Source organism: Pteropus vampyrus, unplaced genomic scaffold (genome assembly GCF_000151845.1).
Source record: "Pteropus vampyrus isolate Shadow unplaced genomic scaffold, Pvam_2.0 Scaffold106, whole genome shotgun sequence".
NCBI classification, from domain to species: Eukaryota; Metazoa; Chordata; class Mammalia; order Chiroptera; family Pteropodidae; genus Pteropus; species Pteropus vampyrus.
In genome coordinates this window covers 4,555,178-4,627,266 of record NW_011888887.1, presented here as the reverse complement: position 1 = coordinate 4,627,266, position 72,089 = coordinate 4,555,178, and the positions used below count along the sequence as shown (strand labels likewise).

General features: G+C 35.8%; 2 protein-coding genes and 2 pseudogenes across 2 annotated transcripts; 2 read left to right on the top strand and 2 right to left on the bottom strand.

Annotated features, from left to right (window-relative positions):
* Positions 1–15,335: 15,335 nt before the first annotated feature.
* On the bottom strand, positions 15,336–53,275 carry WDR36 (WD repeat domain 36). The gene is made up of 23 exons (XM_011365156.2): positions 52,986–53,275; positions 50,975–51,002; positions 49,241–49,341; positions 47,703–47,820; positions 45,787–45,919; positions 44,288–44,342; positions 42,777–42,909; positions 42,332–42,507; positions 41,915–42,035; positions 41,362–41,427; positions 40,177–40,263; positions 38,951–39,096; positions 34,677–34,791; positions 34,033–34,198; positions 33,716–33,824; positions 31,390–31,469; positions 25,581–25,688; positions 24,074–24,171; positions 23,498–23,643; positions 21,110–21,229; positions 20,843–20,924; positions 19,266–19,453; positions 15,336–18,097 (listed from the first exon to the last, which is right to left on the bottom strand). Exons 1-23 carry the CDS (start codon positions 53,145–53,147, stop codon positions 17,948–17,950), a joined length of 2,688 nt encoding a protein of 895 aa, XP_011363458.1. The 5' UTR covers positions 53,148–53,275; the 3' UTR covers positions 15,336–17,947.
* On the top strand, positions 26,920–31,369 carry LOC111743033 (annotated as a pseudogene).
* LOC111743058 lies at positions 33,312–33,430 on the top strand (annotated as a pseudogene).
* Positions 53,276–66,050: 12,775 nt separating the features above from the next.
* TSLP (thymic stromal lymphopoietin) lies at positions 66,051–70,094 on the bottom strand. The gene is made up of 4 exons (XM_011365184.1): positions 69,909–70,094; positions 68,947–68,991; positions 68,166–68,300; positions 66,051–66,155 (listed from the first exon to the last, which is right to left on the bottom strand). The coding sequence occupies exons 1-4, from the start codon at positions 70,092–70,094 to the stop codon at positions 66,051–66,053; spliced, it is 471 nt and encodes a 156-aa protein (XP_011363486.1).
* Positions 70,095–72,089: the final 1,995 nt, after the last annotated feature.

The window sequence follows — 72,089 nt, the reverse complement described above, 5'->3', positions numbered from 1 at the left end:
ATAAATATTAATGATTAACTATAAACCATGGTTTATATAAGATACTCTTAGTATTCAATGGGCAATAAAAGTGGAGGTTAACACCCACATAAAAACATGCAGTAAATAACTCCATTAAGCAATCTGAAGGCACGTTGTGCAGCTTACTTAACTGAAAGGTAAAGATTTCTGTCCAAAATCAATCATTATACAGATGTTGTTTTCATCAATTCTAGTTGCTGTAAAAGAACACCGTAGACTTGGTGGCTTAACCACAGACTTTTATCTCACAGTTCTGGAGGCTGGGAAGTCCAAGATCAAGGTTCCAGCAGGTCCGGTATCTGGTAAAGGCCTTCTTCCTGTCTGGAAGATCACTGTCTTTTCCTTGTATTCTCGCGTGGCAGAAAGCAGAGAGAGAGGAAGCAAGCTCTCTGTGCCTCTTCTCATAATAGCACTGATCCCATCATGAGGGTTCTACTCTCACATCCCAGTTATCTCCCAAAGGCTCTACTTCCAAGGACTATTCCATTGTGTGTGTGTGTGGTGGGGGGAGATAGGATTTCAACATAAGAGTCTTGAGGGAACACAAACATTCAGTCCCCAACAGATGCTATAAATAATGATTAGTTTTAGAAATGCTGCTTGCAGTGGATAAGGTGCCAGTTAGTGATAACTGCCTTAAATTGGCTGTATTCCAGGCCAGGGTGTTTTCTTGTATTCTTTATTGAACAAGTGCTTGTCTTTCAGAATTCGTGGTGTTCTGGTAAAGAACAACTGTTAAGAAAAAGAATCCTGACTTGCAAATAGAGCAAAGATATTGCTTCTTGCCTTTCAAAAGCCATCCTAGAGCACCATCTAAGAAGCAACATTGTCTAACAAGTGTCGTCTGATGTAACAGAAAATGACATTGACTTGTTATCTCCTTTTGATGAAGTCCCCATTTCTGTAAAGTTATTTGCGTGCTTGGAGAAGATCAATAAGTTGCAAATTTGTTTTATCCAGTATAGATGTAAGTGATTTCTGTTGAGAAGAAAAGATATTTCAGAGTTCGAAGTTTATTGCTCCATAGAAACTTAACTAGTTTTATATGCAACTGAAGAATTGATTTTAGCAGCCTCTCTTTTTACTTTCCTTTCGATCTATTGTATCCTCTTTGAACCAGTTTGATTTTCTTGATGTTTCTGAAATACATCTTTTGTGTGTGCTCAACGTACATTTGTATGAGTTATAGTTTCAATATTTTTTACATTATATTTTATCACACTCTTCTTCCCCGCCCTAGTGCATATTGTATTAGGAAATAGATAAAAACTTAGGGAAAATGATATACTTAAAGATAACATACTCAAAATATCTACTTTCTTTACTGGAAAATTTGACTGGAGTACATGGCATTAGAACTGGACCCAAATGGTCTTGCCAATATTTCACTCTTGAATTTAACTCATTTGCTCACCTGGTTCCTGGCAGAACTGGATAATTTCAGCACTCTCACCGTCTCCACTCTCCAGAGGCAGGCCTCTTTTACCAGGTGGCAGACTGTAGACAATAACACTCACGAAAGACAGAGAAAGGGAAAAGGAATTGAACTGAGCCTGCACAATTCCCTCTCCCAAATCCATCAATTGGATAAGTCATTGATCCTTCCCTAGGGAGGAGTTAATGAATAAGAGGAAAGAGGCCAGGAATGAAGATTAAATGTTAGTACATGCTGCCACCATGATCTGATTATCCAACCCCTGTAGAAATAGTATGACTTTACAGTCTGGAGAAAAGCACAAGCCAAGTTTTGCCATAATAAATGTAATGACTGCTACCTACATGCTTAGCATCTTAAGTACATACCTAGCAATAACACAGAATACTTTTATATTGGGCCCTTACAAGAGACCTCAGTCTGTTCATATAATGTCAAAAGAAGTAATTTTTATTCAACTTTAACATCTAACACAGTTCAGAGTTGGTACTCAAGCATGTGTTAAATGAACCAATGACTGGATGGACACACAAATGAGGTGTAGAATGTGATTTCAGCATGTTAGGGAAAACTGAAGTTTTTCTATGAGCAAAGTGGAGGGTCAACTCGGACGGTACAGCATATCTCTGTACCACGGCAGCTAATGAAGTGGTTTCTCGAAAGAATGGTGGCTATATTAGATTAGGACCGAAAATAACATATACCGCCTTTGAATTTCATCCAAATCATCCCAGATCAATCAGAATAAATAGCATAAAAGTCCTTCAATAAAGAAGATGCCACGTGTTTCCTTGGAAAAAAATTCCATGTTCCTCAAATCTTATAGTTGAGAATTTGAGGAAGTCCATTTGAAATTCTCTCTGCTCCACAACAAACTCAATCCTATTTTTTCTTCAGAAAAGAAATGAACCTTTGTTAGAGAAACCTCCTCTTTGTAAAACATATGCTCTCCTCTCATGATTTTGCATGAAGTATACTCCAGTTAATATAAATCCTTTTTAAAAGGATTTTTAACAAACAAAGGATTTTTTAATCCTTTTTAACAAACCTAAACTAGAAACAACCCAAATATCTATAAATGGAAAAAATAAATTGTAGTAGATTCAATGTAGTAGATTCATACAAAGGAATACTAAATAGCAACGAAAAGGAAAAACTACTGATATACACAAAAACATGAGTAAATCTCAAGGCATTATGTGGAGTGAAAGAATCTGGACACAAAACCACAAAATATGTACACTGTATTATTCTATGTACGTGAGGTCCAAGAACGGGCAACATTAATCTATGTTTAGAGAAATCAAGAGTAGTTGTTTCTGGGATGCATGTGTCAAGAAGGACATTGACTGGAAAGGGTCAAGAGGTAACGCTCTGGGGTGATGGAAATGTTCTATATCTTATTTTGTTTAACAGTTTCATAAACGTACACAATTGTCAAGTTTTATTGATGTGAGTGCTAAGTATCTATACATTTAAGTATATGTAAATTCAATTCCAAGAAGATATCTTAGAAAAGAAAGGGCTGTCACAGACATTGCCAACAGCCTTGCCAGCACTTTCCATGAATCAAAGAACCTTAAGTTTCAATTGCCTTTTTGAAAGCTGAGAAGATTGTAGATAAACAAACAATCAGTTTCTGGCTGACTGCAATGTTTTCCCTCTGGAACTAGTGAAGTTTGCCAGAAGAATATGTGAGTCAGGAAGTCAGTTTCCAAATAATTCCTTACTCCTGATGGTGCTGGGATTTGAAAGGAGTTAAAGCTGGGAAGTAATCAGACCTGTCCTCTGTTAGCCAGGTTGTTTTTCTGATGTACTTCTCAAACAGGTCTAGAAGGCAATTGTGTATGCACGTTTTACAGCTATTCTGAGCAAGGCAGTGAAAGGGTTCTTGAAGAGAAAATTATTAGATCTTTTTTTTCATCTGCACAAGTACAGATCTTTTCCCGAAGATTCCTACAGAGGGGTTTACTGGTACTACTTAGTCCCAGCCAGGACAACCCAGAATTTATGAATATACAAAAATACTCTTGTTCAATATGAATGACATTACACCAGTTTCCTTAAGTAAATAGGCTTTGGAGACAGAAAGACTGTCTGCTAATAACCAGAGAGAGATACTGGCCAAACTACTTCAGATACCTTCACTTCCTGGAGGTGGTGGGAAGACTAAATAAGATGATTTACTTTGAATGATCAAGTGAGATCAATAAATGTAAATCCTGAGATGAGATCCTTTCTCAACTTTTCTGAGAAATCTGCATGCCCAACACATATATGGAAGATGACTTTGATTTCCTTTCTTAGAAAACACTTCCTCAGAAACATAACTGAGGCTCAATTCCATCAGGCTCTTTGCTTCTGTACCATAATTACTATAGAACATATCAAAACCTTTGTAAACGTTAGGGAGGAAGAAGGTAGCCAATCATCTGAATGATTCCTAATTATGGAATCAAGTATTAATTCCTAATACTTGGTTCTTCTCCTCTTTAACTTAGATGTTTATAACTCTTGATTGAATGGCAGTGTTGGGATATGATCCTTCTGAAGCACGGGAGGGGAAAAGGACAGGGTTAGAGTAAGGAGGGGTTGCTCACCTAGCAGGTCCTTGGTGCCACAGCAAGGGCAGAGAAATATGTCATCACATTAAGTGACTGTCAGAGGAGAAAGTGGGACATATTAGCAGATTTGAGATAACCTCTAAAATGACAGATTCCTAGACTGCATTATCTACTAGCTCTTGTCAGGGCTTTTATACATGTGAGAGCTTGAGGTCTCTGACAGAATATGATGATTCCAGCTTCCTTCACTCTGATATCAGTTGATATGTGCCATGCACATTTTGTATGCATCACCGTGGATGAGTTAAATAGCTAAAGTAATGCTGAAGGGCCGCTGCATCTACACCCAGACAACTCCCTTGGGCTTAATCCATTCAACTAATTAGTACGTTGGGCATTTTATCCAGACAACATACGTGAATTTGGGTTAGTTGCACACTGAGAGCAATGACTCTCAGAATGAAGGTGAAGGTATTTGTATCCCATGTGAATATCACCAAAGAGCATCCACTGCAGAGGATGCTTTCAATAATCAAGTGGACGTGGATGTCAGTTGGTCTCTTTCCCCAGCCATCCTGGTGCTTGTTTAAAGTGTCCATGTACAAGATGGCACACATGTAGGCAATGCGTAGGCTTAAAAAAACACATAGACCGATCTGGCTGCTGTTCTTGCGGAGTGCTTTGCTTGTGAACAGCAGAGACTAATGCCGAGCCTCCAATATACCAGCACTTCCTGGGAGAACCAGCCAGCCACTAGGTGGCAGGTTGATTACACTGGGTCTCCTCCATCATGGAGCGGACAATTTGTTCTCACTAGAATTAGATTCATATTCTGGAATTTGTGTTCCTGCCAGCACCACCATGTATGAATTTATGAAGTACCTTATTTACCACCATGGTATTCCCATAATACGATTTTGGATCAAGAAGCTCGTATTGTGGCAAAAGAAGTACATCAGTGGGCTCATGCTTATGGAGTTCACTGGTCTTAGTATGACCTTGAAACTACAGAAGAAAGTGGCCTGATGGACTGGTAGAATAGCTTACGCATGGCTCAATTATGAATCTAGTTGAGAGACAATACCCTGAAAGGATGGATATTACCTTACAGAAAGCAGTATAATGTTTTGATTCAACAGCCAATGTATGGTGCTGCTTCTCCCACAACCATGGAATGTTCGAATTTGAAACTGATCTATTACATTTAATAAGCTTCTCTCTGAGTTCTTGCTTCCCTTCCCATCAACTTTGAGCTCTTCTGATGTGGAAGTCTTGGCTCCTAAGGGAGGAATACTTCCACTAGGGAACAAATCAAAGATTCTATTGAATTGAAAGTTGAGATTGACTTACCTTTTAGGCTCATTGTGCCACTGAACAAAAAAAGGCAAAAGGAGTTTAGAAAAGAGATGCTCTCTATTGCCTGGGTGATTTCTCCTGATTACCACGGGGAAATAGTGTTGCTGCTACTTCCCTGGGTGTAGGAAAGACTGGGGTTCTTTCCAGCTTCCTGTTAGGCTCCACTGATAAGAGGTTGCTGAGGGAAGCCTGAAAGGCTGGAGCAAGAAAAAGAGACATTCACTTTCTTGTTTGCTTCTGGTTCAAGTCAGCAGCTCCCCAGCAACACCTCTTTGAGCAAAAGCAGTTTATTCCAGAAGCAACAGCTGATTCCAGTTTGCAGCTTTTCCAGACTGCTAGAATCTCACAGCCTCATAGCATTCACTCAGAGGCACTAGCATCGGTTGGCCAATGTGATCTCCTTAGATATTTGGTCCTGTCTCTCTGTGGCACCTCCTCCAAGTTCCCAAGGCACGAGTACCAGCCGTGCAGCACCACTGTCTTCAGAGTTCTGAATTCCAGACCCATGGGGCACAGAAGCATTTGAACGCGATGCTTGCCTCAGAGATCTACTAATCCCTGCTCCTCAGGATAGTATTTTTTCTCCTTCTCCCTTCATAATGTCTTAGCTTACATTCATTTAAATAGATACTAATGTCAAGGTTTAGTACAAAGGCCCATAGGGAGGAAGAAGGAAGGGGAGGTGAAGGAGAAGGCATTGCTTCTGGAGGGAGCCTAATCCTCTGGCAGACCTGGTGGAAGCTCCAAGGTCCTCTCAGCTTTGAAATGAGGGGTCTGATTCGGATGATCCACTTTACTCACTCCTTCATTTATCTCAATTACCTGAATCAGATACTCATCGAGCAGGTACTCAAGCCACCTTGCCATTCATTACTGGGATTCATTGATAAGTAACAGCCTAGATCTCTTTGTCTCCAAGTGACATGGCAGAGACATGCTTCTCACATGCAAGACGGAAGGAAATAGGACATATACAAGGGGCTTATTATGCAATGGTTGTCATATGCTGGCAAACAGAAATTGCTGACATACATGCAGCACCCTCATGTATAGTAATTCCCCACCCCATCTGCATTTTCGCTTTCTACAGTTTCAGTTACCTGCAGTCAACCACAGTCTGAAAATATTAAACAAAAAATTCCAGAAAGAAACAACTCATAAGTTTTAAATTGTGTGCTGTTCAGAATACCTCACTTTATTTCATCATGCAGGCATTGTGTCATCTCACATTATCACAAGAAGGGTGAGTACAGTATAAGATGTTTAGAGACGGAGACCACTTTCGCATAAATTTTATTATAGTATATTGTTAAAAGTATTCTATTTTATTATTAGTTATTGTTGTTAATCTCTTACTGTGCCTAATTTATAAATTGAACTTTATGATAGGTATGTACATATAGGAAAAAACATTATAGATAGGGTTCTGTACTATCCATGGTTTCAGGCATCCACCGGGGGTCTTGAACACATCCCCCATGACTGCTGTGCTGTACAGACTTACAGGTCTGCTTAAAGCTGGAGGAGACCAGTCTAGAAGTGTTCCAGATGTCAACACATACCTGGAGGACATTTGCTGAATCACCAGTGGCCCTGGCACACACCAATTGAAAATCTAGGCATTATTTTACAAGAAAACAAAAACATATTATGAAATGTAAAAAAAAAAAAAAACGCAGTTTCTAAAAAAAGGCCAGATTCATATTATGAAATATTAAAAAAAAAAAATGCACAGTTTCTAAAAAAAGGTAGGCCAGATTATTTCAGACTATCATCTATGACCCCCCAGGACATAGATTTACTCTCTTCATCCATGAAGGTATTTCAGTAGGTCACCGTACAGACATACAGCACAAGGAAGTGTCTAAGAGACATGCAAACACATGTAGATGATGAGAACAGACTTTTTTGTGGGTGTGGCATTCTCCATGAGCCCTGGAGAGCTGTGCATTTTTTTTAACCCTCATTTCAAAGCTGAAAGGACTCCAGAGCTTCCATCAAGCCTGCCAGACTGTGAGTCACATTCCAGAAGCAATGCTGTCTCCTTTTATACTTGGAGATTGGCAGGGAGGGCATCCTAGGTGGAGCGAAGAGGATAAGCAAAAGCATAGAAATAGGAAAACTATGGGCACATTTGGAGAATCTCAAGTAAGCATCATAAATAGCTAAAGATTAGCGTGTATTCAAGCAAGGAATAGATTAGGAATGGTTATATTAGGGAATACAAAGGAACAGGCCAAGTACTGTGCTGTATTCTGGACTCGGGTATTCTGGGGTGTTTATACTTAATCCGTTGGCAGCACAGAGACAGGAATGGGGACCAGAAGGAGGCAAGGAGTTACAGACACAGCCAAGCCCAAGCAGCGAGGAAGAGGACCCTCTCAAAATGCGATCTTTGCTCTTACTTCCCTGCCATCCCTTCACTTCATCCCTTTAGGTATATCTTGTTGAATAAATGGTCAAGGAGGTTATAGTTAAGGAGATCAGCTATGAAATGATTTAAAGCCACCTGCACTCATTCCCGTGTAGTGCAAGACCTTGGCCTGGGAGCAGATTATATCCTTAAACTTGAGGAAATTTTGGAACACGAACTACTCTTTACAGGATACTAACTAAAATCAACAGTTTAGTTTTGCACAACTTTCTGGTCACTAAAAAAGTGCCAAGTGGTATGGATTTTTAAAGAGGCAGTCTGGTGGTTACTGTTTTTGAAGAAAGGAGAAGGAAGAGATATATTTTTAAGTTACTATAAGTTTAATGAGAAAAACACGGAGTACTCTATGTTCTATGTTATTTACACTTGTTTTCTTCAGAATTCGTTTAAAAACGTAGCATTACTTGTTCCTGGAAAGTGATGTAACATGCTTTCTCTCCTTAAAATATATCATTTCCCTTTCTGTTACTTCTTCTTTAATGACAAGCAAAATTTACAGATATGTCTTTATTTTAAAAAATAAACATTCTTTTTTCTGAATGTAACATGTTTGAATGCAGACAACATTGAGATGGCTTTTAGATCAATGTAAACCCCTAGAAAATATGCTAAAACCTTCCCTAGAATCTTCTAATATTGTCATTAAACATTTTTAGATGAGAGAAAGAAAGACACGGGGCCATTTCTGTGTGCATTCACTTGGTTGAAATGTCCCTTCAATCCTTAATTTTCACAAGGTGTTGCTACTGACAGATGAGGTGCTGAAAAGCTTGACTCATTGGTGCTTTGCCTACATATCTTGGACGAGACCTGAGATTGCCTTTACTTCCTGCTAAATGAGCGCTGGACTCCAAGAATCAGCAGAGGGCACTCTGAGCCAGCCATGGTATGGCAGTGCTGTCATAATATATGCACGCGTCCAAACTCATCAAGACACTTACATTACATGTGTGCAATTTTGGGTAAATCAATTACCACTTCAATAAAATTTATTTGAGTAGCAACTAAGCTGATACTGACTTAATGAACAGAGTGAGGTACTGAGGGGGTTGGGGCAGGTGAGAACAATGAGACTACCTGGTACCAGCCCTTAATTTGGAGGATGCCTGGAATTTACATTGCTATTAAAAAGCAAATTTATGCAGAAGAGCAAGGTCAGACCTTGTCACAGATGTCACTTTAGTCTTTAAATCTTACCTTCTAGATTTTTTTCTAAGAGTCTTATTGGTATCGTTCCTAAAAGTGTTGTGTTCATCACTCACAGAAGTGTTGTGTATCACGCATAGCTACTCAGAGGTGGTGAACCAGGCTCACAAGACAGGAAAAGTTGCACTATTTGGACCATTTTTCATTCTTTTAAATCCATACACTTTCATTTCACACTAAAATATTTTACCATTGTTAAATTATACACTAAATTTCTCTCATTTAAATCGTATTCAACCCATAACTCGATAAAAAGCAATCTCTAGTAGACAATGACTAGTGTAGGAGTTTTTGTTTGTTTATTTTTGTTATTATAAGCCAAAAGACAGTGTCCATTGTCAATGTAACAGCAACGTATGCCATTTCTTCTCTTCTAACAGCATCCCAATTTCATGTTTAGATAATGTTCATTACTCTCTTTCCCCAGCCAGGGGGGATAAATAATGTTTGGTCTAAGTTAATCATTTTTCTTTATCAGTGACTGGCCAAATGGTAGTCATGGGAGCCAGTTCTGCCCAGTGATACTTAAGGAGAAGTTTGTTTGGCGGGGAGGGGTAGTTGGCAATCTTTCCAATTAAAACAGAGCCTCAAATGAAGAAACAGCTTTGCCTTTCTCCCTTCTTTCCTGCTTGAGAAGATTTGATGAGGTCTGATGTCTACAGTTATTGGCAGCCATCTTAAGATCACAAAATGATAGACATGAGGAACTTTGTCCCTATCATAAAAACGAAGCAGGGAAATTAGGGGATTAAAAAAACTCTATGACTTTTACAGCATTATCGAATAATGAACCAATGTGAACAACTGCCTACCTCTAGACTCTTTGATGTATAAGAAAAATAAGTCCCGACTATTTGTCGAAATCGCGATTAGTTGGGATTTTCTGTTACTTAATCCTGAAATAATTTTTAACTGATAGAAAATTGTCTCTATCAGGGAAGAAAGAAGAAGGTGCATGTGTTTTTATTTGTATAAAAGATAATATTTTATTATTGTTGCTGCTGCTATTGCTGCCGGGAACTTTGAGTATAAAAGAAAGGTATGTGTTGGACAGCCAAAGGGAGGATTATGGGAATATCAGTCTTACTTTTCCAGTACAAATGCCTTGTGAACACGCTATGTTTGGAGAATTTCCCAGTCAAAGTCTCAGTATCTTAGAACCCAGAACCTTACTCTCTTGGCCTTGCTTGTCACATGGTTCATGCATGAGCCTTAGGTGTTCCAAATGGATGCACCCACATGACAGTATGACTGTGAGGCTTCGCTGTCGGGGAGGTGCTGGGAGGAGTCTGTTCCAGTGAGGTGATGGTCAAGACCCCCCAGCCTTCAGAAGCATCAGGGGCACCTGGCACCAAGGTTAGTATCAGCCCTGCAAGTGACTTGGGATAATGTAGGCATGGTTCTTAGCCACAGAGGCCACGGAAGATTTGGAAAGATCCCTAATGTTCTTTAATAAATTTACTTTCTGCTGAAAATAGCTGAAACTGATTCCAAACACCCAGACCGATACATTTCATTATATCAACAATTTAAACATTCTTGATTTATTACTTTATTGTCTTAGCCTAAAGTTTGCCATCAGGTCCTAACGGAACTCAATAGACCACTGATCCCAACTAAATCTGAGGCTGAATGGGATCTCAAGATCTGAGAGCTGTCCTGGATCCACTGGCACATGGAGGATCTGAGAGTTGTATTGGTTCATATTCCATATCTTGGAACATCAGGTTTTAAGGCATTTTTGGAGATGAGCACTGGAATTGCATAGTATACGCTGGCACTTCTTGATGAGGTCATATGTTTCTTTAACCAATCAATTACGGCAGTAATTCTCAGCATTTTTCATCTCAGGTCTCCTTCACTCTTACAACTGACTAAGGACCCCACCAAGCTTTGGTTACCTAGATGATACCTACTGATATTTCCTGCATTTGAAGTACTGCAGTCGAAGGGTCAAATAGGTTTAGTCTTATTATGAAAATGGTTTCTATAACACCTTGCAGACTCTCCGAAATGATTTCAGGGAGCCCCAGGGAACACTGGCTCTCTCTATGAAAACCGTGGAATTAGGTATTTACTGAACACTTGCTGTGTGCACAACATTGAACTGGGCTCTATGGTAAATTTGGAAGTTCAGCTGAGGGCAGCAACAGAAGCAGAGGCAGAGCCATGGGAATGAGACTACTATGTTGGCAGAAGAGGAGGAAACCAACCAGGCTGAGCCCTTTGAAGTAGCGAAAAAACAATGACATTCACTTGTAAGATCTAAATTTACCCTAAATGCCTCTGGGCAATGCTCCTTGTTCAGAGGTTTTGCTATAAAGAACTATAAGAGAAAGCCTTTTGTTCAAAAAAAATAATAATTTTGTAAGGATTAATTTTTTTTCTTTTATAGATAAAATTGGTTTCAAGTGATGCAAGGTGGGTATATTTAAGTGATTGTCATTTCCCAGCAGTAAGAGGAAAGGTAATTTCCTTCACAGGATCTAGTAAAGGGCAAAGAGATAAGATAATGTGAGACTATGTCTCTCTTTGCCATTTAGTTCACGTGGAATCAAGTGGAACATTTGTTTATTGTTAAAGGAGAGTGAAACTCTCCGCCCCAGTGTTCCTTGTGCTTTCTGGGAAACCTCAGGCAAATATCTCACCATTTAGGTGAGGGTCTCTTCTGCCAAGAGCCGCCCTTCCCACTACTTCCTGGAGGAGCTCCAGGCTCTGTCAAGTGCCAGGTGACTCACGGCCACTTCTGTGGGGCTCCTCCTTCCCAGGTCATGTCAGCATAGTGCAGAGAGGCAAAAAGGCCTGGAGACCATCCACTTCTCTCAAAGAGCAAATGCTAGTGACTCATATCCAAGCGTGTGTTATCAGTGTTACTCGGAAATTTCTGAGAAGGTTCAGTGATTCAGGAAAAAACACAGCTGTAGCTTCCAGGAGTCACCTTTCCAGAGAAAGTGAAATTCTGGCCAGAGAATATATGTGCAGAATAAGATGTACGTACATATGGATGGTGAAATACATATAAATTTTATTTAAAAAATTAAATGAGTAAAAAATAAAATATGGTAAAAACAACTAACCGTAAAAAGCACTGGAATGTATATATATCAATGCCCCAAAGCATCAGTTAACATTTTATCCTATGGTCTCATTTTAAATAAAAATTTGCCATGAAATAATGTAGAAAAATTCAGTTTCCTTTGTACCTAGTTCATGGACCATTGGCCTCCACACATCCCCGGAGGTAACAACTAGCATACATTTAGCTACCCCTGACTTGCCACTGCCTCTTTCACTTCCCCTTGGTTTCTGAATTCTGTTTCTCTACACCACCAACTCCCCTGCCACTCACCTCTCTTTTAAGATCCATGTCAGTTGTCCTCTTCTCCATGCAGCCTTCCCTGGCTCCGCAGAGCAGATGCTGTGCTGCCTCTCCTCCTGCATGGTGCATCTCCTTGAGTTGGGGGTCGGGCACCTTGTCTCATTTGCATAGGTGTCTCCAACAACTTGCTGAATCCCACACAGGGTTACTGAATGAAGCACTGAGGAAAGGAAATGGGGCGGGTTGTGAGAAGCACCCAGGGTCCCACATGCACCCAGTATTTCCTCACCCGTTACAGTCCCGGCTTGCGAGGTGCTCTTAACACCTTGTCACCACTGCAACAGACATGGACAACCCACTCTGTCCCTCGCCTCACCTTCCCATGGGGTTAGACTGTGTCCAGTGTGCCAACAGCTAACACTGGAATCTAGCCCCGTGGGGAGTGGACTTCAGCTCCAAGCCATGTCTAACAAGCTGGACAAGGCTGATCCCTTACCTTGGCTTCCCCAAATCTGGCCACCCAGAACCAACTCATTTCGTCCTGAGAATGGGAGAAGTGGTGTCTTTGGGAAAAAACAGGAAGTTTTTTTTTCTATTAAAAATGCATACATATCTCTTTGTATGCATTGCTTTTCTAGGCTATAATCAAATCCTTTGTTAAAACAAAAATGCCAGCAAAACAGCATGCAGGCATTTTGTCATATTGTATTTTCTTCCATGCAGGTATACATGTACACTTAGAAGGCACTCGAGACCATCTGTCCACACGCAAGGACACATGCACACACGTGTGCACCACCCTTAGAAACAAGGAAACTCCTGGCAATCACTCTCTTCAAAGCATGAAGGCTTAGAAACAATTTCTTTCATCGTTGCTCTAAAAAAGAGCAAAGGCAAAAAGGCCAATGATTGCTAAAATTAAACTCCACAAGGACTAGAGTCCTTGTATGTTTTGTTGCCTTAAGTATTTCGAGAGCATGAAATAGCATCTGAGACAGAGTAGGTGCCTAGTGTTTGATGAGACAGAATGAGTAAGTCAACGAATGAATGACAAAGAAGCGCAACACTGTGCCAAATGGGGAGGCTGTCACTTTTTGGCATTTTATACTATCAGAGACTCAATCTACATGGAAAGGTGAGTGCAGGTTGGGCAACCCACTCACCCACCACTCATTTGCCCACTGGGCTTGCATAATATTTACTCTAGAAAGCAGAGTGTGTGACCAGGAGTGAGGAAACGGGGGGAGGCAAAAGAGGGGGCAGAGTTAATGTACAGAAGCCAGACTTGGGAAGTCCAGATGAGAGGAAAGAGCCAAAAAAATAAGTTGTAAAGGACTGGAATTTAGTCAAGAATAGTGGAAAGATTAAAATGGTAGCAAATAATGCTGATTTGAAATATCCATTCCTGGCCATAATAATAAATGATATTGCTAAAAATTATGTCTAGGCCATTCTTACATTTTTAGTGAACATTAAATCATTGTTATCTACATGTCTGTGATGTAGATCCTTTCTTAAAAGAAGGGAGATGAAGCTAAGTAGTGAATATTTATTTTATACTTCTTTGGAGACATTTACTAGAATTCACCTGGAATTGGAAATTAGCATAATTGGAAATTCAACATACAGCAGTACACAGAAAAATCTCAATTCTTAATAAAACTGATCAAATCTTATCACAAATCCTCATACCACTAGTTTGGGGGATGGGGGGCAAAATTACCAAATAAAAAGTTCCTCTGTCTCTTTCACGTTGGTGTAGGCTCTTTTGAATAAACACTTAGTGAAATTTATGTTCCAACTTCTACTAAGGGTGTTTCCTCTCAGTGGTTCAATCCACTCTCTTTTCCTTTCCAAGATATCATGTGGGTAGAGGAAGCCTTCTGTGTTGCCAGATCCTGCCCTCGCCTCCATCACAGAGGCGCTATAGCTGGCCTGTTAGCATTATTCTCTCAGCTCTCTCCCTAGTTCCCCTCAGGAAGCTGGTGGAAACTTCCAGAGCTCTCCAAATATCCAGTCATGGAAAACTTTGTGAACTGTCATGGGCCTCTCTCTCTGCCTAAAAATGTCACCATACAATCACCCCTCCACTATTGTTCAAAGTTTAAGTAGGCTCACTGAGATTCTATTTCAAGATTTTTTTTTTTTAAGACAATCTCTAATTAGTATACGGGGGAAAATAGGTAAGTTTAGAGCTACTGGCAGTTGAATTTCTTCAAGGTTTGATCATATACATTCCCAGCACAAATAAGATTCTGGCACGCAGTAAATCTTCAATAAGCATCATGAATCAGGGAATGAGGAGACTTTGACTGAACATTTAGCCACTAATGAGAGCAAAGGGAGATGGAGAAACTGATCCTCAAGGAATTCATGGATCTAGCAGTATGCAAAGCCAAATTTTACCCCTGGATTTTACAGACACTGTATTTGAGTTGAGCTTCTGTGGCCTGCAACCCAGTGATAAATAAAAAGGCATAACCATAATATAACTTGCATGAATAAATTTGAAAATCTAAAGTTATTATTTGTAAGGAAAATATAATTTACCAATATTGGCTTGAGACAAGACAGAAAATCCAATTAGTTTAGTAAACACAGAAAAAATTAGATAGGCAAAAATCACCAAATAACAACTTTATGCAAGACCTTTTTTCCCATTTGATTAGGCAAGTTTTAAAAAAATATATCAAGGGTAGATAATTTTATGCAATAGACAAATGCTCCAGTTTCATCTTACTCATAAACCATTCAATCCAGGAATGAAAATGTGATTCGGTATTAGAAATCTTTAAATAAAATTCACTGAATTACTCCAATTAAGATACTGTTCTAATGCATGCTGAAAAATCTCTTCATAAAAATCTATACTTACTACTGTAATTCTCTCCAAATCAAGACTATAAATTTAGTGCAACCAAAAGTAAAACTTAAAAGAAAATTTTGAAAATCATTAGGAAGCCTTTTAGCCCCACCAAATGTGAAAACACACCAGAAAACTATAATCAAAGCAATACATTTTTATTAGGGATATCAAATACTTCAATGAAAGGATTTAAAACATTTCAAATCAGTGAGAGAAGAATGGACTTCAGTAAACAGTTGTTGGACTTCTGAATGAAAGTAGCTATCTTACACTCTTCACAAAAATCGAGATGTTACATGATAAATGTCTTAGAATACAGAATATGCTTTATATTTTGAAATAAGTCATAAAAATTGTCATTTTGCCCATACATATAAAACATCTAAAAAAAGACACCATAATAAAGTTAAAGACAAGTGACCCTGGGAGAAACCATTAGCAACAGATATCAAAGACTAATATCTAAACTATATGAAAAAATCCTAACAAATGCATATTAAAAAAAAATCAATCAATAGAAAAATGAGCAGTGTAAAAGGTAATATAAAAATATAAAAATGGCCTAAAATAAACATTAGAAGATGCCCATCCTCACTAGCATCAGATTTTAAAATTAAAACAATGTTTTAACCCATTAGAGTAATAAAAAATTTAAAAATCTAGTATCAAATGTCCTTAATGATATGGGGAACAGGTACCCATTCATTGCTGAAGAGAAACTATAAACTGTTAATAGCCATTTTAGAAACTAAATTAAGTATCTCTTTAAAACTGCCTAACTCGGGCCCAGCAATTCAAAAGCTAAGCATATACTACAGAGAAATCTTTATATGCACATAGTAATACAGGATGACATTCTTTCAGCATTGTTTGTAATTAGAAAAAAAGAAAAAGGAATTTAATTAAGATGTCCATTATAGGCTACACTGACTGTGGAACACTATACAAAAGAGATTAGATATGATTATACTGAAATAAAAAAACAAGTAGAAAAAGTTACAGAATGATACACATATATAAAGAACCATACATTTTATTTCCTGTAGCTATATATGTCTATATATATATTCACAGAAAAAGGTATAGATGGAAAGTTAAATGTCATACTTCTAGAGGGAGTTGAGATTGAAGGTCACTGTCAAAAAATAGACACGTTTCTGATGTTTTTACAAGTAAAATATTGTCATTTACTACATCTGTAATTTAAATTTTAAAGACAAAGCAGTATGCACAGACTGATATATTTTAAGAAAAACTACACATACAAATTATCTTTTGTATTTCTTTCTCTCTCCCTTCCTTGATGGCAAACACAAAGGTTCTAGAAGACCACCTGCCAAAATGAAGCTATAATACTATCTAAATAAAACAATATCTCCAATAAAAGCAATATTCAACTTCTGTGTTCTCATTTGAAAAAGAGAAGAAAATTCAAGATTTATAAAAGCAATACAATTTCAGTTTAGAGCTTATTATTTTGTTTTAGTTACAATCTTCACATGGTACATGATTATATACTGGAATTTTGCCACAGCTTTAGAACAGTTTTGGGGCAGGAGGAAATATGATTTTTGAAATTAGAACTTAAGTCCTTGTTAACATTTCAGTCAGTGGCTTTATTAAGTTTACAGACACTTCTAAAAGAAAAACAAGAGTACAAACCAGACTGCTTATTTCTTTAGCAGCTTACTAATTCTACCTTATACATTAAACAAAAACACTTTGATATTCAAAGTTATCCCTGACAATTTCTTGTGAGAAATGTTTTTCTGGAAATTATTCCGTAAAACCTTCTTATCCTAATGATATTAGCATTAAAATAAAACCAGATGAATTTTATGAATGACAGTACTTTTGAGTAGAGTAAAAATTGCTTTTAGAGCACTATGAAGAATTGCTTATTTTTAATTCATGTATTGCTGAAGATTTGAACCATGCAAAGAAATTATTGATGGAAAAGAGGAACAACCAGAGCTATCTGGTTTTTCAATGGTTATGAGAAAAAAGTAATTAGCAGTTTCTTGCCAGAATGGTTATTAGTAAGGAAGAAAAACCTTTGAAGAATATCGTCATAGAATTAAGAATTTCCCTAACCTATCCTAGATATCTGTTCGACTGTCTCTTACAGCAATTTACCTTGTAATAATGCCTCAGGAATGCGTTCCTGATAAAAGAACAAATTATTTTAGAGAGGCAGTGTCAGAAAATCTTGATCTGTCACTGAGATCCCGAGCTGACCTTAGCAGCTTCCTCTTTTGCATTATAAGAGGGCTGAACTAATATTTAACACACCTTCCAGCTCTAAGAGTCAATGATTCATGTTTTCATCAAAGGCCACCAAAGAAGGAAACAAGCTTTTTTACTTCATATCACGAAGGCACTTTTATAACTATATTATATATCAGTTTTATCTTCAATATAATTAAGCAATACTTTACAGGAAACATCCAGCAGTTCTTATATGTTACAAATATTTGAAAAACATGAGTTGGTAATAACGATTCAAAAAAAGTCATATATGAGTAACTGATGGGAAGAGACTCAAAACAGATCACTTGAGTAGATTAAGTCTTTAAAACAAAAGGCTGGTATTTTATTTCAAGTAAGTATTTAGCATCATTAATGACTGACTAGTCAGTAGTGCTAGCATTTATTTTTTTTTCACAATCAAACTTGGAAAACAAAATATGAGTTAAACTGAACCCACTTAATATAAAGATTTTGATTTAATCACTTAAATTTATTTTTATAGCAAAGCACTTTTTATATAATTTAAAATACACATGCTTTGATTGAAGAGTGATTGTAAATGGATCCAGTTTTCTTCCACCTGTGATGACAACTTTGTCATTTCTTCTAGAAGTATGGGCTCTGAAGAAAGCACTTTTAGGTGTAACTGAAAAGAAAAATATAATAGTTGAACATTTAAGAAAATTAAATTTTTATTTTGGATTCAACTTTTTTTACTAAGGAACATCAGAAGACACTATTCTGAATATTTTTTTTCTTAAATTCTGCTTTGTTACCATCTTCCATTTCCTTTTCCTCTATTATTTTTTTTTTAATTATTATGATTTCCTTGATGGTACTGTCACTGTCTTAGTAGAAATGAAGTGGTCGTCACTCTCCTCCACTTAAGGACAGTCTTGATTCAGATCCAGAAACAAAGGTTTAGTTCTAATACTAAATCCACATTTTTGTGCTTCTTTAAGTTTCTCCTCCCACTGTAACTCACTGGTAATAAATGCCAGATAGGCCCTTTGCTTTATTTTCTAAAGATTTAAGTAACTTTATATTCAGAACTAAACTTGGTAAATTTGGGAAAGGATATAGAAACAATTTGTGGCATTTCTATTTTTTCATCCCGCATGCTACTATTTAAACATCTACTTTTTAAATAATTTTAAATAATTAGATGAAGTAAGAACTCATTTTACATAGTAATGGGAGAGGTGAAGAATCACATCTGCTGTCATTGAAAATCAGCATCATCTACCTCCTTCAATACATTATACTACTGAAATAGACATGAGATCTTCATATTAGTCATAAAAGGAACTCTTTTATGGCCCTATCACGTGAAACTCCTTCAACAAACACAGAAGTAAATATTGTGATTTCAGCAGTAAAACAAAACAAAAAATAAATATAAAACCTGACTTTCTATGATCGTAAAAAAACTGCCAAAATGTAACTACTTTAAAAAAGTTAAAAAGTTAGTATATTAAACAAATAAATGATAGGTAAGTCAGGGAGCTGAGTCAAAATTGTACTGAGTATTCAAAAAAAAAAAAAAAGACTACAAAGCTGATGGTCCAGTTGTCCAACAAGGTAGTCACAAGGTATAAGAGGCTATTTAAATTTAATTAAATTTCAGTAAAATAAAAAATTCAGTTTCTCATTCACTTCAGCCACATTTTGAGGGCTCAGTAGCCACATGTGACAAATGACTGCCATGCTGGACAGTGCAGATATAAAACACTTCTATCTTTGCAGAAAGTTCTATCAGACAACACTGCTCTAGAGGAAGGCAAACTGGGAATACTGTCCTCCATTAGACTTACCTTTAGAAATAATGCAAGGTATGCCTGGGCTAACTCGAAATCACGCTTTCTGTCCAACATCACCCCGATCATTTTTAAGAAACTCTGCATAACTTCTACAGACCCGCCATAATCAGGAGACAAGCTTCGCAGCTCTGTTTCAATTCCTGATGGGCCCAATTCTTTCAGAAGATTAAGAGCAGCTTCATCTGCATTGAGTTTTCAAAAGAATTCAGTTATTACTTATAATTACTTCACTTAGAAACCTAGTTTTCATTTTATACCCCAAGCAACATATATTTATATTGCATAGGAAATTCTGTGGCTTAATTTTTTTCTCTTAAGTAGTAGAATAAACTCCAAATTAAGTAAACATCAGCATAAATGATGAGAGCGAATACAATTAAAAGTACTAAAAGTACTAAACTTTTTTGTATTTTCAGTAATTTAAGTTTTTTTTTTTCCTGCTATTAAGGTTGTTAAAGAAAATCTAGTGTGCGCCTAGCAACCCACTTTAATATGCTTATAAATCAGAACAAATCTAAATATAAGAAGGCTATAAAAAGTACATACTAAATTATTAACAGTAGTTGCTAATGGGAATAGAATGAGGTGGAGAACTTGTTTTTCTTTCTTTTTAATGTTATAAAAAATTACAAAGTACCACATAATCATTAAGAAACACTAACAATGCAGAAATATACGAAGGGAAAGACCTCATCTTATTCTTACCCACCCCACATTACTTCTTTTCTAGAAGTAAAGCACTCTTATTTCATAGTCATCCCACGAATACATGCTCTATACACTTACAACTATTTTTATATGGGGCATCTGATATTATAATGGCAATGAGTATGCTTTCAGCTTTTTGAAAAGGACCACCACCAATAACAAAAGTCTAATAAATTTTATTTTCTGTTCTTCAGTGTATACTAATAATGCTTTTCTTCTTTGTCCCCCTCATAATAGTACAAGTTACTCCTTTTAGGATTATGCTATTCTTCAGTCATCTACAACGGCCCATTAGTACCATTCTTTAACTTAGCCAATGCGTACCCGAGTGATATTGGAACAAAAACAAAAGCCCTTGGATCAGAAAACAAGAAAGTAAGTCAAAAACAGGAGAGTGATTGTGATTTTGTTAATTGCTTATAGCTCTATTTATCATTATTAGCTACTATTAGCTACAAAATTTAAATCTATTATTAACACACTCAATAAAGAAAATTTTAAGTTGTCTTTTTATAGGATAATTTGGGAATACCTGAAATCGCCTACGACAAAAGTCTCTGCTATATTGCAAACTGTTTTTGTAAATAAAAACAAAGCAAAATCTAGAAAAGAGTCTAATTTTCATGACAGAAAGTGTGATTTTCAAAAGATTATTATAATATCAATATTATCTGAGTTTACGGCATTAATTTAATATAATAATACAAAAGCTAAAATTACTTCAGAGTAAAACAATTTCAATCCTTTTAAGTTTTTACTATCTTCTTTTAGCTAGAGAAATCTGCTAATATTTCATCCAATTTCTCTTTACATAAAGTAAAAAAAGGTAAAGTTATTGGTAAAATATTTATAATTTAACTTACATTTATTATTTACCAGTCCTTCTTCAAGTTTCAAGCAGAAATCTGATTTTTGAGCCAAAATTCCAAGATTTACTACTTTAGACTTAAACAAAAACAAATACACATTATTCAAAGAACACAAGTTTAACCACCAAAATGTATAGTTCATAATTAAAAGCTATCATTAACTTACTCCGCATGTATAAAATTGGGTCTTGGTAAAAAACTACAAGTGTATAATATAAAACATACACCCCTATACTTAGAATGCTCTAATTTGGGTTCTACCTGTTGGGAATCATTATTTTGTTCAGGTGCAGCATATCTGGGTATAAGGCCAGGAACTGTTGGTATAAAAAATGGTGCTGATTTGGGTACTTTCGGTGGTTCCTTTGGTTTATTCTTTTTCTGAAGAGAAAATGAGACAGGGAAAAAGACTAGTAAGTAATTATCTTGCCAACGGTTTCTGATATTTAATTCCAAATCAATTTTAAAACAAAGTCCAAAAAGTAACAGGAAAAAAAAAAAAAAAGATTTTCAGATTAGAATGCTAAAGTAAAATCTCACCAATCAACATCACAGATATCCTTAAACTGGGCTTCCCAATGCAAACCTCTTGTACCCTTGCTGATAAGGCAGAAGGAAAATGACAGGGTTCAGGAGAAGCCCTAAGACACACTTAGAAATTTGGAGCCAGAGGTAGACTCTGCCATTAGAAGTAATTAGGTGAAAATTTTTTTGTGAAGCGTATTTCCAATTCTTCTTTTTTGCTGGAATTTTAATTTATTTTTTCTCAGTACTTGTGTTTTTTAAAAACAAGAGAACACTATTGCTCATTTATAAAATATTTCAAATGTTAATAAAATTCAATCAGGAAAACTTCCATCAGATTTCCCACTGACGGAAGTTAGTTTTGGTGACTACATTGCTACATATCGCTATCTCAGGAGCATTTGACGAAGAGCCTTTCTACGGTAAACTGCCTAATAAAGGAGTCTCACAATTTTACCTTACATTATTCCTCTTCTATTCTTTAGCAGCTCTGTAACCCTAGGGAGATTTGCTTTTAGAGAAAAAGCCAGAGATATCTGCAGCCTCAGGGAGGCACACAATAAAAGAAAATCACTACATGAAAGCAGGATAACGTATTGCTAATTACAGTGTAAGCACAGCCCTTCTTTGGGATGGTAGAGACTAATAAGAGTCACAGTTACCCTTCTAACTCACTGCTCTGTAGTTAGAAGGGATACAGTCACTAAGTTGTAAGTAAAAATAAAAGGCTTTGGAGGAGGTCCATACTGCTCTGAAAGTTATCCAATCTCCTAAAAAAATCAAAAGTAAAAGAGTTACCCATTGGAGAAATACAAAAATTCTAACTTTTTTCATTCAGTAAGAAATAAATATATGGAAGGGATAAGCATATTTCTCTCATAAAGATCATTCACTCAAGTTTCTAGGTAAGTTTTTATGCAGAATAAACTATACCTCAGCAAGAAGCGAAGTAGTCCAAAAACTTAGCTCAGTTAATTGGGCATTATTCTGATTGCTCCCTTCACACTCATCGACTTATACTTTTTAATGTGCTGCTTTTATAGTTATTCCATTAAATAATCCTTTATAGCTGACAGGTTAGATAACATTATAGAGAGTTTTCACAACTATGCTCCTGAACAAAAAGTGAGCAAGTAAAAAGAAGCAACTTAAACTTCTGTGAGGAAAATTAACACGTCAAAACTTCTGTCTCTTCTTACTCAAGACACTCATATCTTTTTTGGTGCTGTTATAAAAATACTTACCATACTTTGTCATAGTTATCTATTTCACTCCTTATATGTTTTTTATGCTACCCCCCCAATGTGACTTAGCCCACACATCTCTAGTGAATGTGTATATCTAACCAAATCAAGTGTCATAAAAAGACACTTGTCATTATCAGAGCATAACCTCTGAAATTTTCTACTGTAGTCTATTCCTTTCGACTGCTTTTACTATTCACGAATGGGGCGGGGGGGGGGTCATGAGACGTACTTTGGAAAACACTAATTAATGCCATAATTGTCCATTTTTCATGTGAAATCGTAATTTCCTCAAGTACAAAGGGGCCAGGTTTTTTTCCACTGCTGTTTCCTTAGGACATTACCTAGAACCTAGTTCATATTAACTTACATGTCTGGACCTGACACAGCAAGCTCTAAACATCCTGTAGTTGGTAGAGAAGGGTATGGAATGATAAAGGGTAACTGAAACTTAATGAGGAAAAATCAGGCAAAGTCTTCTAGTCTCCAAATGACTAGCAACAGAAATATCACACATTATGGTGGCATTTTTTGTTTGTTTTAGAAGTTAAAAAAGTAGTTTATGGCTGGGTTTAAAACATCCAATTTCTAATAGTTCTGTAGTTGTGGGCTGTACTTTTGCTATATACAAAGGTCTGCTGAGTGCTCTCAAAGTCTCTGTCCCTCTATATGTGTACACACACACATACGCAAAGAAAATCTTCTGATAATCACACTGGATAAAACAAGATTAAACTAAATGGCATTCTCTTTACTACTTTAAGTATTAATATTAATTGCTCCTCCTAAAGTGCTCAAAGTAGGGGAAGCTATCTCTACTAAAGAAAACGCTTCTGGAACGTGTCTTTTGGGGCTAATATTAAGTGTACTGTAGTATTACCTTAATAATATCAAGATTAAGAAGGTTCTTCCACCGTGATTCAGGAAGGAGTGACAGAGTCACCAACTGCTCATTCAACTGTTCTGGGGAATCATACTCTATCATTTCATCGCTTGGTTCTATGGTTTCTTCTGATAATTCTACATCTTAAAACAAAAATTTTCAGGTAAAACAAATTAAGATTTTTATTGTATAAAAGCAATTTAATTCATTCCAAATCCATTAGTGTTTCAGGTAAAACAAATTAAGATTTTTATTATATAAAAGCAATAAAATTCATTCCAAATCCATTAGTGTTTCCTAACAGGTTCACTCTAAACTCTGTTAGCCTTCTAAACTCTATTTCGTTTCCTCATTACTAGACTCAAAACAGTTCTCCACTGGTTTACTATTAGATATCTTATCAATGCCATATCAAACATATTTTTGCAAAAATTCATGAAGTCATTCAAAATATTTCACATCAGTTAAAAAATACTTGGATCGAGTGCATTAAACTTTGCCTTCAGAAGTAATATCCCCATGTTAAGTTAATGATATTACACTTTAAAAATTCTTTTACTGTTGTGTGATTACCTTGAGTTTGACAAGTACCAGGAAGCATCACAACTGAAGGAACATAATCTGTGGGAAGTGGCCGTAATGAAACGACTGAATACAGAGAAATATTGGACCTGAGAAATAAAAACATAAATGTTTTAAATAAGTTTAAAACTTATAAAAATAGTTTTTTCAGAGAAACTTCAATTACTGCTAATAATCTCTACAATCTTGAATTTGGCTATAGATTCCAATCACTCACAAGTTAAGAAAAGATCTCAAAGATAGACAGTATTAATTTGAAAATGCCTTGATTCATGTCATAGATGTACATAAACATTCTTAATGGCATCTTTACTTTTAATGAAGTATTTATTTGAGAGATCAATACTGGGTGATACTTTTAAAAGGTAACATAACCTCCATATATTTATATTATTCTGACTTATGTCAACCTTCATTTGAGAAAATGTAAGTAAAGGAAAGATGGACTAATAGAGCTAAGTCAGAGAGAGAATATGCTGATGAAATCCTAAGGATTGCTAACAGTCATGGATTTCCCCTTCTCTAGAATAGTCCTCTAAGTGGCTATGTTTCTGCTACCTGATTATGTACCATGATCTGGATAACTAACCAAGATGTAGCTACTTGTCCCAAAGTGGGCCAATCAGATTCTATTTCCCATACGTTATAAATTTGGAATAGAAAATAAAAATCGGGAATAACAGGTTCTGAGTTATATTAATAGTGGTACTATATACTCCTGCTGTTGAGGTCCCATAGCTACTATTCTTCTCTTGACTGTTCAAGCTTCACAGATTCCAAGAGATACTCCATTTTACTTATTAACGTGGCCAGAGTCTGTTTCTACTATACAGTGAATTTACTTTCAAATCCTAAAAATCTAATTATAAAATTTTATAATTAAAAAAATATATTTTTTTCTCTCCCTCGATAACAACAGTTAAAAGAATTAGACATCTGAACTTAGGAAATAGACAAAAGTTTCTCTAGACCCAGATGCTGAACCATTTATTTTGAACTCTTACACGTTCATCACGTGGAGTTGGAAGATCATCTTAAGTATCTTTACATGGTTATGAAGTTATGCAACTAGAATGAATCTTAGTAAGCACTTTGCCCACACTTGTGCCTTATTTTATAGAAAAAATAGTTTGAAGTTGAGAAGAGCCTGGCCAAGGCCATAAAACAGTATCAAGTAGTGGCAGGAAGGCCAGGGCCTGGCTGGGGACTCCCTTTTCCTAATATTTTTAAATTCACTTATCCTTTCTGCAAATAAAAGCTAAATATGACAACAGAAGTAATCAATCGTGTGGTTTAGAATACACATTTGAACAAAGCTATCTAAATTATCGAGCAGATGTTAAATCAGTCATAGACTTGTAAACTAACTCTCTGTGACATTTCTATTTTACAAATTAAAAAAAAGAAACAAAACACTAAATAGCAATGTTAGCACCTATAATTGTCTGACAATATCCTTCTCTTCCTTACCTAAACAGAATTGTATGAAAGAACTTACCACAGATAAATTCCAAGGTGGTCCACATGGGAGGTAGCCAGAAAATCTCCAGTAGGGGACATAGTCACATTGAGAGGAGCTGAGTCCAACAAAAAGCAGTCTATAAGGCTATAAAAAGAATCAAGATGTTAAAATATTTAAACTCTACCAAAAGGATGTAATTCATGAAATATATTTTGTTAAAATAATATGGGATAAGAGATGTAGGAAAAATGCTTTTTTTAAATTGCCAACACCAGAAAGATCAATATTTACAAAGACTTTTATCATCTAAGTTACTATGTGAAAATAATCTCTTAATGAGAAAGACCCAAAATACTAAATGGACTAAGTAACCAGAGAAAGAGAATATAGGAAGAAATACTCCATTTTTCTGAAATGCCATTTTAGTAGACAACCTTGTGGGTAATTCTGAAGATGTCACATTTAAAATAAATCTACTATTAGTATTCTCTCTCTTTTTTATCCCAGTGAAAATAATAAGAGGCTTAGGCAACAGAAGAAATTAATAAAATGGCTGTAAATAAGCATAAAAAATTAGTAAGAGAAAAAACTTGAGCAATTGTTTTTCGAATAGGTAACCATGCTATACACGCAACATATAAAAAAAAATCTGTCTATAGAGCATAACCATAAAGTACTGCATGGAAATTAGTCACATAGCTTTAAAAGCTGGAAGAATAGAAAAGTTGGGGAGGAATGGGGAGCAATCACGCCCAGGTTCCAGGAGACTCAGAATAGGCTTCTCACAGAATATAATGTTGGAGATGAGCCTTTCAAATGGACAGGATTTCAATGGATGTTGATGGTAGAGAAACGTATCCTGGTTGAGAGAAATGTGGAGGGCAAGACAAAGGAAAACACAATTGGGTCTCATGAGGAGTGCAGTTTGGTGCATAGGCATAAGGGTCTTGAATACCGAACATCTGAGTGTTTTTAACTTAATTAATAAAGAGTCACTAAAGGTTTTTGAGCAGATAGTGACATAATCTTCATTTTCATAAAAAAAAAAAAAATCTGCCATCGGAATGTAGAGTATATTTGAACAGGAAGAATAGTGAGACTGTGGTAGTAATCTAACAAGCAATGAAAATCTGAACTAGGATGGTGACAGAAGGAAGTGACACAAGGTAGATTTAATGAGCAGAGCGAAGGCTGGCTAAGGGTGGAATACTTTGTATACTTTAAGAGGAGTATACTGATTTTAATTAAGACTGTTTTAAAAACTACTTTATTCACTGAAGCCAGTACATTATCCATGGGAGGGCACAGCAAAATGACTGAAATTCAGAATCAACATTAAATAAAACATTTCAAGAACAAAATAATAGCAGTTTTCTTTCTTTTTTTTTCCTTTTTCCTTTTTTTTTTTTTTAGTATTCCATGCTAGGAAGTACTTTGAGCACTTGAGTCTATTAATTTAATCCTCACGACCCTATGAAGCAGATTCGTCCTTTCTATAAAGATCAGAAAAATGAGGCCCAATAAGATTTAAAAACTCACTCAAGGTAGAAAGCAACTGAGCCAGGACTGTCACTCAAGCAGTCTACACTCTTAATCACTATAAACTCAGTAAAATCACTACTGAAGCTAAAGGTAAAACAAACAGCTTGATAGCACATACACGCCCTGGGGATGTCTACACTGGTGACTCATGGTACACACTCTGAGCAGCTCAAATGTAAATGAAGACTCTCTAGTAGAGTTGCTAAGTGACTTGTCCATGATGAAATCTCTCTCAATTTGTTCAGAGAATGATTAACAATGTAAACCTTAAGTAAAGAATGTAAGATAGGAAGACAAGACAAAACTAGGAGCACTGGAAACAAACACATACCAAAGTGTCCTTAGGACAATGACAGCTGTTTAATTCTCAGTTATGGGGGAAACAGTGAGTAATAAACCTGTCTGATTTCTGCTCAAACCTACTCTAGAAGCTCACAAGAATGGCTTCTCTTGGGGATCCAGAGAATCGGAAAAAAGAATATACTGGTAAACACTTATTATAGACCAGAGACTGTTAAATTATTTGTTAATACATTTAATCTAAAAAATCCAATATATAAAGATGCTATCCCAATATGTAAAGATGACAATTAAAATTAATAGAGCAATTTCAGATCTTACCATTTCTTGTCATAATATTTGTTCATTGAAAGTGTAAGCATGTGAGGGGTGAAACTTTCTAACATGTTTACAATTTGTTAAAAAACAGAATCTACTGTTTGAGCAAATTTATTTTATGTGATACTATAATTGTTGTGTCAAATTTATTATGCAACTTGATTCCACAGCTGCTGTGTGGGTAGAATGCTCTTCCATTATGTAAAAGCCTCAAATTGAGGAAGGTGGTTTTCACATACACAGCATATTTTACACACATTAGTTCATAAAGCATAAGTGTGTATGCAGGCCCAACCCCAGACTACCATATAGTGTCCTGCTAATCTCAGAGAATGAAAAATCCCATATAAGTTACATATATTTTGAGAGAAATTCCCATTCTAAGAAATCAGGTTTTCAAACACAAAGCCCTGCACATATCAGTAACACTCAGTAAATCATTTCTGATTATAATCTGAACAAATGTAGACAGTATGTAAAGTGATAGCATCGCTTTATACAGAAATCTAATAAATAGAACATAGGGATGGTTTTACCTCGGTGAGAAATGCAAAACAATGTTCTATTCTAATTATTCTCATGTAATACTTCTCAGAAAGCAGTGGTGAGAGAACAAAATGCAAAATTCTATTAAAACTATTTAATTTTATATTTTTCTCATCCCCAAAGAGTTCAATCTTAACTTCCAATAGACTGAAAACAATCAGAAATAAAAGGTGGTAGTGGTTAGGAATAATGGATAATTTCAAGGATACAAAATTTCAACTCTGCTTTTCCGAAAACCCTATAAACACAAGAATGTTCTGCAGTTTAAAACAACTTTACAATTTCAGTTCCAATATCCTGCCCAGCAAAGAAGAAATTAGTCAAAATGATGCCTGGAGGTTTAAATGAAGCCAAATCTGCCATTCTGGAAATCTAGGAGATTGCTAATGAGGTTAAACCACAGCTTGAAGGAAAAATAAATGAGAATTATGATGAATTTGAAGCTGTAGAATACAAAACTCAAGTGGCTGCTAGAATAAATTACTATAAGTAATTAAGGTAGGAGTAGGTCATACTTATTATATTCACATGAAAATATTCAAAGCTCTTCCTCAACAAAATCAGTCTTTGACACTTACTGGTTATCAGAATGACAAAAGCAAGACAATGAGCTGATAAGCTTTTAGTAGCATGTTCCAAAAGTACTCTGATTCCTTTGCCTGGCTACTGATTAATGATTTCTGCTAATAAATGTAACTATCAAAAAAGAAACTTAAAAATTTTTTTTTTTTTTTTTTACAGGAAATAGTTTAGTACCTATGCAATTTGTTTTAGGTAGGCACAATTCCAGATGGATACATCTGTATGTTACCACACCCAAAGGTTTACTCATAAATAGCTTCACTTTTCAGGCTATGTAATGAGTATATTTATTCTCTAAATATTTAACATGTTACATAAATGACAAAGCTGCTTACTGAAGAAAGAACTCGGAATCTCCAAAGGTTGCCTGCCATATTAATTATGGCTGAAAAACCAGGGGAACCAAAAACCCCAACAGTTATACATGGTTGTATGATAAAATACTGATCCTCACTTATCTTCTGCATCAAGAAAATCAGTTCATCCTTATAACATATGACACAACCTGAGCTAGGCTGATACCACAACTGTTGAGAAATCTGTTTCTTTCTCCTATGCTTACTGCAGCAAAATGTCATTTTCAAAACTATGCTACCTTAGGCAAATCACTTAACTTCTCTTTGAGCCTCCATTTCCTCATTTATAAAATAGGACTAATAACGGTAATAATACCTACAGCCATTAGGATATGAGGGAAGATGAAAAATAAAAGCACATAAAGTGCCTAGCAGCTCATGGTGAATGTTAGCTTAGTTGTAATTAGGCAGCAGCAGTTGTATGATATTGCTTTTCAAGCTTTCTCATTCATTCCACTCTAAATCTTAACCAAAGTAGTACTTATTTTTGTCTTTATTAAAAATATACTTTGGTTCAATCGATGTAGATATTATTGCATTTTCTTTTAACAATCCCTGTGACTCATTTCTTGCTCTTATGTTTCTCCCAGCTTCGTGCCTCTGTATTCACTTAAAATTGCCTCAGTGTTCACCTAAAAATAAGATAGAAGAGTTGAAAATCTACCAAATTTAAATCTGTTCAACTTTTTACTAAAATAAGAAATTCAGCAAAAAGGCTAATGCTGAGTCAGTGACTGGTAGCTTTGAATGCTTTCAGATCCTAATTTTTCTATTCCAAAGATAAACTTGCCACTTTAAAGAAATATTTTGCAACTTAGTACTATTGAACATTAACTTATCTCTCCCATCCTATGTGAACTAAGACTACTAAAAAGGAAAATGAAAAAGGCATTATGTCGACTCTATTACTTGTACAACTTTCCTACTGTAATTAAAGCAATTCAAATTATAATGTTCCTTTTTAGAAAACAGCAAAAGTCTAAGAAGCAACAGACTACCAATATTCTAATGACTTTTAAAAAAGGTTATTTAAAAATTAAGAAAGTACCAACTTTAGGTGAACTTTTAAAGTCGGAGGACACAGCCAACTAAATAGATTTTACTTTACTCAATTTTAAGTGAAAAAGAGTACACCTGTGGAAAAATTCCCAAGTCATGAGAGCTAGAAACATTAGCAACACTTTTGTTTTGCATATTCCAAATCTGGTGTGTATGATGGATGAATGGCTGTGCCTCATTCCTATATCAAACTTGAAGGGAAATGAGTACATCAGGGTTTTTCCTTTCTAAAGGTCAAATTGCTTTTAGGTATGAGCTTATCCAATTTCTCAGAAGAGTATGTAGAATTGGACAGAGCTTAATTTGGAAATATTTCAGAAGATTAAAAAGTACCATCTTCCTTCTCATTTTTCTCACCAATGTCTTTCCTTATGGTATATTCCTGTTAAATTAGATACTTTGCTATTCCCAATACTCCTTTTACAGTTAATTTAAACAAGTCTATGTTAAGTGATACGATTTTAAATAGTGTCTATTCTTACATAATTTTTAACTACAAGCTCGCTCTTGCTTGCTTGCCTGCGTGCTCTCTCTCCCTACTGCCATGCATGTGCACGTGGTCTCCACTGTTCATATTATTTAACAGAATTAGATAATCTTTTCTCTTCAAGTGCTGTTTTAGTAGCAAGTTTGAATCTATGAAATAGATTTCTGAACACTGCTGGGTTTTACCCAAATCTTAAGTCACACGTTTTCATTACTTGAAAGTATCTAAAATGTTTTCTTTCAAGAATTATGTTAGAGACAAAAAATATATAATATACATAAAATTAGGACTTTTGACCTTTTTAACTAAATTCAATATGAACAAAACGAACAAAAAACCTTAAAAAGTTTGCAGTCCTAAAGTCTGAGCTGTATTTTGAAGTATCAAAAAGGCCAAATGAGTTTTTTTAAGGTTTATGCATCTCACTTCTGTATCTCAATTTTGCAGGAACAGAAAACCTAAGAGAGATTCCATTTTCCTCATTCTTATTTTTTATGGTACTACTCTCTGTCGTTTAAGAGATCAAAAACACTCCAAGGATAAAATACTCTCAAGTTAGAAAAATCCCTGAATACATTCATATTCAAAGAAGCAGGTAAAAGACAATGACTGAGAAATCTTCTGATAGAGATTAGGGATTTAAAAACAAACTCACCACCCAGAAGGAAGGTCCCAAGTTCTAACAGAGCAATCCATTGAAGCACTTATTAACCAACGACCATCTGGACTGAAAGTCTTTAAATTAAAAAAAAAAAAAAAAAAAAAAGGACACAAATATAATTTATGTGTACATGTATGTATGCTTGTGTCTATATTTTTAGCAGCTTAGAAAATGCAAGAAATGAAATGATGCAGCTTCATGAAAAATTATGGTTGAATAAAATTTAGTCTGCCTTCTTTCATATAAAAGAAAATACTATTTCTTACATACCACTGATTTGGATACAGATAAGGAATAAGTTTATACATGAATTATAAAAAGTTTTAAAAATTAACAATATCAACTATTTAAAAATTTTTACTCCAGTATATCTTAAATTTATTTATAGACAATTAAACTGACTAGAAATCATTTTTAACATAAAACTGCTATTCTGAGAATATTCAATTAGAAATACTTTGTCAGCCTAATTTTGGCTATAAAGCATCTGCAAAAGCAACAAAAACCACATTTTCTTGAAAAGAATCTATGTTAAGCTAACTTTCTAAGAATTAATCCAAAATGATTTTGAAGACAAGAATGCAAATTCTCTTAAAATATTCAAGTTACTAAAGAAGTCCTTCTACTTTTACTTGTAGCTTCCTTAATCGTTTTACTTCCAAAATGTAATTTAAAACTACAAGGTTTCAAAATAAATTTAAGCAATAAACTATCCAGGCTACTTTAAAGAAGTTACATTTTTTTCTATCAATAAAAATGAATAAATAATAGCTCTTCTTGCCTGTAGCAAATAGGTGTTGTGAGCTTAAGCAGATCAGATGTGTAAGAATATCTAAAAGAGAAATCTTTAAAGCTTATAATGGCAGTATGATAGTTCATCCAGGAAGCTAAGTATACCACAGGAATCATGACTATCTATATTAGCAAAAGGTACTGGGATAAGTGAACTCTAATTTGTTCATCAGGTTGCAGTAATACTGTAGAAACTCAAAACTTAAGGTATGGAGAGCTCAATTTACAAGACAGTACAGATATTAAAAGATAGGAAAAGTGACTCTAATAGGTAAAGTCATGTTATAAACGTTCACAGATTTAATTAAACAGGAGTGATGTATTACTTAGTCAGAGAAACTCAAAACATACAAATTGAAAATGAAGTTTGAAAAGGAAACAGGAAGAGCAAGATGGCACTGACAGATGTTTTCAAAGATGCCATTTCATTAAATTATCCCACTCCCACCCTCACTTCTCTAGATACTGTCACAACAAATTTTGTTGATGGGTAGTTCTGCCAATCTCCTATCTGCAGCACAACACTATTTCCGGACCATTTTTTCCTCTGTTTTTAAGGAAATGAGTAAACGTTGTAAATTCTGATTTTGGTATGAGAACTAATAAGTTAAAGTAGCTATTGGGATTGCTGCTTAGTAGCCAGAATTTTCTTTTAATTTTTGTTTTCAAATAAATCAAGGATATCTGCAACTGATATGAAATGACAATATATACTTAATACAGTCCTCTACAGGCACTTTTTAAATTAGAGCACCTCTTACTATATCATATATCCCACAAAAAGAACATAATGGAAAGCTAAAACACATTATTAATTAACAATTTTGGAGTTAAGATATATAAACTTTAGAATAACATGAAACTAGAATAAACCAGATACCAGATAGTCCAGGTATCCTAGTAGTAATTCATTATGCATGTAGAAATAGAGAAATGAGTTCTCTTAGCCTAGTTTAGTATTAAGTCAAAAATGATATATTTCAATGAATCATTCATTCCCCAAAGTATATTTCGGTCTTGTTTAGAGGTTAAGAGAAAAAGGTAAATTCTAAGATTTACATTTTAATCTGACAGTATTAACTTTCCTGAGAAACATTAAACTTCTTTTAATTCTACATTTTCTTGTCTATGGCCATGCCACCCTGAACAAGCCCGATCCTGTCTGATCTCGGAAGCTAAGTAGGGTTGGGCCTGGTTAGTACTTGGATGGGAGACCACATAGGAAGACCAAGTCCTGTAGGCGTAAAAAATAAAAAATAAGGGATTATAAGCTGACAATGTCCTTGCAATCTGTGAGGTCAACTAAGGCTTGCTTCGCTTAAAAAAATAATAATAATAATAATTCTACATTTTCTTTAAAATTCTCTTTGAAAATTAGTCTCCAAATTATTTATTTTAAACATTTCCTCATATGATGAGTAGTTTAATGCTATTAAAAAACAACAGTGTACATTATTTGAGCATTTTTAACCTAAACAGAAGTAGAAATGACTCAAGTTTTGCTTTAAACATCTAAAGTTTGTTTTACCATGTCATTTATTTGGCCTTGGTGTCCAGAAAACTCTCTGACAATCTTCCTGGTTTCTATGTCCAGAACACTAATGGAGAAGTCATCCAAGGCGAGTCCCAGAATGCCACTAGCAAGATAAATGCACCAGTTTAATAAACAAACAAAACCTTGAACAAAAATCTCATAGTCATTTTAATTTTTAAAATCAAATAATACCTTTGGGGAAATTAAACAAAATGCTGTTCCTTTATATTCAAATTCTGAGTTTTCCCCACTTGGTAAATTATATACTTTACTTAAATTAAGTAAAGTATCAGTAAAAAAAAAAACTTTACCTGTCTCTATGTAGCAGCATCATATTTGGAGTTGAACTGAGGCTTATAGAATGGATTAAAATTTTGTTTTTAAAGTTCCAGAACTTGAGTAATCCTTCACTACCAGTTGTAACTGTCAATTGGTTTAATCCATCCACTGCAACACCTCTAACAGACCCTTTATGAGCTTTAAAACATATGTTAAAAGAAAAAAAGAAATAATAATTGACATTGCTTCTCTGAATATTAGAGTGATTCCTTCATTTAAATATATAAGTTCCCACTATTTACCTTCCCTAAAATCTTGAAATTTATCTGGATTTTAGGGAGCAGGGAGATTATACTGCTTGAATAAAACCAAAGTCTAACAGGTTAATGCCACAAAGACTTCAAAAACTACTTATGATTTCCTGCTTAAAGCACAAATTTTAATTTGTATAATGACTTTATCCTAACATATCCATGACTTCATTCTCTTTGAGTATTTCAACATGCTGTTTATAATAAATGTAACGGCAGTATCTGTCATATAGGGTTGATGATAACCCATCTACAACTTTTGCAAAATGGCTGGAGCTCAAGAATTTAATAAATGTGAGTGACAGTTATTAGCCTTGTATCTATCTATATTGCTTTTTCCCAAATAAGAAAAAAAAATTCAATACCTTGATCCTTGCCAAAACTTCCTCGATGTATACCAGACTGCATGTTATACACATCTACAGTTCCTGATGAGAGACCAATTATAGCAAAATTTCCACAAGAAGTTATGTCCACTGCCTTAGAAAAAAAAAAATTTAAACAAAAATGACATTATAAAATAACTAACATTTTATTGCACTTTATAGTTTCCAAAGTATTTTTTAATTTACTAATTATCTTACTTTTTAAAAAAGCATGATAAATGAATTGCTTCATCAATTTTCTTAAATTTGAGTATATAAGAAATATCTACTTGATTCTATCTCCATTCTCTAGGAGGAATGAAGAAATTATTATGAGACAATAAAACATAAGTGAAGTTAACTGAAATTTACAAAGTCAGGCCTTCAAATTTTAATTTATTCAGAACAGTGCTAAAGTCAAAGCATTCCACTGCCTAATTACTTTACTTTTGAAATTGCTTCTACAGCTGATATAAAACTGAAAACACAGAATGTCCAATGAAAAAGCCCAAAACATTTTAATTATGACATATTAGAAAGGAAGCCCATAAAATATTACATGGAAAACATTTAGTTTATAAACAGTTTCTATAAAATAAACTCATAATTTAATACTTAGAGTGTCAACATTGTATTAATGAGATGTCTTTTTTCCTATGTTAAAAACATGAGACTGGGTATGTATTGGGTCATGGCCAGAGATATCCCTGATTACCACTGTGTCAGTCAGATGTCATCCACCCAAGAGAAAATTCAAACAACTATTGAATTTATGCCTAAAGAAATCGATAACTTCTAAGATCTAAAAGAAAATATTTAATAGAGGATATTTAACTGCAAAGCAGCATAAAACTGATATACCACCACCTGAATCAAGACATATTTACATAGTATTCACATAAGTATGTTCCACTTACATATATTTTTCTAGGTAATTATTACAGTTTATTCCTCAAAAAAAATTTTACATAGGAAATTATGGACTAATCTTAAAAAGCTAATTCTATCTTCCTAAATAGAACATAAACATAATCTTACCTATTTTGAATAACGTATAAATGTTTATGCTATGTTGTATAGTTATGCTATCAGGAACTAATGGAGATACTAAGCTATAACCTACAAGTAATAAAGACTCCTGATGGCCTTGCTATACTTTTTGTAACTTGCATTTATTTTAATAAGATTTATTAGTGTGCCTGCTTCTGGCAATCTTCTTTTCTAATTGATTCACTCTAATCTCTTATCAAAGATGGGACAGGCAAAGCAAAAATGAATAAGCTGAGGGCATTACCATTGAATAACAAATTGTACTTTGGTCCATGGGCTCTCTGATAAAGACTTTTGTTTATTACTTTCTGGTCACTGGCTTTGTTCTAGGTAGTTGAGTTTGCCAGACAAATGACTCAGCACCAGTTAAGTACCACTGTATATACATATACTAAATATCTATGAGTGATCACTATAGGCTGTGAATTAAGAAATAGATCTTAAATTGAATGGTCCTGGTTCAAATCCCAACTCTGCTATTCACTAGCTTTATTGACCTCAGGCATATTATTCATTACATTAAACCTCAGTTTTGTCACCTATAAAAAGAGGCTAACAATAAACCATACTGTAAGATTATTGTGAGGATAAAATAATACATGCTAGACAGAAAGCCTGGAACAAAGTAAGCATACAAAAAACAGTTAGCTATAATTATCATTACTACTACTGCCACTACTACAGCTACTCAAAACTGTGCAGGTAAACTTAAGATGCTCAAGATAAAATCTCTATGGTTTAGAAAATAGTATAAAAGTTTAAGGCTGGATTTTTGTACTAGAGAATAGAACATATATAATTACAAAGAAATCTGTAAAATGTAAAGTTATACTTTTAATAAGCATTTTCAAAATTCTAGCTGCCTCCTTTTGCAGAAATTGATGAACTGATCCTAAAATTAATAAGGAAATGCAAGGGACCAGAATAGCCAAAACAATTTTGGAAAAAGAAGAAAAAAAATCTTCTTGAATTCAAACCTTACTACCAAGTAAAAGGTACCCTAATAAAGACACTGTGGTACTAGCATAAAGACAGACACATAGAAAAATAAAAGAGAACTGAGAGTACAGAAATAAACCTTCATATTTATGTCAAATAATTTTTGGCAAGCATGCCATGACCATTCGATGAGGAAAGAAAAATCTTTTCAACAAATGATGCTGAACAGCTACATATCAAATGCAAAATAATGAACTTTGGACCCCTACATCACACCATACACAAAAACTAGCTCAGAAAGAATTACAGACCAAAATTTAAGAGCTAAAACTATGAACTTGTTAGAAAAATACACAAGAGTAAATCTTCTTGGCCTTGGGTTAGGCAGTGATTTTTCAAAACCACAAGCAATTAAATAAAAAAAAAATAGGTTGGATTTCATCAAAATTAAAAACTATTTGGCAGAAAATGATATCAACAAGAAAATGAAATGATGGTCCACAGAATGGAAGAAAATATATGCAAATCACATTTCTGATAAGGAACTTGTATCTATATTATACAAAAAGCTATTACAACTCATTAATAAAAAAATAATCCCACTAAATAAATAAGGGGCAAAGGATTTAGATAAACATTTCTCTAAGGAAGATAAAAAACAGCCAATAAGCACATAAAAAGATGCTCATCAAGTCATTGATACAAATCAAAACTATAATGAGATTACCACTTCATACACACTAGAATGGCACTAATCAAAAAAACAGAAGAGCCCAACTGGAGGAGTAAAGGAGAGAGAAGAGCTGAGAGAGAGACAGAGAGTCAGAGAGTCAGAGAGTCAGATAGACAGAGAGACAGAGAGAAAGGGACGATGCAAAAATAGATTACAAATGTAGGAGAAAATATAGCTCAAGGAACAGAAGAAATTGCTCACAATATGGCATTAGATGATTTTTTGTTATTGTAAATTGTGTATTTTCATATATTTCATAATTGTTTGTTGCTACTATATAACAATACAAAGTTGAACATTAAAAAAAAAAAAAAAAAACCCAGAAGATCACAGGTACTGGCTTGGATATACAGAAATTGGAACTCTCATGTATTCATGGTGGGAATGTAAAATGGTGCAGCCACTTTGGAAAACAGTTGGCAGTTCCTCAAAAATGTTAAACACAGAGCTATGTTATGACCTAACAATTCCACTCCTAGCTAATGATGCAGACAAACAAAAACATGTCCACATAAAGACCTGTGCCCTGATGTTCACAGTAGCATTGTTTATAATAGCCCAAAAGCAGAAACAATACAAATGTCCATCAACTGATCAACGGCTAACCAAAATGTGATTTACACACAAAATGGAATATTATTCAAAATAAAAGATATGAAGTATAAATACATGGTTGCCTAGGCTAGGGAGATGGGAAAGGGGGAAAGTGAGAGAATAGGGGCAGCTGCTAATAGGTAGAGTTCCTTTTTGGAGTGACGAGAATGTTCTAAAATTAAATTGATAAGATTTTGGTGATGACTGTACAATTAATTCTTTGAATATACTAAAAACCACTGACTTATACACTTTAAATGAGTGAATTATATCTCAATAAAACTTTAAGAAAAAGCAAGGCAACACTTCTGTAAACCAAATTTGAAATCTTTCTTTGTATCTTAAAACCTGAACCTAATACAAGGAAACTTAAATATTAACAAAAGAAAACAAAAATAAAATTTCAAAAGATGAGTAAGAACTTATAAGTAAACACTGGCATTTAAAAGCTACATTTAAAAAAGGCTTAGACAGAATTCAATCAGAATTTCTCTAAAAGGCACTTTTCACAAAAGACAAATATAAAAAAATGAGAAAAAAAGAGCTAATACTACTCATTAACTCATTAAATATTTAGCTAAATCTTATTCCTGTAGTAAAAAAATCAAGGAAGAAAGGAAATAAAGGAAGAATCCTTCAGATTCACATTCATTGACTATAGTACTGTATACTCAACATAATTCAGGTGAGAATGTATACTGATAAATACTGAAATTATCTTCAAAAGGTGTTCTGAGTAATCCTATATTAATTAGAAAATTGAAATAACCAATATACTACATCTGATTAAGCAAAGCTTAATTCAAATAATTACTTGCACATAGGAAAACGTAACAATATTTCAAAATTTTAAACTATGTGCTTTCAATCAATATTATCATTAATAAACATGAGTATAATGAGATTACCACAGAACAGTTTTAAGGGAGAAAATACTCTTATAAATAAGCTCACTTACTGTTGCAGTTATGTCATCTTTCTTCAGCTCTTTTGGCTTGAGAAAGTAAGTGCCTATTGTAGATCTCTGATAGTTCCAAGTTGAACAAGATAGTTTACCTTGATGGCAGGCAATGATACCATCCCAGTCACTCTCACGAGCTTCCTCTAAAACATAATTAAAATCATATATTGAATTGCTTTTCATTCTCTCATTAATTCATCTATTATTTATTAAGCATCTAATATTCCATGTTATCATCAAGCACTAAGGAAACAATTATAAACAAGTAATTCTTGATAGCAATGAGCTTCCAATCAAACAAGATTCTAATAAGAAATTATGATAAAGTATGATAGTGTCTTATAAGAGCACTCAGGAAGAGTTTGCTAAGAAATGTGTAGAGAGTAATAAATGGCTCCCTGAAAGAAGAGTAAAACAGCAGTAATCAGCTAGGGGGTGGGGTACACATGGCCCTAGAGTGACTTGAACAAAATTACAAAATTAAGCATAGCAAGTAAGTGAAGCATTTTCATGAGAAGGGACAACTGGGGCAATGTTACAAAGTGTCTTGAAAGCTATGTTAAGGAGAGTTCACCCTGAAGGTAATAAAGGGCCACTGAAAGATTTTTAAGACGATGAGTAATATGCTTTACATGTTTTAAAAAGACCAATCAGTTTCTAAGATAAAAAAACAGACAGGAAGGTGGTTAAAGTTAAAAAAAAAAAAGCCATCAGGTTGTTATAACCACCCTGAAGTATAAAAATGGTGTCTATACAGTTATTTCTATGACAGTTTTCATTCAACAATCCCATCACTTATGTTTTTCTTAAAATCACTTCTTTGAATGAAACACTGCTCAAATGACATGATATATACTAAGACCTCAATGTATTTAGATCTTTATTAGTCAGAACTCAATGTTCTCTGATCTTGCTTTTTAACATAAGTGACTTTAATTATACTGCATATGACAATAAACATAAGTGCTATAAAATGAAATATCAAATATTGTTTATTAGTATCTCTTACAGAGAAGAGCAAAGCCTGAAATTAATAGATAACAAGTTCAAATTATAAATAACTCACTTTTAGTCTTCACAAAAGATTAACATGCACTTGGGGTTAACTACTAGATGCTTAATATTTGCAAAAATAGTTATCAAAATGGAGAAAATAAAGAAATACATAGTTAGAAATAAATGACACAGCAGAACTTCTCCAAACACAGTATGAAGTTACTTACCAGCTGCAAACTTTGTGATGGGTGGAAGTCTCACTGACATGGCATTCTGAAGTCCTTTACGTTTGACTCTCTTTCTATTTATTAGTCCTGAGGTTGGGGGAGAGGGGAACATAGCTATGAATATTCTTAATGAACATGTATATAAAAGAAAATTTATTCATTGTCACATAAGTGTAAAGTTCAAGATATTGCCATTTAAGTCAGGAGCAAAATAAAGATGATGTTATTACCACTACTGTTAACAGTTTGTGAAGTTTAGCCTATGTAATTATACCACAAGAAAATAAACTATGAGATATAAATAACTGAAAAAAGATAAAAATATCCTTTTTTGCAGATGATATGATGGTCATACAGTGATGTCAATCAGGAGAAAGCCAAATAATTATTAAAATAATAGTTTCATTAGACCAGACACAGAACAATACAAAAAAATCAGCAAGTTCCCTACAACGCAGCAACATTTACTTTAGAAAATTATGTCAAAGTATGTAAAATACTACTGAATAATCTTAAATATGTAGAATCTACAGGAGGAAAACTAAAAAAAACTTCACTGAGTAAATTAAAAGACAACTTGAATAAGGATATAGCATATTCCTAGATGTGAAAATTCTTAAAGATATCAAATTTCTCCGATTTAATCCTAAGAGAAATTATTCTGGATACTGATTTAAAAATGATCCTGAAATTCACCTGGAAGTATATATCTGCATGAATAACCAGGTCATTAGCTTTAAAAGTAATTGTGAATAAAACTGAAAAACACTTTTTTAGTAAACAAAATATTTCAAATGTTGGAAACCACGGAAAGGGATAAATAAAATGTGCCCTTTTTACAAAAAGATAGGACACTGCTTACTTTGATGCTTTCTCTAAGCTTCCCTCCATCTTTAAAATTCTGCACCCTACAGATGGCTCAGGTTAGACCATCAATGTCTTCTGGGTGGTAGCAGTATATTTTTACCACCCCAGATGTCTAACTCTTTCCAATGACCTCATAGCAGCACCTCAACCACTTCTAGAGCAATACTGATCTTGGTAATCTTACTACCTTTCCATACAAGGGTTTTTTATTTCTTCCAAGAAAGGAGGAGATTTATCAATGAAACCTCTATGTTGTCTCACAGAATCTTGAAACGTTTTTGTGATCAGCAGCTTTTTTTCATCTTGCAAATAACCTACCATGTCCCAAGCTCTTGTTAAATTTTTCATGTATCGTGGAAAATGACTGAAGAGTTCCATCTTGACCTGTTGATATATATAAAAAATGCCTAATCAGGCTTCATCAAAACAATGTACCATCTGCATCAGATCTTTAAACTAGATGCTGTAAAAAGCTTGAAGTTATTGTTTGGGACACTTTAAAAGAAGAGCCGTATTGCAACTACAGTCTTCATTACAGTATTCAATTGTGCACAGAATTCTGTTTATTAAGAACAAAGAATGAGGTACTAATAATTTTCAGCATATCATTAGAATAGGCAAGGGCTACATTTTCAGAATCTGACCATTCTGTCTCTAAGGATTATTAGTAAACAGGATGACACTCCAAATAAAGATAACATCTATAGTATTCAAAAAGAATTGCCTGTTTTCTTTGACTCATTTTATCCAGATTTCCAAATCAAAAAGACATTTGAATCTAAAAATGTGTAAACACCAAACGTATTAAATATTAAGCACTCTGTTCTCAATACTTGCTGAAAAAAACTAACAGAACAAAGGAGAAACTCACTTGCACTAAGAATTTGTTGTCCATTTTGTCCATAATATCTAATTTTGGTAAGAGGAGCACTGTGTCCCATTCTGAATCTCAAAAGCCGGCCTTCACCTGTGGGACCATCAAATATCCATATCTGCCAAGAAATAAAAAGGTAAGGTTCTTCCACAATGTATAAATTGGTCTGAAAGCAGTCAAATCACTTTTAACATAAAATGACTGGCACTGGGAAGTGCTTGAAACTGTAACTCTGTCTCACTTTACCGCAATAATGTAATGTAACCTCCTGTGATTTTTGTTTCAACTGCACCAGTATCTTATCCCACATTCCTTCTATCTTCTAGGTTCCAAAATGATACATTAAAGCAGGCTTGTAATAGTCCAAAGGGTAGGACAGATGAGCCAGAAAGATGATAACAATAGTCATAATACCCTGAGAGCATTGTCAGCACCGTTTGTGACAAGAAGTGGTTCTCTATGGAGAAATGTCAGTCCAGCGATTGCTGTAGAATGTGCATTTCTCATTTGATTGATTAATTTTTTGTCTTCAAGATCCCAGAGTCCAATATGACCACAAGGGCTTCCAGCTGCCATTATTGGATGACCATCTATTATTAAAATAAAATACATTAGCAAAAACATGCAGCATAGAGTAACTAAACAATTCTCTGCTCCATCCTTTTAATCCATAAATACAAAGTTAAAACAGACTATACATCAAGAATCTATCCTTATTCCTTTGGTTCTTCATACTACAGTATTTTGTTCATTTCAGTTAGGTTAAATTACAAGAAAACGTCTATTAAGAAAATTTCTATGAGCTTTAAAGTAATATATTTTAAGTATTAATTAACTCTTATCAAAAATTAAGACTTACCTGTACGAAATGAAATTGAAGTAATAGGGCCCCAGTCTTGACGAAACTTCATTAACGTTTCATCAAACTTAATGTTGTGAATGATAATCTGACCAGACATAAGACCAACAGCAATAACATCCACGGCTGGTGCCTGAAAATTAAATTACTCAACTTTTTAAATCTTCTCAAATAGCTTTAATAATCCTGATTATATGCATCATTACTTAATTGTGTTAGCAAAAGAAATTATGGATTATCTTCCTGAAGGTGGCAAAAAATCAACAAGTATTCCGGCATACTTTAATTGCTATTTCGCTTGGAAGTATCTAGGAATGATTTTTCCAAGTTACTTCCCAGCTTTAAATCTGGTTGTCACCATCACCTCCCTACTCCCAAAACACAGCCAACTTGGTAAGAAAGCAGCTATAATAGCAAAGGAAGCTCATGGGTGAAATCATTACAGATCATTCACCAGATGGAAACAGAAAAAAGATAGCAACTCTTAGAAAACATATAATGGCTTGCCATATGCATGGCAACATAAAAAGCCAACTATGAAAAAAGTGAAGAATTGTTTACTCAAGGAAAACAGAAAAAAATCTATAAAACAAAGCAAAAAAATTTTACAATTAGTCTGTTTCAGATCTAATAGCCCAAAATTATAATCTTCATTTTATACAATGGTCTTACATATAGGCTCTATGATAAGTTCCTCTATTATACAGAAAATCAATGTCCAATACCACTGTAGAATGGAATTAGGCTAAACATTTTATTAACTGGCCATCATGTAATTACTATGCATAAGACCCTGTGTTGAAGCTGTGGATAGTAAAACAAGTATCCCTTGCCCTTAAGGGCCCTAATCATCTGATACCTTTGGGATCTGTCTTTTGGGTAGGCTAAAGCAGAGCAAGGTTGATGGTAATGAGAAAGGATGAAGGAACGTATATAAACTGGGCAGGTATAAGCAATGGTTATTTAGAAAGACAAAAGTACACTGGCTGTGTACGTGTCCATTATATGTGTAAGATTTTCTCCATACTTTCATTCATTCATACAGGTCCTGCAGACTCATAAAACAAAAAGCAGTTATTTCTGGAAGAGTCCAGCATTTAGTGAAATATTAGAATTTAGGCTCCACTTATTTCAAGCTATAAATCTCAACAATCCTGTCCTCTGTATGACCTACGATCCCTCTTGCTTCACTGAAAAACTCATCTTCACTCTGCAGAAGGTACTGGACTATATGCTTGCAAAATGACTGGTAAACATCATTCCACAGCAACCACAGGTTAACAGCCTAATTCCAGGCAAAACAATTTTCAGAAAGGTTATAGGCAAAGGTTTTATTACTTATTTTCAAATACATCCCTAAAATATTACTTTTTTAGGGGAAGATTTACAAAGATAAACTAGTCTATGTATTATTTTGTCTTTAGATGTAGAAATATGATTGACCCCTGAAACTGAAAGATTCTAGTACTAACTTAATTTCCTCTTTGACTTACTTAAAAGAAAAATACTACCTGCTGAAGAGCTGTCACTCCAACTTTCCATCCTGGAAATGTATACAGAAGTTTACTACAAGAAGAAAAATAGTTGAAAGATATATTTTGGAGGAAAACAAAATTAACTACATATTAAAAAGTTAAATAATAACAAGTAATATTTACTAAATTCTTAATTCTGTTCCACACTATTCTAAATATATATTAACTTATTTAATACTTGAAATAATTCTATGAGGTAGACATTATCACCACTTTCCAAATAAACTAAGAAACTTAAAAATGTGAAATAATTAAGCTAAGGTCACATGACTAATAATTGATAGAGCCTAGAGAGAACAATTCCTATCCCGAGCTGCTAGTAAACACTATACATACTATGCCACCTCTTTAAGAAATTAAATAGAGGAAAAAAACACATGAGTAAAAATCATTTTATAGTATACACTACAATAGAAAACAATATTAGCATATAAGTAGATCTCATTTTTCACTGTAATATTTCTAGAAACTTATCACAAAAGGGAATATATTATAATTACAATACTACTCATGTGTTATATAACATATGATAGTGATACTGCTAAATTCTGGAATCAAACCAGGAATGACAAATAGATCCATGGAACAAACAGAGATTTCTGAAATTGTTATAATGATAATAAAGTACTAAATCATATATTAAATTCTGTAAGTAAGTGGGCACAGATTAGTTCACTCAATGATTATCCACAAGATATTTAACATACAATAAAGAGTGTAAATGTCACATAAAGAGCCTAAAGAGGTAACAATAGGGGCAGAGACAATATCTCAGTCATTATCCCTGACCTAGTACAGGAGATACTCAATATTTGTTAAATTGAACAGAAACGCTGATAAAACTAAAATCCAGGATTAACATTAAACTTTTGATAATCTTATCTTTTCTCTTAAATTTATAAGACATGTGGAAAGGACAATTTGGATGGCCAAATATTTTTGCTTGTCTTTTTAATGTTATACAATAAGAAGCCTCGGCTGCCACTTTTTTCTCTGGATAAACGTTCAAATAACAGGTAGTTATTCTAAAAACATTTAGCCTTCCAGTTACACCAATAATATTATAATAGATGTCTATCATGTTTGTGGTTGATGATCAAAGTACTGTTATCCTGAAAAATCATTCCTAGATGCTAGCACTAAATTAAAACTGATATTCCTTGCTTTCTCCTACCTTTTCGGTTTACTGAAAACTAGAAGCTGCCCAGTGACAATCTCATAATTATTTTCTGATCTATTACTTTACTAGAGCTTTCTCTACAGCTACATGGATTTTCTACAGTGACTAGGGCCTTTAATATATACATTTCAATGGGCATTTGTGAAGCTGAGTAACTACTCCAAAAACATGTTTATTTATTGAGTCTTCCAAGTAAACATAAAGGCAGGGAGAATTGAGAGACTTAAGTACACATTAGGAAGTAATTGATGAGGATAAGGTAGGAGACACCCATGTAATGTTCTAAAGTGCTTACTTAGACTTTACATTCCACAACTGAAGGCTTCCTTGTTCACTTCCAAGAAGTATTTTATTCAAGTAGGTACTGGGATGCAAAATTGCCGAAATTTTAAATACTGATTTATCGAAAGTCAGTTGCAGGTATTCTTCTACAAAAGTAAAAGTTATAAAAAAAATAAATTTTTTTATAAAATATTTCAAAATATTTTTCATATACCCATTTATTTAGCACTTAAAGTCTACCACATCAAAGATTTATGTGGCAGACTAACTTACTAGCCTATAAATTTTCCTTGAGAATTAAAAAAATATGATGAGGGACAACTTGTAAAAGTAATTTAGACTCAAAATTTTCTACAAGTTCTAATATCAACTATTTAAAATTTCACTCACTGCTGAATTGATTTACAGAAATGAAAAAATAAGAACTTAAAAAAAATGACACTAGGGATTGGCCTTAATATCATTATAATTGTATCAAGAGGCAGAGTGAATATTCCAAATTAAGTGCTTCCTCTGAGCTCTTCCAGAGAGTGAAAGGCCAAATATCTAGAGAGCCTAATTGGCCACGTGAATATGTAAAAAGTAGGAGGCAAACTTTAATGAAACTAAGTGGCTTCTCACACATTTCCATAGAACCTCTAATAGAAGAGATGAAAAGAACTTATAGCCCTTTGGAGTGGAAAATGGCATAGCCTACTGCAAGATTAAAACATTTTTTGAAATCTTATATATGCTTAAAATCCTACGTACTTCACATACAGTTCATCCATGACAAAAACAATTTTTTCGCTGTTTTCCAATAAATCTAAATATCAAAGAAGGTACATTTCATTTAATCTTTAGGTTCACATACTATCTGGCACACTGCTGCACACTCCCAGGGGTAATGTGTATCCCAGTTTAAGAAACATAGATATAGATGAAAATTATACAAAGTCTATTTCAATACTATTTTAAGAGAGCCTTCATTTGTAATTAGCAGTTTTACTTAAAATCATTACAAACAGCTTCCTGAAAACACTGGTTCAATGTGTCAACAAAAAGCTGAGCATCAGCATCAATAGAAAGCCTACTAAACTCTAAGATTCAGATTCTTTAATTTTATAAAAGGACTTTTAACATCCTTCTACATAGGGACTACTTTTAGAATTCTGTTCCCTCTACTTGAGAAAAGACAAAGCAAAGAATAATAATATGAAGACTAAGAATAAAAAGAATAATTAATAAGAATTCTTATTATTAAGAATAAGACTAATAATTAGACCAATAACATGCATAACTCCCAGGAGAGCAACCTCTAGAATTTCTACTAAAAGAAAACATACTGCATCAAACATGAATTAATCAAGAGATAATGTAAGATAAAAATGTAAACAGATTAACAACTTATAAGCTTTAATTCACGATAGATCGTCTTTTACTGAGGAAAGCTAAGGATTAATTCCTAAATAACAGTCCCATAAACACAGTTCAGTGCCACTGTATATTACTGTTAAAGGACACTGACTCATCCTTAGAAGATAGATGTATATTTTCCTTCAGATTACAGATCTTCGAATTTACTATTATAATCTCCTTTACTGAAAATTGAAAACACAAACCAGGAATTAACAGGTATAAACATATACCAAAATCCACTCCACAGAGAAAATAATATAACACGTCACTAAACTTGGAGAACTGTAATGGAAAATGTATTAGTTGAGATAAACTAAACAGGGTATAAATAGCTCAACAGCTGACTAAAACAGTTTATTCATTTTTTACTTAGAACTTTTTTCTTCATACATGTTAATGATTATTCCTTAAAATTGTTTTACTGCTTATATGTGAAACCTCTGGTATATAGAAGTTATGTTTATACAGGTTTTTAATTTTAACTACAAACATACTATCCCAAGATAAAGTAATAAATTGGTTAATTCTTACCTTCTGAATATATGTGCCAAATAATAAGAATGCTGTCAGTATCAACAGAGATAACGTGATCCCCAAAGGGTTGCAAAAGATGGATTTCTGCCTTATGACCCTTAAAGGTATGTACTACCTACAATGTCAAAGTTCAAAACAATTTCATATTACTCATTGATCATGTAATATTATTCATATTAACAACAACGACAAAAAGCTAATCCTTTAGATGCTCATGTTAAGAAATGTGGTCCAACTTTTGATTATCCAAGGTTAGATTAACAAATAGCAAGGAACCAGACATTATCACCTTCTCCCCGAACCAGTCCAATAATAAGGAAGCATGGATTAGGAACACAGAGATGGACCTCAGACTCAGCCATCCAACCGAGCTTAGAGAGAAGGCACATACAGTGGGGTCCCTAACTCAATTCAACCAGCTCAACTCCATGCACGCTAGAAAAGTGGTATGTTCTAGAAAGCTGACCTCTACAGACTCCATCACCAGTTGGCTTCCAGGTGAGATGAGGGAGGGAAATATAGGGTACTTCTTCCCTATAGCTTTCTATTTTAGGAAAGAAGTACTACATTTCTCAATAACGGTTTCGGTTCTCACTAGGCTCCAGTAACTCTTATTTCTTCTCCTTGTCCCCTTGGCCCTAGCGTGGTAACAGCTTCCTACAACTGACAGTCTCTGATGCCTTCCCACACCTACCTTCTCTCTCTATCTCCCAGGAAAAACTACAAACTGCAATATTTTGCAAAAAAAAAAAACAGACATTTTTCTGACTATAAAAATCCAAACTCCCACTAAAGAATTCCACAGGTCAGTTGCTATACTCTGCCACAGACAGTGATGATGAAGACTTTAGGAACAAACGTCAGTCCAAGTCGAACCTTGACAAGTACACTGATTCTACCATGTGGCTATCTAGGCATCCTCACTGCCACTTTCCCTTTCATTCTGGACCACTAAAAGCCAGGTCACCAATTTAGCTGTCCCAGGAAAAACTTAGAAACTATTGGTATTTAAGACAAGAAAAGATTCTTCCTTAGCAGTGGAGAAAACAGAGAACCTAGATTTCCTTATACAGGGAATAAGTACTTGGTTCTTGGAAAAGGAGTCATGGGCTAAGTTGTTCATAATAAAAAAGCTGATTCACATAAAGCAGTAGTGCGAACATGAATCTCCCATGAAAGCATTTTCAAAATATACGTAACAAATCCTATCCAAACCAAATATACAAAGTAGAAAGCTCCATAGATGGTACCCGACTGCGCGTGAAAATTTTGAAGAAGCTGCCCAAATAATTCTGACATTAATCCCTGGGAAAGGAAATGGTATTAAAGCATCAGTTTTAACTGATTTTGAGGATTTGATGAAATCAGCTTTATCTTCCTCCAGAAAACGGAATACACATTAAAAAAAAAAAACATTCAGAGTGTCCCAGATGAAGAATGGCAACATTAAAGTCCCCTCCACTACCTCCAGTGTCATGACAACTACCTACTAACTCCAAAAGACAAACAAATTCAGACAGTTCAGTGATACAAACCTCTTTATTACGGGCAAATGCAGAGAAAACATTCCCATAAGCAGCAAAGACTAGCTTCCCATCAGCTGCCATACAGCAGATATCCTGTGGAAGAGAGTTACCTAAGAAAAAAATGTATATATGAAAGAAATAAGAATTTTTAAGATTTTGGAACAGAGACCTCAAATATACGTATAACATTTTTCATGGTTATAATTTTTAAAAATTATATATAATGAAAGCTGAGAATTAGGTATAAAATTTTTACTTCAACTTATTTTAGACATCTAATATTAACTATCAGATTAATGTCTAGTAATTGCTGACATAAAAACATAATTCTAAAGGAATGAAAAGAAGCTTTTTGAGGTTATTTGGAAAAAATCTTCACTTTAATACATAAAACTCTGGCAGATGGTGGTCATCCACTCTGAATGTGAATGCCTTCACGAACAACAAGTTCACAAATAACTCCAGGAAAATTTCATAAGTAAATCAAAACCTAGAACTCCGTCTAACTCTACACTATGGAGTATCCCAAAGAAAACTTCATATGATATTCTTTGCTGACCCTTAAAATGAACACTATGGTTTCCACCCAGTCTTCTCCAAGGTAAATATAACTATCACCTCTAACCATTTCTCATATGATATGACTTTTTGAGTCTTCTCTATCTTGGTCATACTGGCCTGTTTTTTTTTTTGTTGGTTTTTTTTTTGCTTGTTTGTTTTGTTTTTCTGTTTTGAGGGCAGGAAGATTAGAAGATAAAAGCTTGTTTTAAGTATTTTTCATACTGCATATTACCCTTTGGGATTTTCTTTCCAAAATATTATTTTTATAGTTTATTATTCATTTCTGTATTCACCTTAGGTTACACTGTCTTTCTTCTGCTTTCTATAATCTTTTTTAAAAATGTAAGTTTATCAGACATATACACTGAATTCCTTACAGTTCTCCTCTGTTTCTCTTACAAATGTCATATTTGATGGTGAAACTAGAATCTCTCAGCCCTGGCAAGTCTTTTATTCTATTAGTTTCCAAAAAAATAAATATTCCTTCCATTGGAAAAAACATCAAAACATGGGAAAAGAAAAAACTCTTCCTTACAGTAAAAGTAATGATACAATCATAAAATCACTATTTGGTAATCATAATACTAATAATTTATTCAAGAAAGAACCATCACTAAATGATAAAGCAGTGGATGAAACTTTGAAGAGTAATAGGATATTTATATAATCACAATGTATCTTATCACAAGATACTTATTAAGCGTAAAACTTTAAAATGGAGCCTCCTGACAAATGTCACCTTAACCAAATAATTGAAGTTATCACTGCCAGGAAAAGGACTAAACAACAGCATGTGCCTCCTGATATGATTCACTGAGAATTCAGCATCATTTCTTTGTTATTTTTGACATAGTGCATAACCTGAATCTAATCGTGAGGGAATATTTTTTAAAAAATCAAATTGAAGGATATTCTAAAAAAGAACTTGCCTATATAGTCTTTAAAAATGTCAATATTGTGAAACACAAAGAAAGTCTGACAAACTATTCCACATTAAAAACTAAAAAGACATGACAACTGAATATAACATGTGATCCTGTTGTAGACTTTTTGTTGTTGTTGTTATGTAAGAATTCAGAAATACGCACTGGATTCTTTTTATTTTCTGTAAGTCTTAAATTTACGTCAAAAATTTAAAAAGATATTAAACATGCATAAATTCAGGTTAAAGTTCACACTTACTTACTGCGACCAGACTAAGTTTCTGAACCTGTTTAAAAAAAGAAAAAAAAAATGATTAAATAAATTTTCATTAACAAAAACAATTATAATAATCTAACACTTGAAGATTAAGATATAACCTCATACATATGTTTGCTATGCTGTCCCTCCTTAAAAAACAAAAACAAACAAAAAAAACATTTACTGACCCTAATTTTCATTATTAGGAAATCTATAGTTTCAACTATTTCATCAGGAGTGGTGATGGAAGGGGTAGGGAAACATTTTCTATAATGGGCTAAATAGTAAATATTTTAGAGTTTTACAAGCTTTGTGGTCTTTGTTGCAAATGCAAATGCTAATGTACGAGAGGAGCCATATAGTACATAAACAAATGTTCAAGGCTGTATTCGAATTAACCTAATCTATGAATACAGAAATTTAATTTTCATATAATTTTCATATGCCAGGAAGTATTAATCTTCTTTTGGTATTTTCTCCAATCATTAAAAAATTTCAAAACCACCCATTTCAGAAGCACAGAGCTCAGAGGGGTATAAGTTAGAATTCAAACCCCAGAGATGCAAGAGTGCTAAGACAGAATGTGCCCTTAGGGATCAATTAAATGTCCCATATTTCTTAAATGAGAGTAGACCCATGTCTGCATCCCATGCCAAAATTTGATTATACTACATCCTATTACTGTGCAAATTTTACTTGGAGGTTATGTTCTATTAGAATAAACACAAACATAGAAAAAATAAAATAAAATGTCATGGGTCATATAAAAACAAATGGTGGGCAGGACTGGCTTGCAGGCTGTAGTCTGCTGACCCCAATCTATGGTTACTGATCCAGTTGTGTAACTGAGAAAGTTACTTGACCTCCCTGTGCCTCAAATCCTCATCTATAAAATAAGAATTAAAATAGATAACTACTTCATAGGATTTATTATGACTCGATGAGTAAAATTTGTGTAAAAGTTAGACTACAGTAACTGCTCAATAAATGTTAGCTACTATCACCACTATCAACTCTACCTTGGACATGGCTCTCACTTTTCCTCTTCCACTAACTCAACAGGCTACTAACAACCAGCTCTTCTTTTAATAACCCACTTGATTTTCACAATCCTTCAAGGAATATAACTCTACAGCCCGGTTTTCAGAAAAAGTGCATAATTAACACTTGCTATTATCATCCTCCTAATCAAGAAAAGGCCCCTTCTTTCACAGAGCATACATTCTTCGGAGAAGACAAAAAACAAAAACAAGACAAAATATATCAAACAGCAACAAAAGATTATTTCAATGACTGATGAGAAATTAAAGGAGAAAAGCCCATCACTAGCAAGCAAGAAGGCCTTAGGCAAGTAATGTATTATTTCTGAGATTTAGTTTCCTAGTTTACATGGGGCACTATGGAATAATGATGTATACCTTGCAAAGAAATAGCTGCAAGGCTTAGAGTTAAGTGGCACCGTGCCAGACCCTCAACGTTGGTAGAAAATAAATGCTCAGGGGAAGTTTAGGGCAATTAGTTCGCTATCAACATGGACAGTCCCCTAAATCATAATTAATCTCATCCCTTTCAGTTTTCTCAATATATGTTATTCTGAATTTCTAACCCAGTTTGTGTCACCAATTGCACAAAAAAATCCCTTTGCAGCTCTTTTTCATTAAGAACGTGGGGGCTAGAGACTCTGTTAATCACATTTACATCTTCAAGGGAATCTCAATAAATATTTACTGAATAAAAATATTGCCATAGAACTGAAATATTCTCTAGTACTGTCCCCCAGCCAGACTGCCTCCTAAACTAGCCCCCAAGAGGACTGCAAGTTGCTAATCAGCACGTGGATGTGATATGGCGGTGAAATAGGTAGGGCAAGAAGGGGTTACGAGAGAGAAAGGTAGAAAGCGAAGCCCTTTGAAGGTGGTGGAAGTGCGGGGGGAATGGAATCGCCCCAGGGCCCAGCTGGGGGCCTGGGAGGGTGGTTCCCGGGAAGCGGGCGAAGGAAGAAGTCACTCACGTCATAGGTGTGGAAGCTCTTGCCCACGCAGGTCGTCACATAGAATCGGCGCTTTAGCGCACTGAACCGCACCACGTGTGGAATGTCGTTGCTGAAAAGCCCCAAAGCCCGGAACCCCGCGAATAGCGCGCTGGCCGTGCGGCCCCCCGCGTCCTGCTCCATGGATGAAGCGGTACAACTACTCTAGACTCCAGCCGTTATGCCAATCGCGAACCCCGTTCTTGAGTGCGTCTCGTGGGGCAAAATTTGCCAGGGCTGCAGACTCACAAGCGTTTCCGGTGCCCGCTGCCAATCGCGTCAGCGGAGCCTGTCCTCAGTGCAATTGAAAAAGGGCTCCCTCCGGAGCTCGCAAGGGAGGTCGGATTTGCGTTCCGCTGGCCAGTCTCTAGCACTTCAGCGGTGATCGCGAGCTCTGATCGGGCAGGAAGAAGCTGGTCACTTTTCTGCAGAACGTTGGGGGAGGAGAGCGACAAGGGAAGCGCGAAGTCCGGGAGCGTGAAGGAAGGACCAAAATCTTGACCCAAAAGGAGTCAAGTTAAACGTGTGAATATAAAAACGTATAAAACCACGAGACTAAGAGAAAATTTGAACATCAACTGGATATTTGATGATATTGAAAATATTTTTTTTTATGTGACAATAGTATTGTGACTACGTTTTTAAAAGTCCTTATCGTTTGGAGATGCATATCGACATAATAACGCATAAAATGATATATCTGGGAGTTTACTTTCAAAATAATTGGGGATAAAGTGCTGGGTTTAGATGAAACAAGACTGATAATTGTTGAACCTAGGGACTGGGTATGCAACAGTTCATAATACTGTCCCGATGCTTCCAATAAAATTGAAATTTTCATAATAAAAATATTTTTGTTAGCTTTTTACTGAGTTTGTTTACTGAAGGAGTTAAGAGAGTTGGGTCCTTGTTCCCTGGCACGCATGACGACATCGGCTGGGAAGAGTGAGCTGCAAACGGCCGCTCCCACGGACCTTGTTTATGCTTACCCCAGGTATTTGCCTTAGGCGTTGCACGCAAGCCAAGGCGCCCCACCCTGCACACAGGAAGGGGCCGAGGAGTCAGATGCCACACACTGACCTTCCTCGGGGACAAGCGGAACAAGAACAATCGGTGCAGGGAGAAGGAACTCAAAGAATGAGGTTAAGATTAGGACTCGGAAGTAAGATAGGGACAGAAGCCAAGTTCCAGCCTTTAAAAATAAAACGCTGACAGCTCTCAGAGCTGCAGTCTTTTACCCTGTCTGTGTCTGTGTGTCTTTTGTGTTCATTCTCTCCTACTCAGTTCACAGGAACCGTAACATTTACAGTAAAAAAAGGTTGGAATATTAACGGATTATTAATATGCATTACAGAAATATGTACAAACTAAATAAAACATTTTTAAGAATTTTCTAAATTGTGTATAATGTAGATGTTGCTTTTATAATTAGAAGCAAAGACTTCAGCATCTACTGGCAATTTGGGGAGAAAATTGAAACGTTTCCTGACCAGGACTTTACAGTTCACGAATGGGTGCCTTGACACTCATTAGCATAATATAATTCTCAAATTAAGTCAGTGAGGTGTTTAGGGCAAAAATTATAGTGCTATTTTACAAACGAGGATGTTAGCTCATTGAGGTTAAGCGATTTGTCCAAAGTTCCAAGGTTATTTAGTGCCAAAATCCAGACTAGCACTAGATTTAGAAAAAGAGGAGAAGGGGAGATCACTGAAGGGCAGCTGGAGGATGGGAGAAACATGCATTCAGCCTTGGGCCTCATGATGGTGTGGATTCACATTAGATAAGAAACGTGAGTTTTCTGGATATTTCCTATTAGGCCTCTAAATTGAGGGGTAATTGGTTACACATCAATACATAACCAATATTTATGATTATCTTACCAATCAAATTTAGAAATGCTTACGCTTCATTTCATTGTATTGACAAAATCATGTCAGAAACCCGAGGAAATTTTAAGATCTTTCTTGTCCACCTGCTTAATTCATAGATGAGTGAACTACTATGGACTACAACTGTGTAATTCAGTGGTGGAGGAGCAAATACTACACGTCAGTTCTCCTTATTCTCAATCCAAGACTCTTCACTTTGGGGAGTTGTTCATTGTGGCTCCCCCATTTTTGCTCTGGTGGTGGTAGGTATATGAGAGCTTATCTGTCACAGGTTCAATAGTACCACTAGACCTCACATTGCACCAAGATATTGTTACCAGGGTAAAAATAAAAGATTTGCTGAATAAGTCAGATGTATCTTGTCCACAGATAAGCATAAACATTTCACTAAAATGTTATTATGGCGATTTTGATCTGGACTTTGAAGACTGCAGAAAATGCTTGTTTTAGTCAGCCTCCTTGAGAAATGTCACTTAAATGCTGCAGCATAGAGAAACCTCTTTAACATTAACAGAAAACAATTTATTTAAACTCTTTTCATGTAAATCCTCTTTTTCACATATCAAACACTACTCTCTTCTTTCTAAGTAATAAGGAATTTAAGTTAATCTGCTTCACAGTTTTGCTGTGGCCAGATCTGGATTGGCTGTTTCTCTAATCCTCTATTTTGATAACACTGCACGAGCCACAGAGTTCTGAGAATTACCAAAGTTCCTGCCTTTATTAAAGTTTAACATGAAAATGAATGGTGGATGCCTTTCTCAAAACTCTGAACAAACTTTTACCTAATTAAGTAGCAGCAAATGAAACAGTTCTTCAATGGTACTTATGTTTGCAGTTACCCTGAAAGAAGAGTCAGCTCCCTGGAAAGAGTATCCTTAGGTTTGCTATCACTATAGGCATCCACGTAACATGAAGCTCCCCTATAGTCAGCCTGGGGAAATTCTCTTTGTTTTAAAGATCCTTTTATTTCCTTTTTCGGTTACACTGGGAACTCAAAGCTGAAGTACTCCACTGTACTGAGCTGGGGTAATAGGACATGGGGGCTAGCAGTGTCAGGTGATGATATTATAAAAATACCATTCAATGTTCTGCTGTTCTCTTCAGGATTTTTTTTCTTCATTTTAGTGCCAGAAATGCAGGCTTCCCAATGATCTATAAAATGTAGCTTCCAAGGGACATTGCCTTTCATGTAACAGCTTTTCCTTAGTATTCCATGTAGTCTTTTCCTTGAATAGAATATCTGGTGCGAGACTAAACCCATGTAGGCCTACTTATAGTAAGGTTATCACTTTTCTTTCATCCTCATTTAAAAAAAATATCCTATGCTACATTAATCATGATAAAATATTATTCTCCATTCATTGCCAGACTTTCTTGACTCTAAAGGACTAAGAATAGAAAAAAAGGGGTGGGGGTGGGGAATGAATGGAAAAAATTAATCTGTAAATCACCATGAAGGTTCTTACTTTACATTCAATCTTTATAATAGAATTATCTAGAGGGAAGGTGTTGGCATGCTGTGTTATCGGTATAATCTGAACCCATTTTAGGTGCATAATAAATGCAAAATGAAAAAGTTATGATTAGAGATGTCCACCAACCTGGAGAATTGTTAGGAAGAGTTGTGAGGGCATAATTTCCCACACTTATTTCATTGGTACAGAATCAGCATCCACTGTTGCTAAAAGGTTCGCTCTAAGAGCAATACCCTGACCATCAGAGTTCTTTCCAAAACTAGAAATTTAGAAGGAACAATGAGTTATTTTAGTTCTCTTCTTTACCTCCTTTTTATTTGTTTTGCTATAAACCTCAAAAGACCATATAAAACTATGTCTATGGGTCAGTTTAGAATTCTAGATAACTGAATACGTGGTTGGATGTATGACTAAATTATTGTCCCTGGTGGTGGTCAGTATCCAAAAGAATCACTGAAGCCCTATAAATCAATATGCTGATTCAGAAGAAGATGGGTAGAAAAACAGGAATCTTCATTTAAACAAGCTTCCCAGGTGATTCTGATGCCATTGGTCTGCAAATCAATTTGTGACCTATTGACCATTAAGGAAATGGCTGGCACAGTGATGCTGTTCGATACTTGACATGGATGAGATCATGGAATGTGTGCTGCCACTACATGTTATCAGAGCTTTAAACTGTCTGGCACCAGTTGAAAAATGGCACCACTGAAATGACACAGTCTTGCAGGATGGAAAACCTCAGTCACATATGGTCCTGAACTCATTACATTCACTGCTAAATCTTCAGGCAGGTTCCAGGGAAAGGAATAACTGAATCTTTTTAAAGAATTATTTACAGTCCTTTAAAATAAAAACATTGAGGCTATTCTACTTTTCTGGAGACTAGGATTTATTTTCTAGAGGAATGAACCCTAAATAATCCAGATTTGGACAGCATGCACAGAGGAGTATTGCAGCTGAGACTGAAAGATGAAGTGAACATCCTGCACTGATCAGTGGGTCTTCTAATTCCTTCCATACCATGTTCCCAGAAAGCCAACCCTCAAGTGTATATACACCTCCAAACAGAATACTGCAGGAACAATAAGAAAAACTGAACAGTCCCACAGAAAAGACCTACAGATGCTGCCATTTGGTGACCTTGCACTGAAAATGTCACTGAGTGACCTACATTTGATTCAAGAAGTATTTAATTTAATATCTAATGAATATCAGATACATCTAGATGCTTCTGATATTGTCAAAATCAAAACAGATATATAAGACTTACTTCAGACATAAAGATAATTAAAACAGATATACAAAAACTTCCTCTCATGGAGTTTGTGTTCTGTAAAAGAGAGACAGACAAGAAAAAAGAAGTAAACGATAACTTTTAAAAATGTTGATAAATGTTCTGAGGGTGGGAGAAAAAACATAGTGAGGAATAGAAAGTGTCAGAGTTGCAATTTTAAATAATTCAGGGAAATTCTAACTGAGAAGGTGACTTTTGAGCAACAGATTGGGGTCACGAAATATATTTTTGTATCCTACATATATCATATCATGAGTATATTCTCATATAACTAAATATTGACAATATTTTTAATACTCATATGACATAGGTACATTTCAAATAATGTTAATAAAACACATGTCCAGGTAACCACTGTTCACATAAAGAAATTAAACATTAACAGTAATTTAGAAATTTCCCAAGTGAGCTTCCAATATTACATACTCACTTCTCCTATTCATAACTAATTGTTAAGTTTTGTGATAATTATTCTTTTGCTTTTTTATTTAAGATAGCTATCATGTTACACAGAGAATATGTATTTGTTAAATGCCCTTGAACATTTGCAAAAATTGATTAAATAGAAGATGATAAAAAAATCTTAATACATTTCAGAAAGTTTGGGGAAGTCATAACCTCCTCCCCGCCCCAAAAAAAACCTATATAAGTTTCATGATCAAGATGAGAGTAAGATCTTTTGAAAGAGGGATTTTAAAAATTGACATTTTCTAAGTCTTCTCCTATGATAAGCACTGAGGCTCATACTCGGTGCTATTATTTTTCTTCTTTCCACATCTAATTAGGTATTTGGCTGGATCTCTTGAACGTTGAAAAGAACCCAATTGCTCCAACATCTGTTATTAATCTTCCAAATAGGCCATCTGACTACATGATTGGGTAGCATAAATGGCTTCATACAGTCATGTATAAATATTGGTGGAGGGCGGAGGGGTTGGTAAGAAAGTTCTGTTGGCAGTTTTGCCCAGAAGTATTCTTAATTATAAAAGGAAAAGAACAAACATAGTACCAGTTTATTTACAATGTTACTCTGACTTATTCCAGGAAATTTTAAAGGAGATTTTAAAATAGCGGACCCCATCCTTTTTGGCACCAGGGACCAGTGCTCCAATGAGAATCAAACGCCTGATGCTCTGAGGTAGAGATGAGGCGTTGATGCTAGCGCTGGGGAGAGGCTGCAAATACAGATGAAGGTTTGCTTGCTCCCTGCCGCTCACCTCCTGCTGTGCCACCCAGTTCCTAACAGGCCATGGACTGCCCAGGGATTGTGGACCCCTGTTTTAAAAGATACATGCAATATAACATGATAGCAAAAATTAAAAGTAGAGTTAGATCGGAGAAAGACAAAAAACAAGATGTTAGGGGGAATAAAATGGAGACAGGATTGAGAGTAAACAAGAATACAGGCTTCTTTCTTTATCAAAAACAAAGAAACATCGATTAAAACTGAATTTTGAGAGACAGCTTTGGTTCTATGACTTATTTTATATAAGTTGGCTATCTTTACAAGACATAAACTTGAATATAGAGTTAAATCTATGTGTTTGATTCTGTCTGGAAATCAATTTCCAGGTTCTACACAGAGTGCCTCAGGAAAAACAGGAGAAAAATCACAAAAAACAATGTCCCAACAACATAACGCTCTATTGTGAAATGTTTGGCTCCTTAAAACACTTATCTAGAAGAAAGATTAATATATTTCTCAGACATTTCTTAGGAATATATAATATATTTAAAAATTCAATGTCAACTTTCTTCTATCAAATTGTTTCTTTCCTTCCATTTTCAGAAATGTGCTTCTATGTAAAAGCTAATTATTTTTGCTCTATAAATTGTATACTTTAAAGATGCAAAATTACCACACGTTTTCTGTTTCACTTTACTACATAAATATTCTTGCTTTTTGTTAAAATTTGTTTCTGAATTATGAAATAAGTGATGTAGTATTATGATAATTTAAGTATCTTTCTACCTTGGCCTAGAATATACCATTGATGGTCAAATTTCTCTGAGGTGAATTAGTATGTGGACATAGAAAATAATTAGAAGCAAACTAAAAGGAGTCCCAGATACTTTAGTCCTATTCGTAGGAAAGAGAGTATGTGAGAGGTGCAAATAATCTGCTTGCATTTGAAGACAGTCCCATTCATAGAAATGTAGGCAAATAGGTCATGTTGTGATTCTCACAAACCATCTTATGAATGTATGGCATATGAAAAAAATTTATTCTATATTGAGTAAAGATCATTGCATTAGGATGAGATTTCTGAGAGGGCAGAAAATTAGGTAGAGAAATGATCTTCCCGGCAGACAATCTGCCAGCCACTGAACAAAGTAAATAAATGCACAGCGGCAACATAACTGACTGCGCCTAGTGGCATGTCACTCCAGCGTATCGGTATGGCTCAAGTATGTGCCAGTGGTGTTGATATGGTGGTGATTCTTCATGAGGAAGCCAGAGAGAACTCCACGGACCTGCTTTGCCTTATCCTAAACTATGTGGGAGGGCCTCAGAAATACAGATATGGTTATAAGAAGATGGACATCTGAGTCAAACAAGAAAGGCAGAGTATTTTAATAGAACACTGAATTAGGAGTTGCCTTTTATCTACCATTTGATCCATAATTTCTCTTGGGCTGGGTTTCCTCTTTAACTAGTAAGCATGGCTGGGCTCTCTATAGGAGACAAATATACTTGGAGCAGGTTTTCATCATTATGATAAAAATAGCCTGAATAGATTGTTCAGTAATGTAATGGGGAGGCCAGTATATTGGATTACCCTAGGTAAAGCTGCAATGGGACATTTCAGACTCAAAGGGGAGCCCTCATAGACTCCCTGATAAGTAGAACTGATGACTTGTGGGAGAGAACTGGTTACTTGGGCAACTTGAGTGGATTCAGATGTCCCCTGGGGTTTGCAGGATCAAGGTTAAATGTTATCAGGAGCCTTGGACCAAAATAGTACTCAGGTCTGTTGTCAAAAGCAGACAGTAAGGGCTCTAGAAAGGAACTCATCATAATGGGAGTGAGAGTCTAGGCATATAATTAGAGCTAAGAAGTACCTTAGAATGCTGGAGATGGCTGATTCTGCTACAGTGGGTAGCAGAGGCTTCACTTTTCAGGAGCCAGTTGCCCTAGCAAGATGTAAGTTTGGGGAACAATCTCTGTGCATGAGAAAATGAACTAAAACGGCAGTAACCATAGTATCCAAGACAAAAACCCAACACACAGAATACCCTCTTATTCTTACTGTTTTATTTCCACATGCTTTTCATTTATGAAAAAATTAGCACCCTGATAAAATTTAGATCAAGTGACTAATATAAGTAAAAATGTACATGACCATACTTGTACTTGACAGAGATGAGAGGTCTTACCAGTTATATCTAATGAACAGAAGTCTGAGTAAATCTCTTAAGTTTCTTCCAGTTCTAAAATGTTATTATTTTATTATGAAGATGAAAAACACATGTCAGCTAATTTGAACATCTGACTCATCCATTCTAGAACAAGAAAGAGCATCATGACTTACTTTATAAAATTTGGCACCAAAGACTCTTGAACACTTGGGATATCTGGGTAATTAAAGAATAGATGCTAAAAGAATGATTGCTTGTTATTTGGTTCTTGACATCTTGTACTTGAACTTTCATTTTCACCCGGGATTTCTCAATAGCAGTGCACATTTCTACGCATGCTTGGGACATGCCTTGACAGTGACCAAGATGCTAATTATCTATAAATAGTTATTCAAAATCAAAAAAGAAAAGAAGAGCTTCTTAATACACATGCATGTTTATTAGGTTTATTTTATTTTAATATTTTAGTGGATAAGTTTCATAATGGAAAAGTTTCCTTTGTTTTGTTTCGTTTGTTGATACATAACAAGCACCCAGAACAGAGCCTGGAACAAAAGAGGTGCTCAACAAACATTCAACAGAAAAAAAGCCCTACATTTAAGTATATAAAATGCTAAAAATGTAAAATGTTCTTTCTTATATCAGTTATGTGCCTTTCTAGAGTCACGAGTTGTGTATATTACTTTAGCATTTCTAGTATTTATGCTCCCACTCTGCAAGAAGATTTATCTCCCTGCCCTTTGCCCATGACTTATAGCACATCCTTTGTGGGCAGAGTAGGGAGTATTTGATTTGCTTTGGTCATCACACACAAACAAACATGATGCACACCATGTCCCAGCCTGAAGAGTCACTGTATATTCCTTCCAACTCTCTTGCCCTTTTCCTTTGTCATGAGAGAAAAGCATGTCCCAGATAGGGCCTGCTCTTTCAGTATGCATCCTGGAAGAGAAGAAATGCAGAGAAGACCTGAAATTGACTTGCAGTTGCCAATTGTAATGTGAGTAAGAATTAACTATTGTTGTTGTAAGCCTTTGGAATTTGGTAGTGGTTTATTATCTCACTGTAACCTGGTGATTTCTGGGGAAATGTGTGAAAGTTAGCATATAAAAGCAAATTGTTAAAAAGGGATGGTTTGTTTTTCTTTAGAGAAGTATTAAAGCTGCATTACAGACGGGGAGAGACATAAGATTCACAAATGATAAATATTCTCTAGTATGATTCTAAAATATTCAAATATTCCATGTTCTCAGCTATGTGCTCGGGATGAAACAGAATAAAGGCTCAGAGGATGTTTGATCCTTGAACTGCAAGTTTAATTTTTATTTTGCATTTTGTTAGGGAGATGTTAAGAGGAGGGCTGTTGGAAAAGAAGCCTGTTGGGAAAAGACGCTGTTGGAAAAGATCCCCTTTACATGCTTGTAGAAGTAATGGGGGCAGGAAAGTAGGTGGAAAACATCTGATAGCTCATCTAATAGTTGCTGTTGCCAATTCAGTTTCTGACTCATAATGGCTTTTAAGGAACAGTTTCTTCCTGGGAAACAGGTATCTAACTTTTAATTTTATTTTAATTCATTTATTCATTTACTCAGCATATTTATTGAGAATTCACTATGTATTAGGTATTGCACCAGAATAAAGTATGAGTATTACTTATAGTTTCACCAAGTCTTACTCAAACTCCACATCCATGTGATTTATTTATCTCAAATTATTCTGCAAATTTTCATATCCAAGATATCTACTCCAGACACAGTCTAAATTTATTCTCAATACAATTTGAAATTCCTTGCCAATCCTCTCTCCATGAGAATAATAGCTATTGGAAGGGAAAGTAGAAAGAGAGGGAGCAGGGTCATAAAAACAGTACATCCATGAGCACATTCTAGAAAAGTAGCATCTTAACTATAATATCCAAGGCCATAATTCATAGACATGAAAATTTGCTGATTTCTTCTGCAATGTCTAATCTCCAATTAATGCCATCCTCTGTATTTTTTTTTTTTTTAATCTCACACATTGTAGTTTTCACCTCTAGAAGTTGGAGTTGAGCCTTCTTTATATCTTTCATGTCTCTAACTTTTTGGACATATAGAAACATTTATAAAAATTTCTTTACTGTCCTTGACTGCTCGTTTTAACTCTTATTTGTGAATGAGTTTCATTTTTTTCTCCCCATCAAGGATTGTATTTCCCAGTTTCCTCATGTTTGTTAATCTTTAATTGCATGTCAAACATTGTGAATTTTGCCTTGTTGGATATTTTTTATTCCTATACATATTCTTGAGGTTTGTTAGGGAATGCAGCTAAGTTACTTGACAACAGTTTGATCCTTTCAAATCTCCCTTCGAAGATTTGCAGTAGTAAGGCTTGGCCCAACTATTCTCTATCTCTATTGAGATAAGACTCCTCTGAGTACCCTTCTCAATACCTAATGAATTGAGAATTTTTGCACCTAGCTGATAGGAACAATCTTCCTGGCCCTGAGTGAGCACTGAGAAGTCTTCTGTCTAATCTTTCAGATGGTTCTTTTCCCAATCTTGGGCAGTTTTTCTCAAAGGCCTGTGTTGGTCAGTACTCTACCGAATACTCTAGGGTGCCCATTGCAGATCTCAGGGTTTCTCTATGTACCTCTTTTTCCTTAGGTACTGTCCTATGAACCGTACTGCCTTGGTACTGCCATGAACCCAGGACCTTCTCCATGTAAAGCAGATGTGCTAACCGCTACACTGTGGAACCATGTCCATATTATGTACTTTAATTCTCATAACAACCTTTAATGTAGTCAGCATTGTCCTTATTTCAGAGGTGTAGAATCTGAGACTCAAGAAAGTTAATTTGCTATTTTCCTCATGTATAAACAATTATCCTTATGTTTAGGCACAAATAACTTTTATTAATAGTAATCAGTGAAACTTTATTAGTTGGTGTTCTATAAACACTGGTTGTCAAAAAAACATAGCTGTATTTAAACATAGCTGTATTTAAAAAGTACTATGCCAGTTAGGAGATATTCTCAAAGCTACAGCTAGAACAAAAACATTTGAGAAAAGTTAAAACTTTTGAAAAATGGAAAGGAAGAAACACTAAAAAACCCAAGTCAGCTTGACATTATTTTCTGGTATAATTCTTGTTGGTTTGTAAGATTTAGAAAGGAATACCATTGAGATATAAAAATATCACATTAATTTTTTGGATAAGTTTATTTAATTTGTAGATTTGAGGGCTGATATAGGCTTAGTATTTTTTTTTTTTGTGGGGGGGTTCCTTTCTTTCTTTAGGCTTGATATGTTTTGACTTTAGTAAAGCATGTGACACATTTCCCCTGACATTTACTGCATTTTGACATGGCTATCATGAAGAAATAAACATTTCATTTTAAAAGGTTAAACTTCCTTTCCATTGATAATGGGACACTTATTAAACTGACCATATATTAGTCCACTTAGAAAACCTCAGTACATTTCAGAAAGTAGAATTGTATGATTCAGAAAATTAATGAATACTGGTCAGAGAATTTTTCTCATGATGTCATTTAAGGCCCTGTGCTACAACTTAAAGGAAGGTTTTTGGAAAGTGGATATGTATGTCCTGATTTCCATCATGGCAAAGGAAACTGCCTTTTCAGCTACACTCTGAGTTTCCCTGGGTAAGAGCTTTGCCTTATTTACTTCTGTATCTCCAGTATTTGGCTGAAGCCTTGACACATAGTAGGTGCTCCGTAAATGCTTATTGGATACATAATATAAGCTTCCTCTTACCTGTTGGCAGGTAAAATAGATTTAAGGACATTGAACCTCTTCTCTTCTACCATTGCTCAGCACCATCCCTTGGGGCACCGATCAAGGTAAACTTTCCACTCATATATCAATTGATGTATTTATATCTGCTCTATACAGGCCTGGGTGCTATGGCTAAGGTGGTCCCTTCCACTATTGTTTAGAGTATTCTGAATGATGGGTGAATGACAGGGTGCCTGTGTCTCTGGCTTACAGCAGGCCTTCAAGAATTAGAGAATGAATTTAAGATATTTTGTTTACCTTTGTCTCTTTTGTCTCTTCCAGGTGTGGGGATGTCTAACAGGGCAAAGAAAGAAGGACTAGAGACATGATTTAAAAAAAAGAATGCTTCTGAAGCCACCTATCCCCAAATAGTTTCTCTAGAGCAAGCACAATGTAGGAGGAGAGTGGTCAGTGGGCTCTAAGGACCGGGGGAGATAAAAAAGTAAAGTGAAGACGCTCAGAAAAGTGTATAGGTGAAAACCATCTAGTAACTACATTAAAAAGTTTTTAAATTTGAGAATTATTTTATTAAGAAATGTATAGTGTCAATTACAAAGCAATATGTACATTATTAAAAGTGCTTACAAAATAAATTAAAAATAATTTCATAAATTTAAAAAATATATTATATTAGCTTTAAAAAAGGCATTTCTTCAGGATCTGCTTGTATACATCATTCTCGTCTGTTACATAATTTTTAAAACTTGGCTTAAAACACTCTCACAATATTTGCACGGACACTCTTTCAAATTGCTTCATTGTATGTACAACTTTTTGTTCACACCTTTTTGATTTTATTTTCTTCTTTTGTAAGGGACACATGAAGTGTCAGTACTTGTGGAAGAATATTTAAACAGAGGTTTACACACCATTAAGTTCAACTTTTTTTCTTTTTCCAAGGGAAAAAGTTCTCCTTCCACTACACTTCTAGATTTTTCCCTTGCATAAGGCTTATGTAATTCCAGCTGAGAATTACTGTCACAAAGCCAGTGGCCCAGACATCAATACTACAGAAGTCTCCCCTGATATCTGAGGGATAGTATTATCCCCCACCTTATAGACCAACATTAAACAGTAAAAGTTTACAAAAATAAGTTAAGACCCTTCCATAACTAAAAAATAACAACTGGTGACCTCTTAAATGTCACAGTTAAGAGTTAACATTCCATCTCCTTAATGAAGGTGATTTATTTTGTTGCTGTGAAATATGACTTCAATGAAGGTTTATTTTGTTTCTGTTAAATGCGAGTGAAACGAGCCCACAATCTTATTAAGTTTGAGACGACGTCCCGACATTCATTTGTTGTGTCTTCTCTTTTCTTCATTGCCTGGGTATTATTTATCTGTGAAATAGGAAAATCAATAATCAGACTTAATTGTCACTATTGTTACCAACTGTTGAGTGGCAGGTTATATTGTCTTCTCTAGGCAAATCCATCTCTCAATGTGTCCCTAAAACACCTGCTTACTGTCTGCTCCTATGTGCTTTCCCCAGAGGAACGCCCTCCCATCTTTCCAACCACCTACTTTTGCTTCAAGGTCAAACACCACCTCCTTCACAAGGCCTCTGCTAATTGCTCAGACTTTTCCTTTGGAAACTCTTATAGTGTTTCCCAGTGTGTTTCATTTAACTTGGCTCTCACTTACATGCTGTTTTTATTATTACATCATGGGTATTCCCCACAGTGCTGAGCACAATCTTTTTTTTTTACACATAGGAAACACTGAATATTTGCTGAATGAATAAGTAAATGAATAAGTTGATGATGTCATGATCTCCCTGGCAAGACCATAAGTTCCTCAAGAACAGGACAAATCCAATGGCTCTTAATAGATATGATTCAGTAAACCTATTATTTGGACCCAAAGTACTCCCATCTTCTGGCCCTTCAACTACCTGGATGTGCCACAGACACTGAAGGCTTTTCTGAAGACCCTAAACTTAAAAAAAAGATTACAACAATCTTTCGGTGTATGCTTCTACCTAAATTACTGTTGAGTAGTTAGTGACAGACTGGATCTCCTAGATATGCAATATTTGGATCAGTAAGGTTACTAAGCAAAAATCTTAAAATCTGCTAAATCATAACTCAATATTATTGGTCTTAGGCTCTCCCTTTGGGCTTGGAAGGGAGATGAAATAAATTACTCGAGACTTTCCCTTTTTTACTGTCCAGAACCTGATCTAGCCTGTCCTCTATGCTCTTCTTACATGGATGAACTTCACTGTGGCCATCTGTAGATTTGTTAGAGTGTCCTTGATAAAAGGCATAGAACTGAACAGGGTTTTCACAGGGCTGCCTGGTATTGAGTACTCAACTTAAGCTCAACCCAGTTCCATTCTATGGCTTCAATCTTCAATCTCCAAAAAAGTGACAGCCTTGGCCACCCAGACACTTGGTGTGCAGACTGATAAAGTCCATTGGTTAACAGATAGCAACCACACATATCTGCATTGTTTCTCTTTGTCTTTTTAAAATTTGCTATCAGGAAGAGAAATTCCCTGCTTTACTTGCATGTTGAAATAAATAACTTAGTGAGTATTAGTTATATGCCAGGCACCATTCCTAGTGTTTCTACAAATATTGACTCATTTTTATACTCACAAACATTCTATGTGGGACTTGCTAACATGATCCTCATTTTGCAGATAAAACTAAGCACACAGAGGCTAAGTAATTTGTCCAAGTTTTCAGTTAGACATTATGGGGCTAGAATTCAAAATCAGGTAAGACAGTCTCCAGACTTCCTGCTTCTAACTCTGCCCTACTGTTTCCATATTTAAAGTTACACATTCATTCAAATACATGTAACTGAATACACAAAAAGTTTATTTTATAGACAGCAATATCACCCATACAAGCAATTAAGCAAACATAGGTAAAGATTTAATGTATAATTTAACATTTTAAAAAAGAACGCACAATTATTAAATGATAAGCTGAACTAATGCTGCTCAAATTAATGGATAAAAATCTCATAAGAAGCCCATACACGGGGATTGTGATTTCGAAGGTCTAGGTTGGGTTCCTGGGAATCAGTATTTTGGCGGATCACCTTCCCACGCTCAAGCAGCCAGGACATTCTGATATAGGAGGCTCACTGATCATACCATGAAACACTGGCCTAAGGTTTAGAACCATAATTCTGCGTAAAGAATCAGAACCCTCGAAATAGTTGGATCTGGGTGGAGACGTCAATGTGGGTCTACAGCTTTTACCCAGTTCATTTGCTCGTCGAAAGATAGAAACTGAATAAAAATCACAACGACTTTTGCATTGCACGGAAACCCCGCTTTGATACAAGGTTAGCTCTAAGATATTAAAAAGTAAAAGTGCGCGGCATCCGCTTACCCGAATTCCGGAGTAGCCTGGGCACTGGAGAGTGAGCGTAGCATTAGTTTTCATTGCGAAGATTTCCTTGGCGAGTGACGTGCAGCCGTGGGTGGGATAGAACGTAAGGCGCACGATTTTAGAGAGGCAATCCGGCTGCTCATAGGCGGCAAAGTTTACGAGAAAAGAAGAAAACGCGGGGGTGGTGGAGAAAAAAAAAAAAAAAGCGTTGATAAGACATGAGCGAAAGTGAGGCGGGGGTGCGGTGGGGGAGGAGTGAGGGACACAAATGAGAGTGAGAGGAAGGAGGTCTCGGAGGAGAGGGAGAAAAATCCCACGCAAGGAGAGGAAGGAGGACGTCGTGCGCGTAGCGGCGGGCGCTTCAGGAGAAAGCACGGCGCCGCCTTGCTCCGCCCAAGACTCGGGGCCGCGCTACTGCCAAGAGGGGGCGCGACGCGCGGAGGCACCGCACCCCTGGGATGTGGGGTGTGTACCCCTAACTTCGGGCCCTGATCCTAGTTCCCCTTTTGTCATCATCCCCAGGGGGGCGGGGTGAGGAATGGGCCAGCCTCTTTCGGAACCCCGCTAGTTAGTGAGAGAGACTTCCTCGCCTTAAATTGGAACAGAAGTGGCGTTCCAAGGTGGACACCCGCCCAGAGGTTCCGGCATCAAGTCGTCCCTATTCAGTCGGCGTCACCTGGGAGCCCAGCCACCGCCTGGGGTTCTACACACTACAGGGGACCCTGTTCCTGGAATGCCTGCTGTCTCTGGAGAAAACCAGAAGCACTGACCACTTACTCACCCGGTCTTTACAGTAAACATAGTTGTTGCACAGGGTACATTTGGTCTGGAAGAAAGAAAAAAAGCTTACGATGAGAAAGGTAAAGACTTACGTTCACCAGAATAATCACCGTCCCCCCACTCCCCCCCGCCCCCCGCCCTCCTTTGCTCCCAGGTTTTAAAGATGCTCCGAAAACTCCGAAAGTTTCCATTCACGCACTCATTTTCTATGCATCTATTCTTGTCATTGACAAGGCAGTGAAACATTTAGTATCGTCAGCTAATGCTTCTAGTGTTTGAAACTGAATATCAAAGGATCCTGGTCTTAGTCTTGGAGGGAGACTCCCCATCCCCATCAAAGTGGGCACACCTGTACACATGTGAGCACTATGCTATTTTCGAATGTCCACATCTTCCCTGTAGTCATTCATGCATTTCATATATGCATGCTCTATCTAGAAATTAGAATAATCGAGAATGATTCCCACTATATATTAAACGATTACCACTATATATTAAACAATCTGAAGCGCATCTTATCCCATAGCATCCTAAGGCATCAAGAACATTAGAAAGACCTGAAGTGTACCTCCTGGTGAGGGAAGGTATCCTCACTGCTTAGGGCATAGCTCACAAGAATTCCCTCTCTTTTACTCCTGTTTTTTTTTTCCCCCCTCAAGCCTGTCTTTTTAGCTGTATTGGTGGAGCAGCACTTTAGCAGAGGATAGACACCCTTGGTGGATAATGTGTTAGCTATCAGTATTTGCTCCTCATCAGCATCTGCACACTTAATGTGTGCTGGCTTCTAGGTAGTCATTTTAGTAGCCGATATATTTCAATATCACTTTAAAAATTTGTGACAAAATTCTGGGCCATGATTTTTCCCCTCAATTATTTTTCTTTCTTTGAAAGCAAAATTGTGCTTTGGGTGAGCATGTCTACTCTTCAGATGAAAACATTTTAAAACAATGTTTCTTCACTTACCCCATTCATATATGAGTTCAGCTTTCCGAAAATTACTTCCCGATAAGTTGTTCTAATCTTCTCAAAGTCACAGTCAGTGAAATTGTGGGTTAGCACCAGCCCTACCAGTTGCAAAATGAAGATCTTCCTGAAAAAAACTGAAAGAACAAATAATAAGGCATCAGGCAATGTACTCGGAGACCCCATTCCACCCAAGTTTCACACTAAACTCTTTCCACCCACACTGAATTGCCTCTAGATCTGCAAGGCCTGCCTTAGGAGCAAGTGCCCAGGCACTACTCTTTCCCTCTCATTCCCTGTGCATAGAAGCCCACATTTCACACCCATGCTGTTGCCTTAAGTTGGAGTCTCCCTGATGCTCCAGAGCTTTCTGGCTCCACATATATAACACCTAAACGCCTACGGGCTCTTTTCTCCTAGGCCAATGATTTTCCTTGATGTCATTTGCTTCCTTTATAGAATTCTGAATTGATGACATGAATGAAAAAAAAAATAAGACTAGCCAAATCTATGGAATTTTAACATTAGCAAAATTATCAGGAATTTCCCTCACCTTCCTCGTTTGATCTTTGCCCAAAACTCTTGATATATGCCTTAATGTGCTTTAAGAAAGAGATACCCACATCTTTCTCCTACAGGGCCATTTTCATGACCAAGCCCCTTTCTTGTTGGAAAAAAAACACCCCCAAACGGCAGCCACTGTAAGGACTAGGTACCGCTGCTAGTGCATATTGTACACACTGAGCATTTCCTTCAGCCATTTGCAACGAGTGGTTTCCCTCCTTTGTGGCTACTAAGAAAACTCATGTGTTTACTTAATGAGATACTTTGGACAGTGGGTACAGCCTGAGGCTTCGACCGAATTTCCATGTGAAGGCAATAAATGAGCAATTGTGACAGAAATCTTAGGCGCAGGGACGACGAGAAGCTGAAATGAATGGGAAAAGATTCGATGGGCCTGCCCGCCCTCCCTTCCCCCAATTACTTTTCAAAGCACTCTTGTCAATTTCAGGAAAGATGCACTTACACTTCGGCTGACTGGGAGCGCCTAGTGGGGCTGCAGACTTCTCTAGTACATTCTATACATGTCTAGAACTTTTAAAACCACAAAGTCCTGCGCTCAGCCACCTTCACAGCCCCACTCTTTGGGCCAGCCTAAGAGCGAGGACGCCAGATTCAAGCTGGGGGGCCAGTCGTTGCAGCGCGGTGCGCAGAGGTGCGCGCCCAGAGAAGGTGCTGTCCAGCGCGCAACGAACCTGGTGGCGCGCATGATTCAAGCGCCCTGCGCCGGGTGCTGAGCGGCCAAAACAACTTTGGATGCCTTAAGCCCATTTTGAGGCCTGAGTACAGGCACAGGCGAGGGGCAGGTGAGGCAACGAGATGGCGGGCTCAGATTTTTACGCGCAAACCCTTGTAAATCCAGGAAAGAGATTTTAAGCGCCGCGAAGTGAGTCAAGGAGAGTGCCTGAGAGGATGCCTTAACACCTCTGGGCTCTGGCAACGCCAACGGAGGGTTGAAGGGACATACAAGGCCGACACCAACCAAGCTGTTGGGGGTATGAACCCTGCTCCGCCGGAGCTTGGCCCGCGCTGCCCGGGCTAGCCTGACGTCCAGCTCCCCTCTCCCTCCCCCCGCCCCCCTCGCGTGTAAGAACTTGCAGAGCCCTGGTCCTTGGGAAGTTCCTAGGAGTCATCACCGGAGCCGCCAAGGCAGAGCGCCCCACGTGAGTCCTAACAAATGTCACATAGCGCCTAGGAACAACAGGAGGGGGTGGCAGGGAAGAAGGAGGGGGACAGACTCGGGGGTGGGGGTGAGGGTGGGATGGGGACTCCAGCCAGAAGTGAACTTTTTTCATAGAAAACCCTCAACAGCTGTACCGGTACAGATGAACCCAGTTCGCTGATTAAGTCTTGAGGATAAAAGTTGTGGCGCCGAGTGTGGGAAAGCCGTTGATTCACCACTGACTTCAAAAATGTTCTGGAACCTTCAAGTCTAGGGTTTCATGTCTTGTCAACATCCTTTGGAAAAGAAGTCCCTCTCCCTTCTTGCTTCCCTATCACCAACTTTTCAGGGTATTTTGGATGGTGCCAAAACCTGATTCTTTTGCTGTGACATCAGAGGTGTTGCTGGACTACAGCTGGACATTGGATAAAAAAGCAGTCTGGAGCTAGAGACACAGA

What these genes read in the sequence shown, in the direction of transcription:
- WDR36 (XM_011365156.2), bottom strand. Translation starts at nt 53,147, where the DNA reads ATGGAGCAGGACGCGGGGGGCCGCACGGCCAGCGCGCTATTCGCGGGG. An exon ending in ACTTAGTCTGGTCGCAGTAA is followed by an intron (nt 49,342 to 50,974) that starts GTAAGTGTGAAC and finishes TTTTTTTCTTAG; the next exon opens with GTAACTCTCTTCCACAGGAT. An exon ending in AAGATGACATAACTGCAACA is followed by an intron (nt 34,792 to 38,950) that starts GTAAGTGAGCTT and finishes TTTTTTTCTAAG; the next exon opens with GCAGTGGACATAACTTCTTG.
- TSLP (XM_011365184.1), bottom strand. Translation starts at nt 70,094, where the DNA reads ATGGGGTCTCCGAGTACATTGCCTGATGCCTTATTATTTGTTCTTTCA. An exon ending in TGAACTCATATATGAATGGG is followed by an intron (nt 68,992 to 69,908) that starts GTAAGTGAAGAA and finishes TCTTTCTTCCAG; the next exon opens with ACCAAATGTACCCTGTGCAA. An exon ending in CAGGCTACTCCGGAATTCGG is followed by an intron (nt 66,156 to 68,165) that starts GTAAGCGGATGC and finishes CCTATTTCACAG; the next exon opens with ATAAATAATACCCAGGCAAT.